Source organism: Panicum hallii, chromosome 7, assembly GCF_002211085.1.
Source record: "Panicum hallii strain FIL2 chromosome 7, PHallii_v3.1, whole genome shotgun sequence".
Lineage (NCBI taxonomy): Eukaryota > Viridiplantae > Streptophyta > Magnoliopsida > Poales > Poaceae > Panicum > Panicum hallii.
The window spans coordinates 27,957,514-28,029,602 of NC_038048.1; the positions used below are offsets into that span (position 1 = coordinate 27,957,514).

General features: G+C 45.3%; 3 protein-coding genes across 4 annotated transcripts; 1 reads left to right on the forward strand and 2 right to left on the reverse strand.

Annotated features, from left to right (window-relative positions):
- The first annotated feature begins 24,244 nt into the window (after positions 1-24,244).
- Positions 24,245-26,083, forward strand: LOC112901738 (F-box protein At1g30790-like). Of its 2 annotated transcripts, none has more exons than XM_025970707.1 (2): positions 24,245-24,424; positions 24,512-26,083. In XM_025970707.1, exon 2 carries the CDS (start codon positions 24,550-24,552, stop codon positions 25,693-25,695), a length of 1,146 nt encoding a protein of 381 aa, XP_025826492.1. In that variant the 5' UTR covers positions 24,245-24,424; positions 24,512-24,549; the 3' UTR covers positions 25,696-26,083. The 2 variants fall into 2 exon arrangements, with proteins under 2 accessions (XP_025826492.1, XP_025826490.1); XM_025970705.1 differs by having other exon boundaries at positions 24,515-26,083.
- Positions 26,084-63,315: 37,232 nt separating this feature from the next.
- LOC112900423 (probable cinnamyl alcohol dehydrogenase 6) lies at positions 63,316-68,642 on the reverse strand. Its single transcript, XM_025969275.1, has 4 exons — positions 68,516-68,642; positions 67,766-68,393; positions 67,541-67,694; positions 63,316-63,737 (listed from the first exon to the last, which is right to left on the reverse strand). Exons 1-4 carry the CDS (start codon positions 68,581-68,583, stop codon positions 63,541-63,543), a joined length of 1,047 nt encoding a protein of 348 aa, XP_025825060.1. The 5' UTR covers positions 68,584-68,642; the 3' UTR covers positions 63,316-63,540.
- Positions 68,643-71,220: 2,578 nt separating this feature from the next.
- On the reverse strand, positions 71,221-71,650 carry LOC112900577 (basic blue protein-like). Its single transcript, XM_025969422.1, has 2 exons — positions 71,524-71,650; positions 71,221-71,423 (listed from the first exon to the last, which is right to left on the reverse strand). The coding sequence occupies exons 1-2, from the start codon at positions 71,648-71,650 to the stop codon at positions 71,221-71,223; spliced, it is 330 nt and encodes a 109-aa protein (XP_025825207.1).
- Positions 71,651-72,089: the final 439 nt, after the last annotated feature.

Consider the following 72,089-nt stretch of genomic DNA (forward strand, 5'->3'; position numbering starts at 1 on the left):
ACCGACGGGAAGGCCAAGCTCCCTCAGTTGGCTGAGGATCCTTACCTTCTTACCTCCCGATCGAAGATGTCGTTACATAATTGTAAAGTTGAATTGTGCATGAAATTAAATTTCAACTGAAAAGTAATGCTGGAAGTTAGTCATATATATATATATATTACAGCCACCTCTAATTCCCATAATAGCATTACCCTAGGGCTTACGTACTATACATAATCCTTAACGAATCCAACATAGTTTTGCCAAATACTTTGTTGGTCAAACTTTTACACTGAAAACATTTTTAAGGTAAAATGTATCTCCAGGGTAACCTTATAGCTCTGATACCAGCTGTGGCAGAACCAATCTGAATTATACCGGCTCAAGTACGCGAGTCCACTTCCGAGGGCTCCAACGTGCTTCAAACGGTATAATCCCTTGGCCTGTCGGGTAACGTCCCGATAAACCACCGATACACAGGATCAAATAAGATTACCTCACACGAAGGTGAGTCCAGAGATACAATCACCACATATTTTACATCACAGGGAATCACTTTACAAGAGTTTTCACAATAGAGCAAAGTTTCAAACTTATAGAAAACCAAACAATCTGATAAAGTTATGGTTTTTAGCAGCGAAAATCATACGTGATGATCTACAGCACGTCGTCAAGACGGATGTCATGCTAAGCCCGGGCACGACATCACTTGATATCACCAGTGCTGGCCGAGGACGGATCCCATTCCACGGACCAATCATCTGGAAGAGCACAGGGCCAAGGCAAGGAAAGAGTAGGGTCTTCATAGATATCACCTGAAAAACATTCAACTAGCAAGGCTGAGTATACTAATACTCAGCAAGGCTTACCCGTCTCATGGTATACTTAGCCATGTAACTAGACTTATGAAGGCTTTTAGCTTTGGGTAGTGTTTTCAGCTGAAAAGCAACAAAGAATAGATCCTTACTTTCAACTTTTAGCTTTCAGGTTCTAGTGGATTAACCATTCTAGGTAAGCACCTATAACTACTCAAACATGGTAGAATCTTTAACCAAACATCATCTTTCATAATCACAAAGTTGCTCTTGTTACTCTATGTGATAAAGGGGGTAAGCAGTCTCATTCATCGTGAGAGGCGGACGATTCCTGAATCGAGATTCAACCCTTGCAAGGTAAACCTAACACACACGCTTGGAACACCACAGGGTCGTTCCGAAGCAACCATTTACCTTTCATTCCGACTCGTGGATCAGATCCACCACAAGCGACTACAGGTCATACGCACATCCAAAGTGCAGGACGTACGTCTGTAGCGCGACTACAAAACCCGTACTCCTGGTTGCCCAGCAACACGTATGCCTACACGTCGAACAAAGTAACTAAAAGAAGCAAATACATGTGGTGGGGGGTATGTCCACTCCTCGGGCCGATCGGTTACTAGGCTTACCGCTTACCATATTTCACGGCATGTGGCTAGTACTTTCAAACGCTTAACCACCGCTACCACACACTGCGACCTTAACAAATTCATCAACACAGACGGGGTATCATCTTGACCATGATACCTCATAAAACTCCCGTCCGGTATCCTTATAGTGATAGCAGGAATGTAAACATTACAATTTCCTATATCGCGCGAGTGACAGGAAATCACTCGACTTCTACCGGTCCTATAAGCAGAGCAGCTAGTCGGACTCCAATTCTAGTGTTCATTACATTGGTTCCTAGAATAATGCAACTAAGTTTTCCAAACAACTCCTAAGAACTTAATGCATACAAATATATGTACATAATATAGGTTGCAGTGTAGTAAAGTAGAGGTTATGTCCGGGGCTTGCCTTTATTGGTGGGTCCGAAGTCAGTAAGTCAATATCTTCCGAACTTTGGTTCGGGGCTTCAGATAATCCCGCGACGAAGTTCCTAGGGTCTTCAGAATAACTTCCTTCTGGTTCCGGGATTAGTTGGTAATTTCCGTCGGCGAGAGTGGTCGAATCTATATGATATGCAAGATGGAGTTTAATGAATGCATACACTTTCATTTCAACTCACGATAAAGTTGCAATCCAAATAAAGGAACATTACATTTCGACAAACAACCTAACTACCCTGTACTGGGCAGTCATTTATCGAGTATTAACTAAACTAACTAGTCTCGTTAGGCACAGGGGGTTTACCCTAAACATCTATACTAACTTCATTAGGTAGCATGTTCAGTTATTTAATTAGTTGGTGTATAGATCTTGACCTTAACCGATGAGGATGCATCCGGTTTAGCTGACTGATGTGCTTTGGTCGTGCCTAACAGAGGTGTGTCTACTGTGCGATCTTACTGATCCAAGGTTGTGTACTTTGGTCTGGGTAGCCGGTTGACAGGTGCACTGGTTTTCTAATTGATCGATGAAAACATCGATCACTTTAGCAGAGGGATGTTTCCTAAAGCAGCTGTGTCGTAACTAAACTGTGCGAGTATCGGCGTACTTATCCGATCGCGTGCGTATCAGCATAGCGAATCCATGCTTTAGCAAAACTAGTCGATTGGTGATTTGACATTCTAGCCGATTTGGTGTATCGGCACATTCGCCGATTTATACATCGGTAGAATTAGTCGAGTGATGTATCGGCATAGCTAGTTGATTAGTGCGAGTAACTAGCCGATAGTGTATTAGTAGACTAGTCGAACTATGTATCCGTACGGTTTGGGCCTCGGCGTGCTCAGCCGATTGGTGGGTTGGCTGTGTAGCTGGTTTTCATCCTTAATGTTCTCCTACATCTATTGGGGTACATCAGCCATGTAGCTGATTGTCCTATTATGCACTAACTGTGCCTTATTGAGATGCGCTTAAGTGTTAACCTAGATAAATAGGTGTGGTTGCATCGACTTGATCACGTCAGTACAACAATCAATTGTCATACAGCCGATGGGGTTATCTAAGTTAGACCTATTTCAAGAATTAGGTGTAACAGAACATTAATATTAAACTAGATTGGTGAGACCATGAGTGTGGAGTTAGAGTAAAGAGGACGTGGTTGATAGGTTGGTGCCGATGGCGATGTGTTCTACAGGGGTGCAGCTGATGGAGGTGTGGTTGAGGTATGTAACCGGTAAGCATACAGCCGATCTCTCAGCCGATAAATCGGCTGATAACAGTGTGTGGATAAGGATAGGAAAACTAAGGATTGACCGGTCATATTTGACCGCTATGGGAAACAACTGGAATTGGCTTAGATCAGTGGATAACAGAACTTTAAGATCGTGTGTGTATCTCCGATACGTCGACTATGTGCAGCCGATACGTTATTTAAATCGGAGGGTTAGTTGATCACTGTGCACATCGGCATAGCCGATTTATGTTTTTAGCAATTTAGTCGATTTGTAAACATCAGCATGCTAGCTGATCAGGGTATGTAACTATTTGATTGTGTATTGGTAAACTAGTTGAGAGTGAACATTGGCCGAGCTAATATGTGCGCATGTGCTAGATTTTGTGAATCGGCATAAGTAGCCGATTCCCTATGCTGTACTGGCTGTGCTTTAGCCGATAAATACGTTCTCTATTGAATGTGCCTATCCAACTCTTGACTAGAGTGTTAACCGAAGTAATTAGTGTTTGATTGGTTCGATTTTAACAACAAAACAACCGATTGACGTATAGCCAACGCGGTTGTCTAGATTGGACTGGGTCAATTAGGGCACTAACCTTGGATCGGACCGATAGGGTGGTTAACATCGGCTGAGGGGCTTTTGCCGGTAGGGAAGAAGTTTAAAAGGCTCATGGCCGATAGGGTTACGCTTATCAAAAATTGGCCGAACTAGTAGTCGATTACTAAGCCTAGTTACAAAGGTGTATCAGCTAAGTAATCGATACACGAGGTAAACTAGGACCTTTACATAGGAAGGGGCTCTGACAAGGTTGTAATCAAGACTTAAGCAAAGGTATGAGCATCCATATGAACAAGGGTTAATCAATCATCACAAAAAGTTTGCCATAGAAGCAGCAAGTACATCAGCATGGTGCACAATTTATCTTTAGTCAATCTATGGCAAAGACTTGGGCTACCAATAATTAATTAAGTTTAGCGTCACACAAATAATAGGTTAAATATAAATCAAACATTTCACGTTCGAACTAGACCTCTCTTATGCTTTAAAGTTGTATAACAAGTCTAATTAAGATTTAAACAAGCGGCACAAGAAACATATTGCAATAACAAGCACACATGCCTAAACATAATTTTAAGTGGATATGCTTAGCTATTTCTTCTATAACACAAATTGAATTGAGTAACTTAAAAGAATTTTAAGTTACAAAACAAAATTAGATTTGAAAATTCCACATCAATTCATACTTAATCTATAAAAATTGTATAGCAAAAATCATGATCTACAGAGTTAACACGTAGAAGCTATGAATATTACTCTAGCTTATCTTAGATTTAACATAGATTCTAAACTATTTGGTTTCATATCAAACTCACTTAATAGAAGTTGTAGAGCTCAAAATCTAGTTTCTAACAAAACTGGTTTTGTAATTTTTAGAATTTCCTACAATTTTCTATTGAATTTATAAGTCAGCAACACAGCTCACATGAAATAATACCCTTACACAGAGGTCCTCAAACTTTACTGTTCTCATGAGTCTAGACTTCGCAGAAAACTCCCTGACCTTGTCTTAATTGTTGCACGAAGTCCTTCCTGGGAGCTTGAAACGGGAAACAGAGGAGGTGCCGTGGGGGGGGTCGATTTCGGGTGAGAGCAAGCCATGCCGGCAGCTGCCGTGTCCCTGCGCGCTGCGCCGAGCCGGCTCTGCCCGCGCCGTACCAGCACCTTCACCCGCACCAGCCTGGGTCCGCCCTGCTCGCTCGGGCCGCCTGCCAGCTCCCGCGCGCTGCCGCTGCCTCGTGCGAGCGCGCCTGGCCCGCCAGCCGCGCTTGCGCTGCGCTCGCCCGAGCTGCGGCCACTGCCGCCTGCCTCCCGCGGCCCGCCTGCGCCTGGGCCCAGCGCCAGCCGCGCGCCGCGCCGCGCATTACCGCCGCCCGCTTCCGCTCTGGGTCGCCCCGCGCCTGGGCCGCGAGCCACTGCAGCTGCTACCGCCTGCTGCTCCGGTTCCCGCCGCCAGCCGCACGCCTCCGGTTCCTGCGGCCCGCCTGGAACTGCGTCGCCTGGCGCTCCACGCGCTTCCTCCTCCTGGGCCGCGCTCGCCCCTGCCTGCCTCGCTGCGCGCCGCTCGGGCCACCGAGCTGCCCAAGTTCGCCTCCAGCCGCGCGCCTGGGCCGCCCAGCGCTGCCACAGCGCCGGCCACTGCTTGCTGCCGCGCTCCTCCTGCCCAGCGCCAGCTCTGGCGCCTACTGCCGCCAGCTGCTGCCTGTTTGTGCTGAGGAAAAAAGAGAGGGAGAGGATAGGGACGGGACTGTGCTGCCGGTGGGAGAAGAGATAAGGGCGCCAGAGGAGGAGCTGAGGGGCAGTGACGCGTGGAAAATTTGCAGCAGGAGGTGGCAAGAACGGCGGTAGAGCGGCGAGCTGCAGAACATAAAAACAGAGGAGCGCTAGAGGAGGAAGACAAAGGGGATTTCCTAAGGACTTGTTTGTAATTTTAGAAATCTACAGGGACCTCTTGGTAAAAACAAATTTAACTACTGTTCTAGGGCTCAAACATAAATGTGACCAAAATGAAAGTTGTACAACTTTTCAAGCTCTACAATCTTGTTTTAGGGTTTGAACTCCAAAACTCAAAATATGAAGTTTTATTTTAAGTCTTGGACTAAATTTGAATTTTATAAAATCTTTGTCCTTGTTAGTGTAAATTACATATAACATTGGCCATTTTTGCAAGATGCTATGTAAGTCATGATTGTTTACATTATTACCTTTTTACTTCTAGTAATTTTGGGAAAGTTACTTTTGTAAATCACCTATTTTGCATAAAAGGACTTGTTCTTTTCTAAAATTACATAAATACCCTTATTATCACCATTTTACCCAAAATTTTTACATACTTCAACACACGCATTTCTAATGAAACTTTTGGATAAATATATATTTTTACAAGACATAAAGTAAGAAAAATATATTTCCTTTATTTTGAAATTTCCTCCTATTCAAATACATTTTACAGAAACAACCCTAGGTTTTTCTGTAATTACAAAAATGCCCTTTTTACTTGCACTTTAAATTTTCAAAAGTTTCACACAAACACACAAAAGTTTAACACTTAACAAGCGTACACTTCACACTATCAAATTATAAGCCTAGCTTACAAACACATGAACTGTCACACTTGTGATCGGTGTAAATAACACACCTCTGCCCAAACAAGTAATGCCTCCATATCTTCAGAGCATGCACAACTGCGGCTAACTCCAGATCATGAGTGGGATAATTTAGCTCGTGCCGGCGCAACTACCGCGAAGCATAAGCTATCACTCTGCCTTCTTGCATCAGGACGCAACCAAGACCATCTCTCGAAGCATCACAATACACTGTGAACCTCTTGCTCTGGTCTGGCAGAGTAAGGACTGGCGCCGTAGTTAACCTCTTCTTCAGCTCCTCGAAGGCCTTCTGACGCTCATCAGTCCAAGAGAAATCCACACCCTTCTCTAGCAAGGAAGTCAAAGGCTTCGCAATCTTGGAGAAATTCTCAATGAACCTCCAATAATATCCTGCTAAGCCCAGAAAAGTGTGGACTTCCTTCACTGTCTGCGGTACCACCCAGTCAAGCACATCCTTCACCTTTCCGGGGTCCACAGCAATACCTCCCCTAGAGATGACATGACCGAGGAATGGAACCTCGTCAATCCAGAATTCACACTTGCTGAGCTTGGCATACAGCTTGTGCTCTCTGAGCCTCTGCAACACAAGCCTCAGATGCTTCTCATGCTCTGCTTCTGACTTGGAATATATCAGGATATCATCAATGAATATCACCACAAAGGTGTCCAGATAATCCATGAAAACCTTGTTCATCAGATGCATGAAGAAAGCCGGAGCATTGGTCAAGCCAAAAGATATAACCGTATACTCGTATAGCCCATACTTGCAGGTGAATGCCGTCTTCGGGATATCCTCAGGACGAATCTTCAGCTGGTGATAACCCGAACGCAGATCAATCTTCGAGAATACAAAAGCACCCTGAAGCTGATCAAAGAGATCCTCAATACGAGGCAATGGATGCTTGTTCTTGATGGTGACTGCATTCAGATCCCGATAATCGACGCACATTCTCTTCGTGCCATCCTTCTTCTCTACAAGCAATACAGGAAAAGCACAAGGAGAGAAACTACGATGGATATAGCCCTTGGCTAGCAACTCGTCGACAGTCTTATTAACTTCCTCATGCTCAACGGGTGCCATACGATAGGGCCGCTTAGCAATAGGAGCTGTGCTAGGCAAGAGATCAATAGAAAACTCAATGTCGCGATCAGGCGGCATACCTGGCAAATCATCCGGAAAGACATCCGGAAATTCAAACACCACACGAATACCATCCGTGGGTCTAGCCTCCATCTGAGAAAAAATTCCAGAAGGCTCCGAAGCACTGACTGCGACCTCCTGTCCATCCGGTGCCGACAAGTGGACAGTCCTCTGAGCACAATTAATCCTGACACCCCATCTAACAAGGGTCTCCATTCCCAAGATCACATCGATACCCTTGGTGTCTAGCACCATCAGATTAGCACTGAACTCTAACCCCCTTATGACAACACTGACTCTAGGACAGAAGATATGAGACCTCAACTGCCCTCCCGGTGAAGATACTAACATGCCCCTCTTTAATGTGCTAGTATGAATGCCATGATGCTCAACAAAAGACCGAGTAATGAAGAAATGCGTAGCACCAGTATCGAAAAGCACTGTAGCAGGGTGAGTATTGACCATGAACGTACCAATAACCACATTGGGAGCCTCGGCCGCTGACTCGGCCGTCACGTGGTTCACCCTGCCCTGGGATGGCGCCTTGGGCTGAGCTGGGCGCCCCTACTATCCGGACTGCGCCTTCCGAGGACAAACGTTGGCGTAGTGTCCCGGCTCGCCATAGTGAAAACACACCCGTGGGAGTGCTGGAGCCTGCTGCCCGGCAGGAGGAGTAGGCACTCCCTGCCGCGGAGCTGGTGGAGCCGGTGGAGCAGAGCGTGCCGGAGGTGCTGGAAGCCTCTGGCCCTGTCCCGCCTGCTGCTGCTGCTGAGGACGAGGCGAGTACTACTGCTGTCGCTGCTGGTACTGCTGGATCTGCCTCTGGTGCTGCTGCTGCGGGTACTGGTACCGAGGCCGGGTGTTGCTGCCAGACGCAGCAGGAGCCATCTTCCTCTTCTTGTCCTCAATCTCCCGGCGCTTACGCTCGGTGTTGAGGGCAGCGTCAACCAGCTGGTTGAAGTTGTCGAAGCGGTGGTTCATGAGCGCGTACTTCAGGTGGTCATCGAGTCCCTCCCTGAAGCGCTCCTACTTATTGCCATCATTGGCGACCTCAGCGGGGGCGTAGCGAGCGAGCTGGAGGAAACAATCACGGTACTCGATCACCGTCATAGCTCCCTGAAATGATCATCACCGGAAAAAAAGGATGGAAATTTACTCAGCATTTCTTATAACAAGGGTGGGTTTGAGCTCAAAAAGAAATTGCGGAAAGATTTTACTCTAATTTACCTGCTTAAGCGCAAGGAACTCCTTGTGCTTCATCTTCATCACTCCAGCAGGGATGTGGTGGTTCCTGAAACGCTCCCGGAACTGGACCCAAGTGAGGGCGTCGCGGTCCCGAGCTGGGTAGGACTCCCACCAATCGAGAGCTGAGCCTCGCAGCTGCCTTGCTGCGTACAGAACTCGCTCCCTGTCGTCGCACTGAGTGACATCCAACTGGCGCTCCACTGAACGAAGCCAGTCGTCAGCCTGGAGTGGATCAGCCGCATGAGAGAACGTCGGCGGGTGACCCCTCAGAAAGTCAGTCCGCGCGCCTGTCGCGGGGCTGCTGCAGTGGAGGAGGTGGCAGCTGAGCGTGGATCTGCTGCAGCGTCTGAATAGTGTGTTATCGCCGTATTTTGACCGGGCCACAAGTGGGCCATGGAGCAAGATGGGCTTAGAAGGTAGTCGTGACAAGCTTGCGAATTGGGCCTTGTGCGGATAATGGAAGCCAGTAAGGCCGTGTAAGTTAGGAATAAGCAGTTAAGATTTGTGTCGTGTGCAGGATCAGGTGGCACGCCTAGCGACTCTCAGCCAGGGCGCGCGCCGGATCACCGGGCCGTTGACCGAGGGACCGGGACCCACCAGCCGTCCCGGAAGCCTCCCGGCTCCTCGTGTTGCCTGTCGCTGCCCGCCGGCGGGTTTTGACCGACAACACATTCTGGCACGCCAGTGGGACTCTCTTCATCGACTTCATCATCATCATCGGCATCATCTTCATCGACTCCGTTATCTTCGTCGACTTCGTTAGTGGTGGTCAGCAAGATGGCAAGGGATGATCCGATCACTTACGAGGAGCTCTCTGCTGAACACAAGCAGAGGTACGATGAAATCAAGACTCAGTTTGAAGCCGATCTCATTGGCTCTTTTGAAAGGACTCGCAGCCACGGTGTCAGGTGGAGAGGGTTTTCACCTGAAGGTGCTCTTGATGGAGTAGATCTGTCTACCCCGTCTGAGGATCGTACCAGAGCTCTGCGGCAAGAGGTGAATTATGCAGTGGCTCATTCGTTGCACCGGCATTCTGAAAGTTTTGTTAATGCTTTCGAGCGTGTAGCTTTGCGGGTGGTCCAAGAAATTATGAAGCACCAACATTCTCCGACTGGGCCTGCTCTGGGAAGCCATAAGGGAGAGTTGCCATTCCAAACTAGACCTCCATTGCCTTATGCGCTTGCAGCGGCGGAATCACACGGTGCTCCAGCTTACGTGGTTTACAAAGTGGGAGGTGATCCCACAGACCACCAGTTCTTCAACGAGCCGCCTAAGGAAATCCCACATGGTTACATGTGTGCATACATTCCGGATAGTAATAACCCAATACATCTCCCACAGAAAGTAGCTGGAGGGGTTTCTGGAGCTGACGCGGATAAACAAGCATGGCTAGCAACTTATGCCACAGGGCCGAGTCACGATAGTATGTTTTCCAGCGGATGGGACCTACCCCAATCCGGCAAGAGCGGATTCGGTCACCACGAAAGGAAGACGAAGAAGAAGATAGGTATCACCGTCCACGTTGGTGCCCCGATGGACTTAATCGTTCTCAGAAGCGCAGGGTTCAGAGGCTGCGTAGCTTGGAGGAAGCCGAGGCCAAGTACATCGAGACCTTAAGGAAGGCGCGACCAGATTTAGCAGAACAAGTTCATTACGTGCAGGGAAAAGAGTCGCGCCCACCCAGGAAGGAATGGCGGCCCAAGTCAACAAAAGCCGATAAGGAGGTATCGGCTGATACGCATATGGTTTTCGTACTTCCTGCAGAGTTCCATGCTCGGACCCAGGAGGGGCCATCGGTAGCTCAACTTGATTTGGGACCTCGGCCGGTGATATTCGAGAAGCCGCAAGCTAAGAACTACAAGCACCTGAAGGCCTTATATCTTAAAGGGTTTATTAATGGTCAGCCCGTTAATAAGATGTTGGTGGATACGGGAGCGGCGGTCAACGTTATGCCGTACTCAGTCCTGCGCCATTTGGGGCGGTCCACTGCAGATTTAATCAAGACCAATGTCACGCTAAGTGATTTTAATGGGCAGACTTCAGAAGCCCAAGGAGTCCTCAGTGTGGATCTCACCATTGGAAACAAAACCGTTCCAACTTCGTTCTTCGTCGTCAACAGTAAGAGCACCTACAATGTTCTACTTGGCAGGGATTGGATCCACACCAACTGTTGCATCCCTTCCACGATGCATCAATGTTTGATCCAATGGGACGGAGATGAGGTGGAAGTGGTCCAGGCAGACGACTCGATCGAAATTTCACATGCTGCCATGAGTATTTGGGATGCAGAGGATCAAGAGCCGATTTCAGGGATGAGCCTAGAAGGGTGTGACCGCATCGAGGTTACAAAAAATGGAGTAAGGCTGGTCTTATCCACCGGCCTCACAGAGTAAAGGAGCTGCCAGCAGCGACACGTTGTAGCAAAGCCACGGAAGCCGATTCTTGCAATCGGCCCCGAAAAATCGAGTTTGTAAAGACAAGTGTTTTACATAGTTATTATGAGATGGCCAGCATTGGCAGCCGGCCTTGTTCTTTTTATAAAAACTTGGAAAACAATGGGATGTGTGAAACGGCCGACCTTAACGATCGGCCGAGTTTTTTTATGCTGTGTCATTTCTTCATCTGCAGCGTTGATCTAACGGAAGAAGGGAAGTTAGGATATGGTTTTCCATCGGCTGACGAACTTGAGGAGATAGATATTGGTCCTGGGGATAAGCCACGACCAACCTTCATAAGTAGGAAGTTGCACCCGTCACTACGAGAGCCGATGACAGCTTTGCTGAAGGGATATGCCGATTGCTTCGCCTGGGATTACACAGAGATGCCTGGACTGGATAGGAGTATAGTCGAGCATCGGCTTCCCCTTAAGAGTGGTTTTCGACCGTTCCAACAGCGGGCACGGCAGATGAAAGCCGAAGTCCTGGTTGAAGTAAAGAAAGAAGTGGAAAAGATGTTGGAAGCTGGATTTATCAGGACTTGCAGGTACGCTGAATGGATTTCGAGCGTCGTGCCCGTACAAAAGAAAGATGGCCGATGGAGGGTGTGCGTGGATTTCAGAGATCTTAATAGAGCCACTCCGAAGGATGAATACCCGATGCCCATTGCAGAGACATTGATCAATGCTGCCGCCGGCCACAAGATTTTGAGTTTCATGGATGGTAATGCAGGATATAACCAAATCTTCATGGCCCCTAAAGATATACACAAAACTGCATTCAGAGTGCCTGGAGCGGTGGGTTTGTTTGAGTATGTGGTTATGACTTTCGGCTTGAAGAATGCTGGTGCTACGTATCAGCGGGCTATGAACCACATCTTCCATGATTTGATCGGCAACCTAGTAGAGATTTATATCGATGACGTCGTGGTTAAGTCAGCATCGGTCGAGGGACATCTGGACGACCTGCGGCGGGTTCTGGAACGAACTAGAAAGTTCGGGCTCAGGATGAACCCAAAGAAATGCGCTTTTGGTGTGTCAGCTGGGCAGTTCCTGGGATTTCTGGTTCATGAAAGAGGAATAGAAATTGGCCTGAAAAGTCAGGAAGCCGTACGCACCATGGTGCCACCCACCACCAAGAAAGAGCTCCAGCAGCTCATTGGTAAGATTAACTTTGTCAGAAGGTTTATCTCTAATCTATCTGGGCGAATTGAGCCTTTTATGGAGTTAGTCAAGACTAGAACCGATGCTGAGTTCCGCTGGGGGGCAGAACAGCAACGGGCATTTGAAGAAATCAAAGAATATTTGTTGAAACCACCTGTGCTGGTGCCACCACAACAGGATAGACCATTCTATATATATTTATCAGTCGGCGACACTTCCATCGCTTCAGTGGTGGTACAATTATATGATGGCAAAGAGAGGGTGATCTTTTATCTCAGCAGAAGGTTGTTGGATGCAGAAACAAGGTACCCCGATATGGAAAAACTTTGTTTGTGTTTATTTTTTACATGCACCAAGCTTCGCCACATACTGCTATCGGCTGAAGTAATTGTCATTTGCAAATCGGACGTCATAAAGCACATGCTATCGGCTCCTGTATTAAAAGGCCGATTGGGGAAATGGATGTTCGCGTTATCGGAATTTGATATGCGATATCATCCTGCGAAAGCGGTTAAAGGGCAGGCGTTAGCGGATCTCATTGCTGAGAGGGTTAACACCAATATTGCAGCACTTTCTATACGAGTCTGGGCTATGTACTTCGACGGATCAGTTTGTGGAGATGGATGCGGCATCGGCGTCTTACTGGTGTCGCCTCGGGGGGCAACGTATTCTTTCTCGATCAGATTACCCATTACCTGTACCAATAATCTTGCAGAATATGAGGCGGTACGTAAAGGCATGGAATTGCTTCTAGAGGCCGGAGCCGAAGCAGTGGAAATTTTTGGAGATTCGAAATTGGTCATTTCCCAGCTTATAGAAGAGTACAGATGCGAAAGTGAGCTGTTGTTCCCAATGTGGGCCCAATGCCAGGAGCTAATAGCTCAGTTCAGGTACATTAATTTTTATTGGATACCTAGAGCTCGGAATGCCGAAGCTAATGACCTAGCACAGCTGGCTTTAGGGTATAAAGCCGATGGGTCAATTCATCAGGCATGTTTCCTGGACCAGGGAGATTGGAGAGCCGATATCTTCAATTACTTGAAGGATTCGGCTCGGGGGGCACCCAAGAGGATACGATACAAAGCTATGAAATACGTCCTCATAGGGGATGATATGTTCTACAGGACCTTAGAGGGGTTACTGCTTAAGTGTTTGGGGCCGGTTGAGTCCAATCGGCTCCTGCATGAAGTTCATGAAGGAACGTGTGGGACCCATCAGTCGGCCCACAAAATGAAGTGGCTAATTAGGCGATCAGGATACTACTGGCCCACCATGCTTGAAGATTGTTTTAAGTATTATAAAGGGTGTCAAGCATGTCAGAGGTTCGGAAAGATCCAGATTGTGCCAGCGTCCATTATGAACCCCATCATTAAACCATGGCCGTTCAGAGGTTGGGGTATGGACATGATCGGCAAAATCAATCCTCCATCCAGCAAGGGTCATCAGTTCATTCTGTCATCAGTTCATTCTAGCCATCACAGATTATTTTACCAAATGGGTGGAAGTGGTCCCGATGAAGTCGGTGACATCCAGGGATGTTATTCAGTTCGTCAAGGAGCACGTCATTCACAGATTCGGGATTCCACAGACTATTACAACAGATGGTGGCTCGGTTTTTATTTCAGAAGAATTCAAGAAGTTTGCTGCTGATATGGGAATCAAGTTGATTAGATCGTCTCCATATTATGCTCAGGCGAATGGACAGGCCGAAGCGTCCAACCAGAGTCTTATCAAGTTGATCAAAAGGAAGATTGATGAGTACCCTAGACGTTGGCACGAGGTCTTGTCAGAAGCACTTTGGGCGTACCGAATATCATGTCACGGGGCGACAAAAACTTCTCCTTACCACTTGGTCTACGGGCAGGAGGCCGTGTTACCATGGGAGGTTACGGCCGGGTCAAGGCGCGTAGAATTCCAGAATGACTTATCCGCTGAAGAATATGCTACTCTGATGAGTGATAATGTGGAAGACCTCACGGAGCTCAGGCTATGGTCACTAGAGAAGATTAAGGAGAATAAGGCTAAAGTGGCCCGTGCATATAATAAAAAGGTTAAGCCAAAGGAGTTCCAGGTAGGAGACTTGGTTTGGGAAGCAGTATTACCGTTGGGAACCAAAGACGCGGCATATGGCAAGTGGTCCCCAAATTGGCATGGGCCGTACAGAGTTGACCAGGTCCTACCTGGGAACGCGTACATGCTTGAAGAACTGGACGGCGTTAAGTTTCCAGTAGCAGTCAATGGCCAACATCTTAAGAAATATTTCCCAAGTATGTGGGTTAACGAACAATGAAGCCGATGGCACCCATCAGGCCATAAGCCGATACAACCAGCAAGCTAAGTAGGGGCTAAGTCGATAGGGGCTAAGTCGACAACGATCGGCGTTGGCAAGACAGGAAACGTAAAAGGGCCAATGAGTATTGATTGGCTCGATCAGATTAGGACAGCCGATGCGGTGCCATCGACTTTAGAAGTGTGCTTATTGATCGGCTCGATCAGATTAGGACAGCCGATGCGGTGCCATCAACTTTAGAAGTGTGCTTATGGCAATCAAGCATCACAGATTATCAAACAGCCGATGTACCACCATCGACTCTAGGTTCGCTACATAAAAACACTACAGGTTCACCACACAAACACAAAGTTTATCTCGGACAGGACTGCAGAAGGAAGGCGTCGATAGCAGCGATAGCATCAAGACGGATGCGGTCAACCTCAGCAAGTACCGCTTCGTCCTCTTCGTCTGCCCCCGGCACCACCTGTTTGTTTAAGCTGTTCAGCTCGGCCAAGTCCATCTTCAGCTCGGTGGTCAAGACTTCTGCCTCCTGCTTGGAACCCGCGATGAGATCCTTCTCCTCCTGGATGCGCTGCTTGGTGGCCTGGACCTTGGCTTCAAGGTCTTCCAGTTCTTTCTCCAAGAGGCGAAGCCGATGGGCAGAAGCAGATGTGTTGATCTTAGCGTCGAGTGCGGCCTTCATCTTGTTGATCGACTGGCACATCTCAGCGATAATGGTCCTTAAGAGTGATTGGGAACGCCGAGTCTCGATCCTGCGGCGAGCTTCTGCCACTTTCGCTTGAAAGGAAGAAAGGTACCCTGCTGGCAAGAGCTTGACCTGGAGGCTTATAGGGAGCTGGGAGTTGACCTCGTCGAGGATCTGCTTGATTGCACTGGAATCCTGAATCAAGGCGGAGATGGAACCCGACAGAAGATCCTTCACGCGGAGAAGTTGATCGGCGGTGCTGGTTAGGCCTGAGGAAGAGTCATCGGCCTCCAATATGGTTGACCCGATCGAGGCAGGGTCAAACGCAAGGAGCTCCGAAAGATCCAGGTTCTGAAGGAAAAGAGGGTGAGACAGGCATTACGGGAAAAGACCAAAATGGCTACAAAGAAAAGACGTACCTGTCTTGAAAAGGAAGCGGCGATGGCCAACGAAGGGGCGATCGGCTCCCGGGAGTGCGTTCCTTCCGAGGAATGAACGGTGGCGGCAGAGGCCACACGGATTGCACCTCCAGAGGGAGAAGCGACAGCCGATGGGGCAGCAGTCGGCTCTACGGAAGCAACAGCCGATGAAATGGCGATCGGCTCCGCTGGGCGTACCTCTCGTACAGGAGAATCGGCAATAGCTGAGGCTGGAGAGGGTCCTTCTAAACAGGGCCCAATGAGGGGTATAGTCGCGACCGGCGCCTGCAGACCTGGCGAAGCAGTTAGGACAGCAGTCGATGCAGAAGGGTCCTCCAAGATTGTTGCACCAGGGTCACGAAGAGTGATCAAGGCCCTGATGGGTGCATCCACGTCCTCTGGCACCTCCGAAGAAGAACCTTTCTGGCACGGGGGCTCCTCCCTGCTGGAGACTTCTACAACGGCAGGCTACAAGAAAAGAGAGCATCATTAAAAGAGATATGAACAGAAACCCGATTGCAAAGCGGGAGGAGGGGCCAAACCTGGTTGGTGACTGGAGATGGTGGATTAGGGGAAAACGGCGCAGCTTCCTTCCGGACCTTTCTGATGAGAGTCTTCCTCGTCTTAGTGCGGGCTCGGGGGGCAGCAGCTTCAGAAAGCCATTTTTGCTTGGGGGTCAACTTAGCGGTGCTCGGCTGAATTTGCATCACACTTTTTGATGGAGGGGGTGCGTTCCTGCCAAAAAGGACCACAGAAGCGACCGCCCGGAAACAAAAAGGCGATCCATCCTCGTTCATCGGATTTGGGCCATCTTCTTGCTGCAGAAACAAGATGGATTCAGGAGGGGTCTAGCAAAGTTTAAAGAAGGAACGTCAATCCAAAAGTCGGTACCTCTCCAGCGGAAACGTCATATTCGGGGTGGATTTGCTGTAGCATCGGACCCAGAGCTCTTCGGAAAACGTGAGTTTTCCACATTGTCCACCATCCCTCGAAGTCGACAGCCGAAGAGGTAAAGGTAAAATTGGCGGGAACGGATAAGGAAAGGTCTGTAAACAGGGTATAGCATCTTTGGGCGGTCAGAGCGTCAGGGAGATCCACCCTATTTGATGTCAGCAGGTGGAGAAGGAAGTGGGGAGGCACCTGTGCAAGGCCAAATTGCCGGGCTGCTACGACCGGCTGGTAAAACTCATAACCGGGTTTAAGGATCCGGTTAGAGGTACTCATGCTGACTGGGAGAAGGCAGGGCCGAACCATAATGGAATAAAGGTGCCTAGTGTCAGCATCATAAGCAATATCAGCCAAACGGAAGGTAGCCGGGTTCTCGAAGAGTTCAGAATCGGCATAAGGAAGAAAGTCTAGGTTATCAAGGCCTTTATAGAAAATCTTGAACCAACGGGAAGCATCTGGAGGATTCAATTTCCCACCAGGGAGACTGTATAAGGCCTGCCCGAAACTAGTGCACCTAATCTGTCTCCCACTCAGATCAGAGAAGGAATTGCCGACTAAGGAAGGGAAATTAGGGCCAGAATTGTGGAAATAAAGACGAGCCCACAACTGGATGAACCACCATGGGCCACCAGTTCTGACTTTCTTCTGAGTAAGAAGGTTGGAAGTCATCAGATGGAGATATCTGTAAAGTTCCCCCAAAAATAGTTTGCCGAGGCCAACAGGTTGACCCTTGGCCAGTTCATAAGCCAAAGAGAGGTAGTTCTTGGTCGGGGCAAGGGAAGGGCCACAGAAGAGGAAGTGTTCAAGCCAAAGGTTCAGAAAGGCTGTGTGCTCCTTTTCCGATACAGGGCCCTTGCTTTTCTGGTGTTGGCTCAGGTATGTGCTCCAGTTGGTGCATTCAGTTTTTGAAGACAGTTTGTAAGGGACTACATGGAGGCTGTAGGCAGAAGGGCAAGCTGAAGATATGTTTAGGCCGGTGATCATCACAACATCTAGCAATGTTGGTGCCAATGGGCCATGCCCGAAGAGGAAGCAATTCAAGGCGTCAGACCAGAAATAGCCGATGGTCTTTAGAAGGTTCTCATCTTTTTCAAGGGGGGAGAGGGACAGAGACAGAGCATCGGCTATCCCGATTGATTCCCATAAGGGCTGGTAGGTGTTCGCTACCCTGTTGTACCAAACTGTCCAGCCTTCAGGGGGGTTTGGCCAGGCGCGGAGGCTATCCGACCAAGATTCTAGGTCTACATCCTGGCTCACAAAGGGGATCCGATTGGCTTCGCACGAGATCAGATCTATGGGTTTCTCATAGGAACGAGGTCCGAGGCAGAAGGAATTGGGGGAAGAAGGGTGCGGCAAGAAGATATCGGAAGCCTGAAAAACCCCAAGAAATCAAGATTGCCAAGGAAAGAGTCATTTAACTGCGCAGTAAAATTTGCGGATGCTGCATTAAATTAATGGGGGTCGGAGTTTACCTTCAGACCAAAGGCGGCGGCGGCGGTACGTGAGGATTCCGCCATCGGAAAACTTGGATCGAAACCCCGGAGAGTGGATCTAGGGTTGGTGGCGCAAGATCGGATGTGTGTCTCAAGGACTAGGGGGGATCTTGCGGTTAGGGTTTGTGAGCGAAAGGGAGCTTCAGAGGTTTGCGCTAGAGTGAAAGGCTGGCAGAAGGTAAAGTAAATTGAAGGGCGATTCCAGATCCGGATTGGTATATCCTAAGGCCGATGCGTTGCCATCGGTTCTTGAGCAAATTATTGTATACAAGAAAAGGGGTTAATACGAAAGCGGATTCCATTCACAGCAAGGCAGTAAAACAAAAGAGGGGCTAACTGCTCCAAAAGATGACCTAGCAGGGATATTACGGTCTACCACCAATACACATCAGAGGTCTTGCGGCGCTTGGATGGTGGAGCAACGCTAGTGCCGCTGCTGCTTCTACCGTTGTGGCCATCGTCGTCGCCCCCGCCACTGCTGCTGGTGAAGCTGTCATCATCGTCGGCTCCTTCACGGCTGTCGGAAGTGTCCTCCGATGACCTGTCAAAAAGAAAGGTACCTGCCATCGGATCTTCCTCGGAGGAGATGGAATCGGTTTCTTCCTCTGAGAGAGAAAGGTCCTCTCCCCAAAGGGCATCGTCTTCCTCTTCCTCCAGATCGGCTCCGAGGAGGAGTGCGAGATCCTCGCCATCAGTCAAAGATTCATCGTCCTCCGACTGGTAATGGAAGTCCCACTCCTCTGCATCCCAATGCAGGGGAGCACGGACCTCATAAGCGGCGATTGGGTCATATTCTGGAGTTGGTTCTCGTGTTGTTTCGGATTCATAAGAGATGACGGAGGAGGCAGAGGAGGAAGAGGCCATGGTAAAGGAAGGGAGGAGGAGTTGGCAATGGTCGTGAGGGGAAGTGGTTAAGGAAGGTGCTGGAAACAAGTTTATAAAAGCCAACGAGTGGGTGAAATGAATCGGCACCATAACGATTCCCTAGGAAGCCAGCGTAGAGCAGTCACGTCCATCGGAAGTCGAAAGGGCATGGTTGTACGGATCGGAAGACGAAGGGTCAAGGCGGTGATGATTTCGGAATTACCATTACCGAAACCAGGGGGGCATGTGTTATCACCGTATTTTGACCGGGCCAGAAGTGGGCCATGGAGCAAGATGGGCTTAGAAGGTAGTCGTGACAAGCTTGCGAATTGGGCCTTGTGCGGGTAATGGAAGCCAGTAAGGCCGTGTAAGTTAGGAATAAGCAGTTAAGATTCGTGTCGTGTTAGGTTAGGGTTAGTTAAAGAGAACAAGTCTACGGACTATAAATATGTACTATGAATAAACAAGAAAGACAGAATCGTTCATCATCAACTCTCGGCGTATCGCCTCCCCTGTTCTAGGGTTTTTCATCGGGTAAGTGCCATGCGACCCCGATCACGTTCTGCGTGATCGGAGTAGCGTCACCCTTGCTCGTTTGCTTATGTGTTGCTCGTTCTGAAGCCTTGTAGATGGCGAGTGGCGTTATTTATCTTAACATGCGTAGAGTAATCTATTCTTTTTGTGCCTTAATTATGCTTTGTTCGTTGCTCTCGTGTGCTCGATCGTCGTGTTCGTTCACGGATACGATGGTCATATCTTGTTTTGTATCTATCAATAGATCCGATCTGTTATGGCTAGTTTCTGTTTATTTAGAAGCCTGGCTCGATATGTGCATGATTAGGCCTTGCAAACGAGTTGAATGATCCGATGATATGCTTTGTATCGGCTTATCGCTTGAATAGAGATTGTTTCAGGAATCGGCTCTTCAGTTGTTTCTTTGATCTCTGTTTTTATCGCTATTCCGATGCCTTTGTGTATTTGTTAGGCTCAACCACGTGTAGGATGTTCCGATCATGTAATGAGGGCTTAGTCGTCGTGGATTGGATTGGATTGATATTTATGAAGCAAGTTCTATCTGAATATATGCATATGTTTCTATATTGCCCGTTCCAAAGATCCGATCCGGTATTGATGCAATCGGCTCCCTATAGCCGATACCGGGGAGGAGGTGATGAGCCAATCACGGCTCGGACTAATCTTTACATATGTCTATGCACGCAGGGGTTTAACACGTCACACCCTCCTGATCGGGTGCAGGATCAGGTGGCACGCCTAGCGACTCTCAGCCAGGGCGCGCGCCGGATCACCGGGCCGTTGACCGAGGGACCGAGACCCACCAGCCGTCCCGGAAGCCTCCCGGCTCCTCGTGTTACCTGTCGCTGCCCGCCGGCGGGTTTTGACCGACAACACAGTGTTGTTCAGAGTGGCCATCATCTGCATCTGGAGCTGGAAGAACTGCTCCGGAGTCAGAGGTAGAGGCATCAGCAGCTGCTGGTCGGTACTCTGGTTGTTCTGCCCTTGCTGGCCAGAACCGGTGCCGGTGCTCCTGGTGTTCACCATCTGTTTGCAGCAGAGCAAAATTTATAAGAGATAGATATTGTACAACTTTCGGAAAGAAAACTCTGACAGGATAAAATAGAGAGAAAAGAGTGTACGGTTTTAACCCCAACGATCTAACTCAATTTTGATTACTTAATTTAGGTTTGTATTAAAGTCGATTTGCATGAGCAAGTTTAACTTCTAAACTATGCAATCAACCAAAAATCCAAATCAAACATTTGGCACAATCACAAACATTCAATATTCAAACGTTAGACGAGTTTATCACTCCACTCGACTAAAACAAACATATGCTCTAGCGTGTTTTTTTTGCAAAGGCATCCTAGGCTTATGAGGACAGTCAGAAAATTGCAGGCCAACATCTACGGAAACTATCAGACTAATTCTCGGAAAATGCGGAGAGGATTAGCAAAATCGAGGTTTAGAGCTCAAGGAATAGAAGCAGAAACGAATATTTGAGTTTTGCGGAAGCAAAGCAAGTGAAAGGGAATCGCTAAACTCGACCATTTCTATCTAGGCTTCGTCCTACAGTCGACACGGCTCTGATACCAATTCTGTCACACCCGATTTATAAGAACATAAATCAAGCAATCATATATGCGCCAGGATCAAGTCATGCATATATACAACAGAATCATCAAGATATCACAACACGTATCTCGAAATAAAAGCGTATAAATTATAAATGAATATCTTTATTACAACTGAATCAAGAATCAGTTCAAGGAACGCGAAAGCGTAAAATAAATACATGAAGAATAGGGCACCACAGGGATCTGGGCCGCTCATGACCGTGAGCACGGCTAGTATACCAGTTTTACACTCTCGAGAGCTTGCACAACTTTACCCACAAGTCGTGAGCTATGCTAGTTGTTCATCACACTTCCTTAGGTGAGATGACTAGCAAGCACACTACAAAACCGTTACAAAGGATCACGTTAGTAAGGTGTAACCGCTAAGGTTTCTGGATCAGCAACGATGGAGCCCACCTCACAGGGGTACAAGCACACAGCACAGACCAAGCCGGAGGAGCAGGGACCATTGAAGCTTACCACCCCTCTTGCCCCGCAGGTAGGTTACTCCCGAACCAAAATGACCTAATTAGTAAGTCAAGACCGTCCCATTCCAGTCTTGTGGTTGCGCGGTTGTCCCAAGTTGTCGCTCTATGAACCGGTCCTTATGGAGAGTGGCCAACCAAGCACTAAGCACTGTGCTGGCCCCCTAAACCATGTTTCTAACAAAAACATATTTTAAGGAGATGTGAGCCACTCAAGCACACAGCACAGAGGGCCACTCTCAGAATTAAGTTGCATGTAACCATTAATCAAATTTAATTAAAAAGGACCGAGATGGGTGAGAGCGCAGCACCTAGCACAACTAACCAAAATGCAACCCAAGGTATTTATAATAAGGATAAAAGGTGGCTAGGAAGACCTTATAGGCATACAGAATTAAAATGCTGTATGAAATTGTATTTAAAAGTGATAGGATGCTCATGTTATACTTGCCTTCCTCGAAGGTCTCCTGTTGCTCAAACTGCTCTGCAGAAAGGGGCTCCTGGTACTCGTCCAAAGGCTCAGCGTCTACTCACGATCGCAACACCCAAAACATGGTCCAGCACATACACATACATGCAAACAAAGACAAAAGATAAGAAACGGTACAACATTACATAAAAATAGCACACAAAACTATGATAGAACTGTTCTACGCGTTATAACGATCGCGTGAGCATGAAAACCACCTAAAACGGAGCTAAGACGCGAAATGTAGAGCTAAAAAAGGGTCCAGGGACCTTTCTGTAAGAAAACAGGGCGTTCTAAGGGGTTCTGGGCGAAAACCGGGGACCTAAACGTAATTAAAGGCTAGATCTGGGGTCTAATCCGCAAAAACACCGGGGATGGACGGCGGGTTCAATTTCTAAAGAAACCAGGGGTCTAAACACTAAAAACTGGGCTGATCTGCAAATACTTTTGAACGGCATAGGACTGCGGGTTGATTCCAGGAGAGTCTAGGGACTCTTTAGCAAAACGACCAGGCTGAACCGGTATGTTCTAATCAGGACCGTTGGATCTGGATCTGGCAGCTCTGACTTGCGCTCAGCACGATCTAATCTCGGCCGCTCGTTACAGATCGAACGCTCGGGGTTTTGGGCTGCAGGGGGGCGGCGCTACTGCTCTGGCGACAAATCCCGCGGCGGCGCTTCGCCGGCGCTGGCCAAATTCGGTCCTCCGGGGGTCTATTCGAGCGGGGCTTGGGCCTGGGAGGACCAGCGGGACATGACGAGCACACCTGGGTACTCAGGACGGCCGGTCTGGGATCACACGCGACCTGCCACGGCGAGGGGCGGCTCCGCGTGACGAGGCTCGCCGGAATGGCGTTCCGCCCTCGGGATCAGGCTACGAGCTACGCTAGCTGGCTTAACACCGAGAAGAGGTAGTGGTGTTCCTCACCGTGGGCTCGAGATGGGCGGGGACACGACGGAGAGGTGACCTCGACGGGTCCGGCGGCAAGGAAGGCCGGCGCTCGCGGGGGTGGACGTTGGGGTGCGCTCTGGGCGCCCTGGTACCGTGAGCAGCTGCGCGATCGGGCTGCGAAGGGTAGACCGGGGTCAGCGGGGCCGGTGACGCACCGGAGGTGAAGAATTTCGGCGGGCCAGAAAGCTTACCGTGGAGGCACTCCGGTGAAATTGGCCGGCCTGCCACGGCTAGGGTGGGGTGGTGAGGCGTGGCCGTGAGTGTGGTGAGGCGGCGGGACTCCGGACCCTCTTATCGAGCGGTGGGCGGCGTTGAGGCGGTGGGACGCGGGCGGCGTAGAAGCTCTGCCCCGGCGAGGCACAGGCGGGGGCGCTAGGGTTGGAGGCGGCGGCCACGGGGTGGAGAGATGAGGGTGCAGGGGTCGGGGATCCCACTTATAGGGCGGCAGCACCCTCGGCGTGCGGGCCTAGGCACGGGTGGCGCGGAGATCCCGGCGGCGGTGCTGCACGGCCGTTGCGGAGGGGAAGGGGAAGAAGCTGACTAGCGGGCCCTGGTTGGCAGAGGGAGAAAAGAAGAGAGAGCGCTCGGGCTGGGCCGCGGGAGGAAAAGGAGAGAGAGGAGGGGAGAGGGAGATGGGTCGCGGGGAGAAAGGGCCGGCCCAAGGGGAGGAGGGGAAGCCCGAGAGGGAGAAGGGGAGTGGGCCGGCGTGGCCCATACAGAAAGAAGAGGGGTGAGGGAAAGGAAGAAGTGGGCTGCGGGTTGGGAAGGTTGGGCTGCTCCTTTTTTTGTTTTTCTCCTTTTTCTTTTTCTTTCTAAACTAACTCAAATCAATTTGACTCCAAATGAAATTTGAATTCAACCTCAACTATTCCACCCAACAAAGAAATGCACCAGCATGAATGCACAAACATATTGATCCTAGAATAAATTTTTAATTACTTGTGATATAAAATTAGTTTAAATGCAAGGTAAATCAAGAAAACCTTAGAAATTTCATTTGAGCCAAAATAAATTCATTAAAATTTAGGAAAATTACATTAGGGTGTTACATGTGGTGATCACGAGCAACAAATGAGCAGTTGTTACAGCTAATCTTGATAGTGGAGAGGGGTGAAAAATTTACAATGACGTAGTCACGCGGGTACAGGCATTCCTCATCCAAATTTAAATTGGCCTTCACTAAATCCGGCCCAACATTTTGTATGGGCTGGGCTGGCAGTATTGATCTGGTTGCTTTAGTTTGGGCCCGAAACCGTTGGCAGTTTGGCACCTTGCCTCTCTCCCCCAAATCCACATCCCTAACCCTCGCCGCGCCGCCACACTGAGTCGCCGCCGGCCACGGCGTCGTCGGGAGGCCTCTTGATTCCTCAAGGCCAGCTTCCACGCACCCCAGCCGAAATCGTCGCTTCGGCGGCGGTTCCGACTTCCGAGCCCCTGCCCGCATCGCTGATTAAGGTAGGAAGAACGCCCCAAAGCCAATCTCCATTTGGATTTCATCTGTGGCGTCCTTTAACCTCTCTCTCCTCCATCGGTGACATTCAGCAGGGTTTGCTTGTTGCGTACCCTTGCTTGTTTGCGAGATGGCGGAGACGTCCAGGGAGAAGATACCCAACACGGCGGCAGCCGGCCTGACCGACGACCTCATCGTCGATATCCTGTCGCGGCTGCCCGTCAAGTCGCTGTGCCGCTGCAAGTGCGTCTCCCCGCACTGGCGCGACCTCATCTCCCACCCCGACCATCGCCGGTGGCTCCCCCAGACCCTCGCCGGCTTCTTCGAGAACGACTTCGACAACGGCCGTGAGGTGTGGCGGTTCACCAATTTCGGTGGGGCACGCCAGCCTCCCCTGATCTGCACCCCCTTCTCCTTCATGCCCGGGTACGAGGACGTCGCCATCGTGGACGCCTGCAACGGCCTTCTCCTCTGCCGGCCTCCCAAGGCCTCCCCCCACCACGTGTCAAGATACGTCGTGTGCAATCCGGCTACCAAGAGCTGGGTTGTCTTGCCCGACTCCGGCAGCCACGGTGACGATGTTGAAGATGATGAGCCACTTGTTGCCCGTTTGGGTTTCGATCCCACTGTTTCCGCACACTTCCATGTATTTGAGTTCGTTGAAAATGATTACGGCACTGTGGCAGGGGTGGAGATCTATTCGTCCGAAACTGGAGCATGGAGTTACGAGGAGAGTCAGTGGAACTATGAGACTCACTTGTTTGAGTTTTCGCCAAGTGTCTTTATCAATGGCCTTTTGCATTTCACCACCATTCAGTTTGAGGTAGTTGCTGTAGATGTCGAGGGGGAGTCATGGTGGGTGCTTCCTGCACCAGAAGATGCTGATGATGTTGATGATCCCTGTAATTGGAATCCTGGTTTTCTTGCTCGGTACCAAGGGCTTTTATGTTACATGACTCGGTGGTATAATGGAAGGGATTTATCAATCTGGGTACTTGAGGATTATGCTGTGGATGGATGGGTACTGAAGCGTCAGGTGACCGTTCGACAACTGACAGAAAAGATAAGTCCTCCAAATGGCTGCTACTACCGTTTGATCACTATTCATCCAGATTGCAATTGGATTACTTATGTTTCTGGTTTGGAGAGCATGCTCATGGCATATGACATGGATCGCAATGAAGTGCATGTTATCCAGAATCTTGGGTCACGCGGTGTGGTGTCATGTATTCCATATGTTCCTTCCTATGCAAAATCATTGACAGATGGGCATTGATCATGTCACTTTGCACTGCATCTGGTCCATCTGTTACCTTAAAATGATATTTGAACTTCACAAGAGCTGGGTCTTCAATTACAAAACAGCAATCTCCATGATCTTTCTTGAGCTGGGTGTTTTATTTTGTATTTGTGCTTGTTTCTTTTCCCATACTAGTTTCTTTTTGTAATTGGCTAATGTGGCTATCTTGTAAACTAGCTCTGCATAGGCTATTTATTTTAGGCAATTGCAGTAATGCTACTTATTTTGTCAAATTGTATTTCTGTTGACAATTGTGCACTCCATGTGTGGAGAACATAGAACATCTTGTTCACTTACTAGAGATGCTATTAATATTTTTGTCTGCACCATATAATATATCAAGTACTTTGATTTAGATGTCTCACATTTTGTTGTTATTATTATTGGAAGTATGTATGGTCGAGGTTTGAGTGATATGGGATTTATCAGAAACAAGGATCCATCAATATGAGCAATATATACATATAGTTGTTTATCTAGGAATAAAATGGAATGTATCAAGGTTATGAGCATTCTAACTCGGTCCATGCACTGCAAAAATAACGTTCTTGTCTTTGGATTAGTGAATATTGTACTAGGGCTGTAGACCTGCAATTGAGTCAGCTTTTATGAGGTTGAGGTGGACTTGGAACTTAGTAATGTTGCTTCACAGTATCATGGAGGTATTGAGGTAGTGTGATATCAGATATGGGGTACAATGGTCTGGTGGAGTATCGGATCTCTATATCATTGTGTTCATTTGCATGATAAATGTGAAAGGTCATTTCATTAGTTTGTATGCTTATTCAAAGTTGCATTTTCTACAGAGCATTTCTTTTAAATAGTAGTTACTGTTTCTACCTGATCTGTCTGGAATTAGCGAAGACATGAATTGGAGAAATAAGTAGTATGTTTTGTCTGAAACTCATGAGGGATTGTTCAAGGAAAAACACACATGAGGGATTAGTTTGATGCTTTGGAGGAAAAGAAAATATATGTGTGCTAAACCTTTAGTAAATGGAATGATTTAGTATTTGTAGGTGGGAAAATTTGGAGGCTCATAGGTGGTAATTCTTGGAGGCCCAAAGATTTCTATGCTTGGATGATTTAGTCTATAGATATGAATCATTTTTCTGGTAGTTCTCAATAGCATGTGGGTTCATTTCATCTGGATTTTTTTTCCAACTTCTCATGTAATAAAGTCAGTGATTTTGTTCAGATCTATTAAATCTTTGCATTAAAAGATCAACTAAACCAGTATAGGATTACTCAGCTCTACACAGAGGGCACCCATTATATTTTGTTTTAGCAAGTTTCACTACAGTCTTTTTGGCAAAAATAATATAAAAAGGTCAGTGTTTTATGGCAAAATTATATAGTTAGGGTGCCTTATCGAAATTTGCCCTTTTGTCTCTAAGTGTCGTATAGCATCAACTATATTGCGAGTTGTATTGTTCTTTTCTTATATCAAATCATGATCCTGTTTCCAAATGGCAGCCCATTTCTAATTTTAGAGTACCGTGTACTAAAATTGTATCATCCAGAGTGATTTTCCATCATGTGCAATCTGGTAGGCTCTGAATAAAAAAGGAAATCAAACTGTGTAATATGTTCTAGCTATAACATTGTTGGTGCTCTCCTCTTTTTAATATAATTGGTTGTGCTATAAATGGTGTACCTAGTGCTGAAAACCTCCAGGTATTTTGCCGATGACTGTGCTGCATGCTAGGAGAACTTTGACTAATGATCTAGTCTTCATGTGGAAGATAGGAATTGGATGCTGGACAGCTCTCTCGGTGCAGATATAGTTGCAGCCCATTCTGCTATGAAGTTGGAAGCATCCTCTTACATACTTCTCTTTTCAGCAAGTCCTCTTTTAGCAGATGATCATACTGGTTTCCTGGTGCTTATTGTGTATCAAGAAATGCCGAGCTGCCATGCATGCTATGTGATGGCTGGACAGTAGGTGTTGCTAGAGCTTTATGTGTTTGGGTATGTATAATGGTTGTTGCTCCTTACTTTGCAGCAGCAAGAACTGAAGGCTCAACTGAGCCTTCTATATTTGATGAAGGCTACCACTGTGATGCGGTGCATGAGCAATAGGTGAGCAAAAAATGCACAGATGATGCAATGATCCTCCCCTGTGACCCCACGTGAGGTCAGGGAGACCATAGCGTTAGGCAGATGGATCATGACAATTCATTTCTCTTGTATATTTCCCGTCAGAAAGTTATGCAATATATAACGAAGACTTACTTTCATCGAAACGGATGTCAAGATTGGAGCTTCTTACTAGTTTTTTTTTCTTTTTTGTGCATGGGAGTATGTTAATGTTACACCCAATGTAAGCTTCCGCTTGCAAGTTTCGACGATCTCAGGAGCATCTGCAGGTAGCGGTGGATCCAGAAGCTGGACATTGGGGGGCTCATCTTCCCTTTCTTCTTCCTCCTCCTTCACCTTCTCTTCTTCCTCCTTTTCTTCCTCCTTTTCAACCATGGCTAGAAATTATAGGGGGGGTTTAGGAGGGCTCCATGGACTTCATGGAGGTAGGGGGCTGGAGCCCCCCTGTTGGATTGGCCAGTGTCTGCAGGATAGCTGGAAGCGCCCGCACCCTAATTGTGGTGATGACTTTGCTGCGAAAGCAACTCCAGCACTAGAAAGGTGATACAGTGCCAGATTCTAGATATTTGTCGAAAATGATCACATTGGATTTCCTTGTGCTTCCCATTCCAAGACTTTTTGGGATGATTGCATCTGGATAAACATATCTACATCAGTTTTATTGGAGGAGACAGGTTTTAATTAACTCAGTCTTCTCCGGCCTTCCAAGTTCCAATATTTATGTTCTGTTTCTTAGCTGTTCCTGCTAGTATTGACAAAAGTACTTCATTCATCATTTAGAACAATGTATTTGTTATTCAATTCGTTTCCAATGCACACAGATATTTTTAATATTTTTGCTAATGCGATTATAAAGGGTGAACATATTACTTACTCAAAATTGAGCTTCTCATAGTGTTATATATATTTGTTCAGCTTGACAGCATACCGTAATTTGGTACTACTATGTGTCAAATATCAGCATACAACAAAATTTGAAATAAATGTTATCTGTTGCATTAATTGTTGCTAAGAAATAGTAGATCCATGGAACCCTCCAAAAGGGAGTCTAGGCACATTCACTTCAAATTGTCACGCTTCACAACATTTGTGAGGCTCAAACTTGTACCACCTTGCTAGACGCCCCAAAACAAACATGTAGTCTTGGAATGGGAAGCACAAGGGAATCCAATGTGATCAATTAAATGTCTCCCCAGCCAACGAACAAATCAGTTTCTCCACGCGTTTTTGTGTCCGAATCAGGAGCGAGACTGGAGTAGTGGAGTGGTGGACTAAGCTGTGAACTGGGGGCTGGACTAACTGATTACTGATCACATCCAAATTCCTAGCAAGAACGGAGGCAATCATCTCTGTCCTAAATACAAATAGATCTACCCGAAAGCTGAATGTTTTTGGCTCTCATCCGTATGTGTATTGATCCAACTAGATTCAAGTCAGGCTTATTGGAGAGTTTTAACATGGCATACTATAGTGATGGAATTAGGCAAGAGTTACTACAGAGGTCATGGAGACCATAGCAACAGTTTTGTGGAAATTTTAAGTTTTCTATCAGATTTGGTTTGAGGTGAAATTAAATCAGCAATAATCTAGCAACAGTTCAGATGATCATGGGTGGCATCGTCCCGGAACACGTGTGCTGTCAGAAATTAGCATCTAACCATTAACTTCGACAAGTACCATGATTTTACTCCATGCGGCAACGAGGCACAAGCAAGTTCTACCTTGGCACGTGGCCCTACTTTGCAAGCCTAAGCTCTATTTTTCATGTCCTGATGAAACAACTTCCATGTGAGCAAGTATTATACCAGGGTGTAAGCGGACTGAATACTAAGGTGGAGAAGAGAGAGGAGAAGCGGGCTGTAAACTTACAACCGGCTTCGACACAGGAACAGAAAAACTATATGAGGGAACCAAGAAACTATGTAAAAGAGACAAGTTGGCCATGTATTAGTGATGAAAACTTAACCATTATACGAGTGGGCCAAAAATCCAGCCAACAACCGACTGTATTATTAACCTTACTGTATGAGATATATGATCAAATCCATCAAGCAAACAGCCTCGAAACCTTGAAGTCTGTACACTGCTACACTGATCCGCTTGAAGTAAACATATATAACTATCGCTCTCGTAAAAAAATAGCACTTAACTTTTCACAGTTTCACTGCTTCTCTTTGTTTCCACTTTCGACAGAGTACAGTGCCAACCACTACTAAGGCAAAACAGAGACACAGAGTTTGCAGTCAAACTGTTGCTCATCTTTTGGTGAAGCTTTTCAACCATCATCACTGCACTAGAAAATACCCTTCATTAATCGTGTTTATTTATTTTAAATTAGAAGGATGGTTATATGCTGGTTAGAACCATCTAGGCTTCCTGAAACAACCATCAGTTTAATGCAGTAGACAACGGCATGTCACTCCGGTACGGTTGAGCAGTCGACACCGACACGAGTGCAACTTGAAGAGAATGAACCCACGAAAGTGATACCGAAATTCCCCATGCTTCTCATTCCTATATTCTTTCATGTCTAACGATAAGATATATTTGATCCAACAAAATGAACAGCCTCGAAACCTTATACTGCTATGCTTGAAGCAATCATATATATCTAGCACTGTAACCAGAAAATAGCATCCAACCTTTAAGTTCGATATCTAAAACTACCGTGATTTTTTATTGAATGCTGTCAGTGACGTGATACATTGCAAGCAAGTTCCACCTGTGCACATGGTTCCCTGCTTCTCTGTGTAAACAAAATACAATGCCTACTACTGACAGCAGAGTAACAAGGCCTCATGTTTGTCTTAAGATTGTTAGGTGCAGTCATGATCTCCAACACAAGGCTCATTTAGCTTTCCTTACTCCTTCGAGATGCCTATCATATCTAGAGAAGGCAAGGCAAAGCCTAGGAAAAGAACAACCAACAAAGTGTGTCCAAGGTGATGTAGCACATATGTGATTGCGACGAGCATTTTTCTTTTGAGCGTCACTTTCAATAATTAATGCTTGTTGATTAACAACCTCCAGCTTCTCTAGATGCATTCAATAAAAAATGTGAAACTTTTTACAGCAGCCATTTTGCATGTTTTAGGCATATCCAAGTCAGTTATCGTACTCTGAGAATTTTGAGCAACCCTGTTATAGTGTTATGCAGGAATTTAAACAATATTGTGGTTGTGGACCCCTGTTTTTGTCTATCTTACTTATGCGCCCCAACCACCTTCAAGGAGCGGGAACTGCCATTCTGACCCTTCTTGAGGGATTCCATCCACAAACACAAAGTTAGTGGCTGACCGATATTGCTCATCATCATTTAGCTATTGTATTTATTTTTCTCATTGTCGGTCATATGTATCAAACTAACTTCGGAATTGAGCACAGTATCTAAGATCTTTTAGCCAGGAGGTTTGCCTAGAAGCAGCCACCCTTTAAAGAGTGCGTAATAGTTCACTGATCGAGCGCCCTTGCGCTGAAGATGAACGGGGAAGTATAATGGTGTAGAATAACTAGATGTTGCTAAAGCTTTATATGCTCCACTACAGTTGTTTCTGTCCCTTTACACCAAGAACTGAACTCGGCCTTTATGAGCACAGAGCAACAAACTGTACCAAGGCACAGAGCAAGAAATTATACCAAGTGATTGCTCAGAGAAATAATTCATTATGTGAGCACAACCTAGTGTAAAAAGCTTTCTATAATGTCATAGAAACTTGTAATAGGGAGGCCATGCATAGAAACACTTTGGTCATCCTAAAAGGTAGTATCTTCAGTTAAAGAAACCACCAGTTATACAGTATAGAAACCAAATAACACAATCATAGAAATATTCCAAGAGCTACAATTAAGTGATTTTGCAGATTTTCATATGAAAAAACTTTGAATCCAGAAACTTTGATTTTTAAGGAAAAAACCACAATTTATATGCAACCTTGTTCATGTGACAAAAGAAATATCTACTGTCATTTGAACCACACACTAAAGCAGGAGTCAGCAACTGCTTCGTCTTCAGAGACATTTCATCGAACAGATTACCTGCCTGGGCATGGTAGCCTGGAGAATGGCACTGCACCGAGACTAGAGATCATACCAGCACAATGTGCAAAAGGAACAAATTAAATCCTGCAACCAGTGAATCCATGATACAAATTTTGTTCGCAAAGCTAGATTAATCACATGACAAAAATGATTTTTCCCTCACCATGAGATTCAAAGAACCATCAAATTTGGAGTTCTTATGAGGGAGAAATATCAATTACAAATTTTATTTCTAGATTAAAAAGAAAAAAATGAATCATCCGTGTGTTCTTCATCTTCTCCTTAGCGTTGCTACATGGCGGAACGGGATTGGTCCAAATGGTTGTCCCCAGCCAATAGCCCACTCACACGTGGGAAAGAAGCAAGCCAATACGAGGATATAATATAAATAAAATTCGTTACCCAAAGCCATCACAAATCAAAGCACAGCACAGTGGTAAGGCCCACAAGACCTGTCTCCAAGACCTGGGTTCGGGGGGGGGGGGGGGGGGGGGGTGGGGTTGCGGGGGGCAAGGGAGCAAATGGAAAAACGGTGCGGGGAGGGCACCTGGCTCCACTGCCGGCCACCGCTGTGGCAGCGGCGGGTTGCGGGGGGCAAGCGAGCAAATGGGAGGGCACCTGGCTCCACTGCCGGCCACCGCTGTGGCAGCGGCGGCTGATTTGCAGGCGCGGGGTTGGATTGGGGGTCTAGGTTGTTCGCCCCTCGAGTTGCCCCGCAGAGGGGTACGTCTCAAGGAATAGTATCCGCCAATTTCGGTATCTTGAGAGTATATTTTTGAATTGTTGGAACAAAGTGGTTTTAGGAAAAATGGAGAAATTGGTTGCCTAGTCCTGGAAGATCTGCGACATCAGCTGCAAGTTTCTTTCTTCATGGATATAATAATTTTGATGAGTTGGTGGATTTGGATGCAGCGTAATGACTTCATCTTCAGAGATATCACTGCTTCGGATCAACGATGCTTACGTCACTTCAAGGAAGAATTCGTGTAGTTATTCTACGAGCAAAAGTTAGACTTAAACCTTTTCTTTCCGAATGGGTAGAAGCCCTGTTGTAATCGCTTTAATCCTTTTTTTCCTAAACCTTGGTTACGCACTTGCACCCTTGGTGCTTTTTTGCTTAATATAATTTATAATCAGTAGGGGGTAACCCCTCCTGTTTCCTAAAAAAAAATTGGTTACCTCTGATTTTCACCTTCTCTCCTCATCTTCGGTGCTTCTAAATGGGGCACCAGAAGGGCTGCTGCAGGGGCACCCCCTATTACCTTACCTCTTCATTCTTGCCATTGATACACTCCAACACATCTTTGAACCGGCTACAGAGGAGGGATAACTCACAACCCTGAGAGGACGCCAAGCCAAATTGAGATTACCACTATATGCTGATGATGCAGTGGTGCTTATCAACCCAATCAAACAGGATGTCGATATGATTATTCAGATCATGCAATGCTTTGGTGATGCAACCGGCCTACACATCAAATTGGACAAAAGTTCAGTTGCGCCAATTTGCTGTCAGGATATCGATCTTGATGACATCCTACAATCCTTCTCTGGACAACGGGTAGGCTTTCCTCTCACTAACCTGGGCATTCCTTTGACAATGGGCCGGTTGCATCTAGTTCGTTTACAGCCGATAAAAGGATAAGGCTCTAGCAAACTGTCAAGCTCTGGCAACGCAAACTTCTGAACCAAGGGGGTAGACGAGGTCTGGTGAGGTCTGTCCTAAGCTCATTGCCGGTATACTTCCTCACTGTCATGAAGCCTCCAAAGTGCTTCATCAAAGATTTTGATAGAAGTGTAGCGCCACTTTCTCTGGGCTGGGAATCAACAGCTACATGGAGGCAAGTGCAAAGTAAGCTGGGCAAGCCTGAGAGACCGATTGATAGAGGAGGTCTAGGCATCACGAACCTGGACAAACCTTGGATTGGAATGGATCTGCCGGTAGATGACATGGACATGGCGCTATTTTCGGCAGCCACAAAGGTCACGGTTAACAATGGGCTCAAGGCAAGGTTTTGGACACCTAGCTGGCTTGATGGCACATCACCTGTGTAAGGAAAAGGGACCTAGCAAGGTCATTAGTGATCTTGGTGATTGTATGACAACATAAACCGGTTGGACTACTGTTGGTTGCTAGTATACAAGGTATAGTCTAATGGATGCAATTGAGGGACTTGGGGGACCAAACCACCTTAAAGCATGGTCAAGTGTATGTGTTCAAGAGCTTATATGACCACCTAGTATCCCAAGACATCATAGAAGAAAAGTCCGAACAAATGCCCACGAAATAGGAAGCAAATCCATGAAGATTTGGCACCAACGCATTGCACAGATTTATACTATGGGTCCTGGATGGGCCAATGTGGCAGAACCGCTTGAATTATGCCGGCTCAAGCGCGCTAGTGATCGCTAGGCAGGCGACAGAAGCTCAACGCACTTCAAACGGAACAACTCATTGGTCTGTCGGGTCACCACCCGATTCAACAACGGTTACACAGGATCGATGTAGGTTTACCTCGTATGAAGACGAGTCCAGCCTTACAACAGCTCGCAACTTTTACACCACAGGATAATTAAACATTATTACACAGAGGTTTTGTTTCATCCTAACTAATACAAATTTATACAAGCATTGTTCGAAACTTCAAGTTTACTAGGCAGTATTTAGAGTTAGCAGCAAAAACAACAATGCGACTACATACGTCGCAGAGGTAGGCACCATACTCAGCCCAAAGCATCGTGTTACTCCGAAGGGTCATTGCCGGCCGGGGACGGATCCCATTCCACGGACCAGCCAAGCGGAACAGTGCCGGGCCAAGTCAGACTATCCACTTAGGTCACGAACGACATACCTGAAAACCATATTACTAGCAAGGCTAAGTATACTAATACTCAGCAAGGCTTACCCGATATTTGGGTATACTTAGCCCATAACTAGACCATGATAGGTTGAATGGCTCTAGTTTTGTTTTGCTGAAAAAGCAACAAAGAGTATGTCCTTACTTTCATATGTTAGCTTTCAGATTCTAGTTTCTTTTAACCATTCTAGGTAAGCACCTATACTAGTCAAGCAAGGTAGATATTAAGCATCCATTAAAATTATTCTATTAACTATTACTGTTATTACTCTATGTGGCAGAAGTATCAAGCAGTCTCAATCTCCACGAGAAACGGACGATTCTGAATTGAATTTCATAACCCTGCAAGGGATCCTAACTCACACGCTCGGAAACTTAACTTTCCGGGCAATCGTTCCCATCTTATTCCGGGACGTGGATTAGGACCACCACAAGCGACTGCAGGACCATACGCACATTCACTGTGCGGGACGTACGTCTACAGCGCGACTGTATGGCCCTACTCCCGTCCGCTACGCGGAACGTATTCCCACATGTCAGTGCATGTGTGTGACAAAAACTAAAATTCGAGTGGTGGAGTAAGTCCACTTGCCAGGCCAATCAGGTAATAGGCTTACCGTGTACCATATTTACGGTATGTGGCTAATACTTTCAAACACTTGACCACCACTACCACACACTGCAACCTTATCAAACTTAAATCAACACAGACGGGGTATTCTTTCAAGTCATGATATCGTACATAACCCCATCCGTTATCCTTATAGTGATTGCAGAATGGTAAATAATCAACTCCTATATCGCGCGAGTGACAGGAAATCACTCGACTTCTGCCGGTCCTATTAGTAGAGCATCTATTCGGTAAAGACTCGGAAAAACATTACATAGGTTCCTAAGTTTCATGCATCTAGGGTTTCATTATAGCTCCGAAAACTTAATGCACAATATAGATATATAACATAATAAGTGCATAATTTGAAAATCTGGGTTATGCACTGGGGCTTGCCTTCTTGGGTGAGGCTGGGGTCAGGAATGTTAACAACTTCCAAACTTTGGTTCGGGGCTTCAGTAAGATCCTCGGCGACATTCACTTGGTCTTCAGATATACCCTGCTCGGGTTCTGGGACCAATTCGTAGGTTCCGTCTTCAAGTGTCGTTGATTCTACATGATATGCAATGATTTGAATTAAGTGATTATTAAGTCAATAACTTTCCTTCACGATAAGGTTGCAATCCAACAATTCACATTCAAAACACCACAAAGCAAAGGATTTGAATTCCAAGAATTCAAATTTACTTATTATACATTAATCCAATTAACTCTACTAGTATCATAAATAATTTCTATAACTTCAAGCATAAGAGTATTGAGGTTAGGAATTTAACTACACACACTTGAAGTTGATACAAAACTTCTGCCAAATTCCGGCGAGGCGGCTCACCGACGGCGAGGGAAAAGTGGTGGAAAAGGTTCAGGGGCTCACGGCTGACTCGGGGATGACCGGAATCGAAGAAGATAGGCTCAGAGGCGATGGTTCGATGGAGGTCTGAGCCGGTGCGGCGAAGTTCCGAGAGCGGCGGCGGCGTTCCGGCGGCCAAAATGCAGGAGGGCGATAGGAAAGTGGCCAGGAAGCTTCTACGCATAGATGTGGTGCTGGTGGTGAGCTTGGCGAGGGCTAAGAGGGGGCGGAGCGTCGGGACGATGGTGAGACCGAGCAGCGGCGGTGGAGAGGATCACCGGCGCAGTGTTCTGGATGGCGTAAACGCGAGAGGATAGAGAAGAGCTGGCTAGAAAGTTTCGGTGGGATGTGGCGGTGCCAGGGGAGCACTGGGTTGTGGACATGGGGCGGCGGAGGCGGCTAACGGCGGCGAGCAGGACTGTGACGGAGCTCTGGCGATGGTAGTCGAGCGGAGAAGAAAACGAGGAGGTGAAAAAAAGTCGAGGAGGGCTCCTGGACTCGCTGCAAGACCAAGAGGAGTTATGGACGAGCGGGGAGTAGCTGCTGGCGGCCGGCGGTGCGACGTGGCGGCTTCGGGCGGCGGCGGTGCGACGTGGCTGGGCGGGGAAAACGCCAGCTGGGTTGGGTGAGCGGCGGGCGGACGAGCTGGAGGCCAGGTGGTGCGGGTAGGGCGGCGAGGGGGCAGCTGGCGGCCAGGGAGATCGCCGGCGAGGGGGCGGCGGGCGGCGCAGCAGTGAAGCAGAGAGGGAGGGAAGAGAGGAAGATGATGAGGACTTATCCGTAATTTTCTAAAAGTTCAAGGGGTTCACTGTAAAGTAAAATTTTCTTTCAAACCATATCCCAAATAAAAATATGCCCAAAATCAAAGGTGTAGGGCTTAAAAGGAACTACAACTTTACTTTAAGGATCAGCTTCAAAGAAGTTAGGGTTTTGAAACTATTTCAAAATCCGACAAACTATGCAATTTCAAATAAAACCTATTTAAATTTCACATTTCAAATGAAACCTTAGGGTAATTTCACTTCTTACAGTGGTTTAAAAGTAAATACTTGCTTTTGCAACATAAACCTTCATACATTTTGAAATTACCTTTCCTTCAAACACATTTTACAAAAGAACTCTAATTAAATTTCATAATTACAAAAATACCCTGTAACTTGCATTTAGGTTTTAAACCCATTCACAAGAACAAACACAAACTTTACACTAAACTCTAGTGTGTCTTACTCCCAAGTACCATAAATGTCACAGCCACCGGGTCAATCTGTTGATCCTATTGCATCTATGGTAAAGAATGAGCCACAGATTGATTCGGTGGTACTTTCTCGGGCCATTGTATAAGTCGGTGGGTGTTGGAAGTCAAAGAAGAAGGAGCCACAGATTGATTCGATGGGTACTTCTTGGGCCATAGTATAAGTCTGTGGGTATGTCACATGATTTATTTCATCTCATGGTAAGGTTTGGTGGTGCTCATGAGTGGTGGCATAGTATCATATGGTGCATATGTGAGTAGGCTTTGGAAGTAAAGGAAGAAGAAGCCACATATTGATTCGATGGGTACTTTGATGGACCACCTTATTAATCAGTGGGTGTGTTCACCTCTGAGTACACTGTAATATACTATGGTGACCATGAACAGTACCACAATACCATATGGTGCTTGTGTCAGTAGCTACTGGAAATCATAGCAAAAGAAGGTCACAGATTGATACGATCGGTCCTCTGCGAACCATAAAATCAGTGGTTCGTAGAAAATTGCCTTTGAGTGCAACGGCTAGTTTCTTTGGTTGGGCCTATAAATACCTCAATGCCCGGCCATTTCATGGGTGTTAGAGTTTAGGAAAGTGATAGGCTTATGTTCCACACATATTCAAGTGCTCTATCCACCAAAGTGATCAAGAGAAGATTATGGCAATTAGCAACAAGGCTTAGGTCTTGATTACAGCTAGTTTAGGTCTCTTAGCGCAATGCCTTGGGTGTTAGCCTTGAGTTAGGAGAGATTTGCACACCTGTTTGTTATCGGTGCTTGCACGAACCAAGAGTTGTAAATCCGAGACTTGTAAGTCTTGCGAGACCCTCCAACCGAGTTTGTGGAGTGGCCGCTAGTGCTTGTGATAGGGAGGAGAGGCACTCGGTGATTTGCCAAAACTATACCTAGTGAAGACGGTGAGGAGCGTCCGGAAGATGCAAGGTGAAGACCCACTTGCGCATGGGGAAGGCTATCCACGGAGTTACTCGACTGGGAGCTTGGTCCTTGCGCGGGCATTCCCTCGTGAGGGGCTCTATGAGGATTAGGAGAAAGCAAGAGCTTTCCGATATCTTGGTAAAAAGTCATCGTGCTGAGAGTTTGCATTCTCTATCTCATTTACATTCCATATTACTTCCTGCACTTATTACTTTCCGCATTTACATATCCTAAAATTGCTTTGTGTAGTTTGTAGGATTGGAACCTAGGGTGCAAAACTTTTATATGGTAGAGATAGTAACATATAGAAAACCTAGTGCACATCTAGATAGATTTTGGAATAGATTTTTATATGTAGTTGGAGCCTTAGTTTTTAGAACATCTAATTCACCCCTATCTTAGGGTGTCATGGTCCTTTCAACCTGCTATGCTTTTTCCAAGTCTGTAAAAACATAGAAAAATTAATAATAGAGCCATACCTGAAGCAATGGCAAACGACCAATGGACCAATGGGTTCGGGATATTTCACATGATTTGAAGTCGGCTTACTAACTGATTATGTGCAACTATGGGATCTAGTTGAGCAGGTGCAGTTTGATGCAAATAACACAGAGGACAACACAATCATGTGGATGAGAATGGCATGGGGGGAATACACTGCCAAATCGGCCTACAAAATGAAATTTGAAGGGGGCATGATTTCCCTCTACCCAAAACCAATCTAGCATGTTTGGGAACCCTCATGCTGCAAATTTTTCTTGTGGTTGCTGCTCCAAAACCGGATTAGGACGGAAGAAAGACTGCTCTTGTGAGAATGGCCAAATTCTTACTTTTGTCCACTGTGTTTTTTGTAACCTTGAGATGACACAACATCTCTATGTGACTTGCCCGGAATCCAACAAGCTTTAGGCAGCTATAAGCTTGCATTTTCAACACCAAGGAGAAGACGATGGAGGCTTTGGATCATGGCGGGTGCCAAGCACTTGGCTTCGTTAGTCGTTCTAAGTAGGATATGTTCGCGCACCTCTTGTGCATGTTGAAAGGACCGTGATCCTAAGAGGGGGGTGAATTAGGTGCTCCAAGCACGTACAAAAATCTATTCCGAAAACTATCTAGATGTGCATTAGTTTTTTCTAGCGTTAGCCTAAACGGTAAACGCTAAACAACTGGTTGCCTACCGTTTAGCTATTTATTCGGAGTAAACAGCCATTTAAACGGATTAAACGGTCACTAAACAGGGTAAACTGCTGATTAAATGGACACGACTGGCCATTGTGTAGTGTTTACACGGTGTGTACACGGGCTAAACGGCCGTGTAGGCGAATAATGGGTTTTTTCTGTGTTGCTATCTCTACTGCACAAAAGTTTTGCACCCTTTGATCCAATCCTACAAACTACATATGACAATTCTAGGAGAGGTAAAGGCGGAAAGTAAGTGCAAGAAGTAACACAGAATGTAAATGAGATAGGGAATGCAAACTCCCGGTACGATGAATTTTTACCGAGGTAGCAGAAAGCTATCGCTTTCCACTAATCCTCGTTGAAGCCCATCGCGAGGGAATGCCTGCACAAGGGTCAAGCTACCGATTGAGTAACTCCGTGGATAGCTGACGAGCCTCGCAAGTGGGTCTCGTTCTTGCCTCTCCCGGATGCTCCTTGCCGTCTTCACTACGGTAGTTCTTTGGCAAAGTCGCCAAGTGCCTCTCCTCCCTCTCACAAGCACCGACGCCCTCTCCATAAATTCGGTTGGAGGGTCTCGCAAGACTTACAAGCCCCGGATTTACAACACTTGGTGCACGAAAGCACCGATAGCAATGAGGTATGCAAATCTCGCCTAACTCTAGACTAACACCTAAAACAATGCGTTAAGAGGCCTAAACTAGCACTAATCAAGCTTTAAGACTTTTGCTAATTGCCTTAATCTTCTCTTGAGCACTTTGGTGGATAGAGCACTTGTGTGTATGTGGAAACCAAGCCCACAGTTTCTCCAAGCTCTAACACACCTCAAATGACGGGGCACATGGTGTATATGTAGCCACAACCAAGAAACTAGCCGTTGTCCCTTAAGCTGCAGGCACAACATTGACTGACTGAATCGGTCATGTAATATTTGCCTCACAGTATTAATCGGTGATCGCTTCTCAAACAGGGCCAACGGTCACTGACACCTGACTGATTGATTCGGTCTAAGCTTGTTCTTCCCAATCACCGAATGTTACTGTCAATTCAGAGACATCTGCAACAACAAACAACATCACCGACTAATTCGGTCATGGTCATTGGTAGGGACCGAATTAATCTGTCAATCTAGAGAGGTTTGCAGTATCAAACAACATCGCTGACTAATTCGGTCATGGTCATTAGTATGGACCGAATTAATCTGTCAGTGCAGCTTCTTCTTTGTTCTTCATCACTGACTAATTCGGTGCTTCTTCTATGCCTAACCGATTTAATCGATTAATTGCGTCAGTCATGAATCTTTGCTTGTGTTGCTTCGTTTCTTCGCAATCTTTTCATAATTGATCATTTGAATGGCTTCCATTACATTCTTGAAACCTAACAAACACCTTCAAAGGTATAAGGTATATCTTGATAAATCATTAGTTCTAATAGTTATGTTGTTATTCAATCACCAAAATCACAAACAACGGTTTAAAGTCCTTAGACATGTAATCGGCTTTCTTCTCATTAATATATGCTGTTTGGGTCTTTCGAGAAAAAGACCACAGCCCCGAGTCTTCAGTGAGCACAACCATTTCTCCATCTGCTAAACCAAAACGCAATTCAGGGTCAGGGAGCCCATCTCCCTGCCATTTTGCCAGCAAAAATAATGTCAGGCCTATTGATGCATTTGTTGCGGAGCCAACCATAACCCAATTGAAAAGCCGCTTCTAGGCTGCCACTCTGTTTTAATATTGGCTACTCACTCCGCACTCTATGGGATGAGTGTTTGAGACAAAACTACTTATCATACTATAGCGTAGCCTTACCTCTATTTACAATTTTGTTTTTGCAGTTTTTCTAAGTTTTCTGTTGGATTTGGTTTGACAGAAATCAGCAAGAATTGAGCAACAATTCATCAGATGAACATTTGTCCGATCGTCCTGGAAAATGTGCACTTTGAGCGTTTTTTTAGGAATCAGGAAGTTGATCCTGGTGCAGAACCAAACAGGGTAGTAGAATGCCATTGGATCCACGATTACAGCCCACCCTACCTGTGATAACAACGGGGTAGTAGAATGATCAAATTAGCAAACTAGCTTGTCATAACCTTTTCAGAATGCATGAAAAAACTGCACAATGCTTGAAACCATCAAAACGTTGTCCACAAGATAGTGGTTTAATCAACATATATTGCTAAGAAAGTTCATTGCAGAGAAAATCCACAGGTGTCGACAAACAAAACAATATAAGATAAAGCAATACAAGTGGTAGGAGCCAACAAGGATGGGAGGCTCCAAATACCCCACAGATTTTACTTTCTATTGCATTAATTTTATGGATCTGACCTCACCTTTCCTCTTCGTGACCCTAGCTCTCTCAAGTTAAAGAACAAAATACTCTACCTATTCCGGAGTTGGGTAAGAGCCATATGATGGAAGTTTTTCAGAATGTTTCACGAAGCTTCAGAATGTTACAAGCAGCCATAAGTTCAGCATACAAGACGTATATCCATTTTTTCACATAACAAATGAGCTAATTGGCTTCAAATTTATGAAATTAGGAGCTGCACATCACACTACCAATCTTTTAGTTTGTCTTTCTGCCGTGGACACCCTGCGTGCCACCGTCGCCCTACTGCAGTCCAGGCCTTCCCTTGTGAGTCTGGTCCTCCTGCAACCCCATGTCCCCATGCCCTCCCCAAAACATGACGTCACTGGTGGCCTTTGGACAAGTTGCCGTTATACGTCTATTTTATCATGTTGATCAGATTCCATTCTTGTATACCGGTAAAGGTGATGGACATGTGCTATTGTATGCCTGGATTATAAGCTAATCACGGCTTCCATGTTATCTTGTTCGTCCTTCGACTGTCCTCCTGGCTCCTATGCGTTATTGAAACCTGTTGGTTTCCTCCATAATCATCTATTTGCAGTCGCATTGAAACCGTTTCAGAAATAATGCGTCCAGGCAACCTGACTGCATGAGGCATTCTGCACGGCGCCAACAGCTTTAACTTGGGCTTCAGGTTGTTGCCATGGCAGGAGGCCAAAGACAACCAAAATCAAGAATACAGAAACTTCCCATGCTTCACATTCCTATGTTCGTTTTTCTTTCTGTTCGACCAAAACACGAAATTCTCATACAAGATATCTGATCAAATCCAACAAATGAACAGCCTTGAAACCTTACACTACTCCGCTTGAAGTACTCATATATAGCTAGTACTGCACTCAGAGATTATCACCTAACCTTTAGCTTTTGACAAGTACAGTGATTTTACTCCATGCAATGCACGTGCTACAAGCACGTTCCACCTCTGCACATGGTCCACTGTTTCTCTTTGTGTTGACAGAGTATAATGCCTACTACTGAAAGGAAAAAGAGCAACAAGGCCCATGTTTGTTTTACAAATGTTATGTGAAGCCATGATCCTCATAATGGCCACATTGCATGGACTGCTGCTGTTTTTAAAACTACCAGTCTTTCTTGGCTAAGGAATTTTTCTTAGATTATATAAGAACTTGATTGAATAGTCTCATAGCAAATTCTAGTGAATTCCTCTAAAATGCCTGTGACAGAATGAAGAGGAAAGGAGGGGACAGAGTGAAACAGAGAAATTGTATCAAAATGATTGCACACCAAGATCTCAAGGTTTCACCCAACAATGATTCAATATAGTTCCACACTAAGATCTTCTATACTGGTGGTCAGCAGGCGGTGGATCGGACCAGGTGGGTAGGAGGGTGTAAGAACTGCCCAATTTGAAACTATTTTAAGCAAACCGCTGGTCATTAACTTTAAGATGAGAGCTAGCACATGTTCGCTCAAGAGCGTGTCACATGCTAACCCCTATCTAGAGACTTCAACAACCGACACATCATTCACTTAAAACGATATCAAATCCGGTAGTCCCGGTATATGCTTGCCACGTGCCCAGGAATAAGCACATGTACCGTCATACAATTTGCACATTACCATAAGATCCATAGGGAGCATATTTTACATAACATGAGGTTCAACATTAAGAATTACAAGTTCATAACAAGGAAGGTTCAATCCTGAAAATAAAGGTTCAAAGCTCCACTTTACAAGCCTTGGGCTCATGAATTAAACACTAAAAGAGATATGGAATTAAAGTTTAGTGTTTCCATCATGCCCTCGCAAAAGTCCAGCTACGCAGTGGATAAATCGATAAAAGCGTGTTAAGACAATGGCCTCTTTGCTCAAGGACACCATTGCGGCCACAATGAACTACTCCTCTCCTGCACCAGGATCGGCAGGATAGAAGTGGCCAAGCATGACTTCTAGCTCACCTACAACTTAGGTTACAAGCAAAATGAGTACGAAGGTACTCGCAAGACTTACACAATTATATAAATAAGGATCATGCAACTAAGGCTCCAACAAGAGTGATGCTTTAAGGTAAGTATCTATTGCATAAGCATGAGCTCTCTAATCTAACAACTAGCTCTCTAGTTAAAATTAATTAATCTTGCCCAACTCTCAACATAATATTTAGTTGATTATAAGTAGAACAAGTAATTGATCATAAGGTGACAAGAAACCATAACCAACATACACGACACTTCTATGAAGAGTTCATAAAAGTTTTGAGCTTGCTCATAACCGAGAGCATGGAAATTTAAATTGATTATTAACCTTGAAAGGGTGTACTTCTTTACCCACATGACACAAGAACCATGCGGATCGTTCAACCAGCCAAGTTGGATGAGGGGGTACTCGCATCAACCGTTTCCAACAAATCTCGACCATTGAGAAAAATATGCCTAGCTTACGCGAAGAGTCACCTAGGTCCACCAAGAACACCCCTAATCCTCTCTACATAGCCCCTTGGCTACTCATCTAGGACCGTACCTCAATGACCAAGACAAAGGAGGTAATAGGCTTATTCTTACCATGATTGGATATGTGGTAGCATGATAAAATGCTCAAAACCTAGGTCATCCACGGACAATCCTTAAACGATTCGAGCGGACTATGCCTCCGAGACTCCTTTCTTAGGCCGTACCATTCCACCCGAACCACAAATCCTTCTTTCCAGTATAACCATAACCGAACAAATGCGATCAAGGATAACAATGAGTGTAATTTGATTCTATTCCATTCTTTCCTTTCAAGTAATAAATAAATATAATCATGGCTAGGCAACTAGTCAAATTAATTAGTTAACCAAACTATCATGTGACAAGGAAATGGGTAAACAACTCAAACAAGGATAATGCATAAGAATAGGTTCAACAATGCGATAAATAAATATAATACATAACCATAGATACCCAAATGAGATAACTAAAGGTAAATCAATTTAGGCGGGTAAAAAGATCATGCTTAGCTGCTTGCCTTAGTTTTCCTCTGGCTCAACAAGTAACTCAACACCGGGTTTGGGCTCAACAGTCTCGGCGGGCTTAATGGGCTCGTTCTCCGGCGTTTCGGTCACTAAAATGCTTGAATGAATGCATGCATTAGCATGATGCATGATTTGTGCATGAGAATGAATGACATAAACAATCATTGATACACGCAAAATGAGTATAAATAAACAACAAAAATCAAGCACTTCTACTCGACTAAGCATGAGAAGCGCTAAGCAAGTATTAATCACAAGAAAATCATAAAGCAAGCATAAATAACGAACCAAATTGAGCATTCAGGGAACATAAATAAAAACTCAAGAAAGTTGGATTTGCTGCAAAAATAATTTTAAATAATTATTTATAAGCATGACAAGTTTCAACTACTCTAAACAAGATAAATCTTAAAGAACATTCAAAACACTTCAAAACAATTTCTAGACAATTATCATGGGAACTATACAGGGAAACATGACTAAAAAAAGTGGTTGTACCATTTTATCATTTTCAGAGAGATATGCGGTAAACAATATTTCAGGCAGCAAACATGAAAACAGTCTAAAATCCTAATAAAAAGCTAGGTTCCAGCAAAACAAATTGTACCATTAGGTATACCTCTTAACAAGGAATCTAAAAAAGTAAGTTTGGCTTTTTTAGGGCAGTAGAGAATTAATCAAGCAATTAAATCACATTCTAATAAATGAAGCATAACTATTTTTCTGCAATAGAAACATGCAATCCATCAACTTTACAAGGTAGACCTTAGTGCAAAGAATCCAACAAAACAAGTTTTACAAATTTTGGAGATCTACCGAATTTTCTATGAATTTTATAAATTTTCAAACCTTTGAACACACATAAACCACTCTAAACAGCTAGATCTACCCAGATCCGTCAACCCCCAGGCGTTGACAGGTGGGCCCTAGGGGTTAGCGGCCCCCTGACCGGGTCAAGATGCGGCCAAGCCGCCTGGACCGTGGCTAGAGCGCGGTCACGGCGTGCCACTGCGCTGGGTCGGTGGCGGCAAGAGGCAGGGCGACGAGAGAGGCAGGCGGGGGTAGAGCTGGTGCGCGTGCGAGAGAGGAAGGCGGTGGGGTGGCAAGGCTTACCCACAGCGGTGGTGCGGTGGTGGAGAGGTGGCCCTATAGAGGACGGTGGCGGGCGGAGGTGGTCGCCAGGAGCCTTGTGCGGCGAAGAAATCAAGCGGGTGAGTGCCCAGACGAGTCGCAAAGGGGAAGAGGAAGGTGTAGCCACGATGAATCGAAGGGAGACACTCACCGGAGATGACGAATTTGACGGTGGTCGAAGGTGGGGAAGAAGGGAAAAGGGGCTAGGCTTTTGGGGAGGCCGACTAGGGCTTAAAACGAGGTGAGGGTGAGGGGCAAGGGCGGTTTTTCACGTGCCCCCAATCCATGGTGGCCAACGGGTGGCTGCCGGAGTTGAGGTGCCGTCCATGGCGTCCAACTAGAGGTCGGGATGTTGCGGAAGAAGCGAAGGGTGTCGCTGACAAGTGGGCCCAGGCGAGGAAAGGGCTAAAATGCAGGTTCAACTTCAAAAATTGAAAACTAGAATTTCTCGTGATCCAAAAAATCACCAAAATTTTAGATGAGCAAGATAAAAACACAAAGAGCACAATTCAACAACATGCACTCAAAAATCTGCTCTAGAAATGCAGCTGTTGTTGAACTTTTTAGGAATTTTATGCTTCGGTTTGATCATCAAAAAATTAAGAAAATATTTTTTAAATTCATCATATTAAGTCTAGTATTTGAATAAAATATTTGGGGTTACAATTTTGAAGCAAAGTTTGAACTTCTTTCACAAGCACACAATCATACAAGGCACAAAAATTAAATAAATTCATGCAAACATATGCACATGATGCTTCATTGTGATTTAATGACGTTCATGATGCTATGCTTTAAATATTAAACATGTTTATCAAGTTCGGGTTGTGACAGAGCGAGTTGTGGCATGGTTACCAGCGCAGCTCTATGCATCCTCATCCCACAGCGTGGCTGTAGCACTGGACCACACGATCGACGGCACAGGCACTCGAGGGGCTCACCCGACCAGCGGCCAGCCAGCGAGACTGGTGTGGCGGTGCAGTGCAACTGGGATGAAGTAAGGGGTCATGGGTGGGGACGTGGGGTTGCTCATTAGGGATGTCAACGAACCAAAATCATGCCGCCTCCGGTTTTTGGCTCGGTTGCTTAGTGGACATTAGGCTGTGAGGCAGCCGCCGTGTGCCCATGATGACATCAACCACCAGCACACCTCCGTTGTGCAGGGAGCCACCACAAGAGAGAGCATTTGAATCTCGGGCACATTCGATCTGTATGGGCTGGGTGCGGACAGAGCCCATGATTAATAAATATATTAATAAAAAGATTATTTAATTATTATTTTTCATTTTACTCCATGCAAGTTTTATGAAAACAACACCGGACCGATTCTCTCTGAGTTATTGGTTAAACATTCATCAGAAAAGAAACAAACAAAATCTTTTTCTTCAGTTTTGGCAATCAAATTATTGTTGTTCACCATCACTGTACTGGAAAATACCCTTCATTAATGGTGGTTATCTATATTAAATTAGTTGCATGGTTATATCTTGGGTAGCACCATCATTCAAGGCTTCCTACAGCAACCCATCAGTAGAAGTTAGAATGAATTGTGAAGTTCAAAAGCTTTTGATAAGCCTACTCAGGCCGCACCTTTGTTTATATAACCACTTAACCAGCAATAGCTATAGCTTTGGGGTCTTGTATTACGGGAAGGTCATAAATCAGATTGATTTGTGCCAGACATCTAAATATCTATGTAACTACAAGCAAGGCAACAATCAAATCATTGGTATCTCTGGTTTACAAGATTTGACTGAACCTCTGCATTTGTTTCCCAACACAAATAACCTGTCACTAAGTTTGAGTAATACACCCCACATAGGACTCCAAGGAGTGATACTCAAATTCCCCATGCTTTGCATTCCAATATAGTGTCTGTTTTTTCCTGTCTGATGAAAACAGAGATTTGCCATACAATGATCAAATGCAATATAGTGAACAGCCTCGAAACCTTGTACTAATACTGCTCTACTTGAAGTACTATGAAATTAGCATCTAACCATTAACTTCAATATCTACAAATATCATGATTGTTTACTCCGTGCAGTAATGTTGTATAAGCAAGTTCCACCTCCACACATGCTCGACTGCTTATGAGCTAACAGAGTACAGAGCCTACTACTGAAAGGAAAAACAGAGTAATAAGGCATCATGTTTGTCTTACAGATGTTGGGTGAAGTCATGATCTCTTATACGGGGCGGTACAAAATGAATACTACTTTTTAAGTAGGAGCATCTCTAGTAGTATCCCTCAAATCAGATCTCTACTTTTCGAGTAGGGACTCCTCCTACTTCCTGGGTCATATTTTTTTAACTTTAATAGTAATATCCTTTAAATCTCACCCCTACTTTTAATACATAGGTGGACCAGCTCATCAATGCCCCTCATTTTTCTTCTTTTTTTTCTTCCATCAGCTGATATGCACCTCCTCCATCTTCTCTAACCTCCCTTCTTCCTCCCTCACCACACCATTGCCGCCTCCCCCTCCCGAATTCACTTCATTCACCGGATCCACTAACATAGTGGGCTGAAAGCATCTAGCCTGATAGATGCATAAGGTAAATTTCGGTGATTTATGACAACCATATGACTAACATGTGTTTTGAAGGAAATATTATTTTTTGGTTATATCAAAATATGAAATTTGAAAGGAGATCCCTTAATTTGCATGGATATGCAGGCCATGGAATTGGACATGAAGATTAAGGACCTTTCTAGTATCAAGTGTCACAAGGAGATAAAGGATACTTGATTTATTTCAGGTTTTCTAGTTTTTAGTTTTTGACTGTACTATTACGGGGAGCTCATAAGTTAGTAGCTTGACATAGCGAAGCTTGGTCTTAAAATAGATGCACAATTTCTCAAGCTCAATGTAGACAACTCAAAGAAGTCGTGGAACACTTGGGAATAGAAGAAATTGAAGTTAGAAGTCATTGCATGTTGATGCAAACAAGGGATAGATGGAATCAAGGTATTGGATGAATCGATACTATGTATTTATAACAGCGCGGACTAATTCAAGAATCAGAAGACGATCAAGGGTAGAGACTGCATCAGTACCGGATCATCCACTACTGTGAAGATGGGTATCAGTGCATTCGTGGTTCAATTACTTAGAGAGCATGTTTATTTGAAGGCTAAAAGCAGGGGCAAAATGCTATCAGTAATGGATTATCTGGTACTAATAAAGTTGGCATCATCGTAGTTTGATGATGTAGAGAGCTAGCAGTAGAAGGAAATGTCTTCAACACCGGATAAACGTTATCCGTCATTATAATACATCGGTGCAATGACGCCAGCAAAAGGGGATAGTTAGGGTTTACATGCTACTATTCAAGCTTAGTGTGACCGGATCATCCAATACCCTATATGGTTTATCCGTCACTTTAAGCTTTTTAGGAAAGTTGTTGGCAACGGCTATGGCTGGCTCTCTAACCAATATAAACACATCCCTTGGGTCACTTGAGCTACCTTTAACACATTGAATACCTGAGGCCACCCTAGAACTGCTGAGAGAGAGAGTTTGAACCATGAGATGAAGATCTAGTGCTTTAGAGTTGATCCAACATGAAGAAAAAGTTCATTTGCGAGTAGCAAGTGTGCTTTGAGCTTGGGGCCAGCTTAGTGTAGGAGTTGACACCAAAACTTGGTCTTTACTAAGCTTTTGCCCAACTCTTATATAGTAGCATTTAGATTCATCGGCGTGGCCTTTATATCTAACGCCCTGCTGCCAGCGCTGTCTCGGTTAGGTCCGATCCGGCTGGTGGTGACGCTAGATTAATCATCATCAGCTTGTTGGTCCTATTTACGACGATTTATTTGTTCGGTGATCGCTCAGTTTGTTGATTTTACTTACGAGCCGATACATGCTTGAATAATTATTTCTAATATCAGCTATCGGTCGTCAGCTCTGTGTAATTCAATTCTATCATCTAGCCAACGGACCTTCATATATTTTATTTGTCCACATGTCGTATCGGCTTAGCATTGTGATTCTATTAACTGCCGATACAACGTTGTTATATACCTTGTTACGCGCGCCGATTTGGATTCTGCACTGGAATTAAGCAGATCTCCCAGGTCCTCATATGGGATCACGCAGGAAGCCGACTGTCAGTTTTTTTGCGTCAATGCATAATTGGCACGCCTGGTGGGACCTGAAAGAAGTGATTATCAAACTTATCTCAACAGGATCAATGCTCGGCATATAATATGCATGTGTATCGGCAGATTGCATAGCCGATACAATATCGCCACATAGAGGGAAAGAGGATATCGGCCATTCAATGGCCAACAAACTTGCAGCTGATGTGGCCGTGAGGAGCTCTGACGTGACCATGAAGTGATTAGAGGCAAGTCACGTATCGGTTCTCCAGACTCCGTGAAGCAAACCGACGGCTGATAGGCAGACGTCAAGGAATCAAAGGCAGTCTACTAGCAAGCTGATATGTGCTTATCGGCCATCCAATGGAATCATTTTATTCAGCCGATAGAGTTACTTTATTGAGCCGATGGAGTCACTTTATTCGTCCATTAGATCCAAGAATTTGTTTCATCGGCTTATTTATGATCGGAGCAGTGAATAGTCAGAAGTTCAAGTCATCGGCTCAGAGGCAAGTATTGGACTTCAAAAAAGAATAATTTTGAAGCATGAAGCATTCATACTCCAAAATTAGGGAGGCCTATGGGTTGACAACAAAACATTGCTGGTTATTGCACCAAGTTTTGGTGTCAACAGACTGATTTATTGTTACCAATGCCGGTGGATTCATCGGCTTAGAGTAAGATCAAGGCATCAAGCTGATGGGGCTCTTTATATTTCAAGTAGAGTCTATGCAGCCTTAAATATTGCAATCACATCTCAATGGCTCAAGAAAGAAGATTATCAGATCAAATAATTCGAAGCATGAAGAATTCATACTCCGAACTAGGGATTTGGTAATTTTATGGCCAATGGAGTATACGGAAGGAAGCCGACGATTTGGTATCGAGAAATGACACGATCGGTTAAGGGAGCTTTATTAGCAAGGACTCTACAAAAGGAAAATTAGAGTCCGTGTATCTTAATGTTTTGTTTAGATATTTTGTGTTAGCCAAGTTTTGTGTCAGCCTATGGTATAAATATAAACCCCGGCTATTGTATCATCTATCTCTCGATCAATCAAACACAATTTATCTTTTCGGCTTCACGCCATTACTTTACCTTAAGAGTAGGATGTAATGTAGTTCTTGATGCGTTCTTCGGCAAGCGGGGCTTCATTGCTTCGATCTCCAGTTCGCCACAGTTTTCGTCAATCAGGTGCTCCAGGCTTTAATCACCGGACGCATCACTATGATTTCGTCTAGTCTATCTAGTTATCGAATATCTTAGATCTTTGACTTACGGCGCATCGCTTTTGTTTCGATCTATTGTATTCACAGTTATCCAGCTTAGATCAAGCTCTTTATCGGCTGTTCATCAATCTATATTGTTTAATCTATTACATAGCTGATTGGATCTAATCTAAGTGTTGCTTCGCTCAGTTTTATTAAGGTTGTGCTTTAGTGATATTAATACTGCTCTATGCTTGCATCAGCTGATCTAGCCGATAGCGTGTTCACCTGCACCGGCTGACCTAGCCGATAGCTTATCTGCTTGTATCGGACTTCTAGCCGATACACTCGTCGGAACGGTTCAGAAATCCAGACGATACTTCCAGAATTCAATAGTTTATCGTCGCTTCTTAATTTACAGGTCAAATTGACTGGCACGCCTTGCACCTACGCGAAGCTATTTGGAGCCTGCGTCGGAGTAAAGCAAATCTCCCAGATCCTCGTGTGGGGTCATGCAGGGAGCCGATCGCCGGTTTTTTGCGTCAACACACTTTAGGCACGCCCGGTGGGATCCGAAAGCAAATGTTTCATCAAGATGACCCCCTATCAAGAAAAGCAGAATTAACAGTTGGTGGCATGGTTATCTGCAGTATGGGTTGTCATTCTATGGATGACTTCCTCGGCCACTAATTCTTTTGATACGTCAGCCGATGAAGACGAAATTTGATTTATTTTTATGGTCCTATAGTTGATGACGGGGTTGGTCTTTGATAAAAGTGGGATTCATTAACTCAGAAGATATTTTTATTCCACTAAAGATTGATAGCAGATAAAAACTGTCGGCTATTAGATTTTTGCTCTTCTGGAGCGCGAGCATCTCGAGCAGTATCATCGACCTCTGAAGAAGAGACTTGGGCATCTGGGTGTTTATCTCATCGGCTCTTTTATGATGTTAGCCGATGAGGGTGGAATAATTTAAGCTAATGCTGCTGTTCATTCTGGTGCCTGAAGCTTCTTATTTAGTTGGACTGACCCACATTGCTGGACACGTCGCTGGATGTTCGTCGGGTTTCTGGAGAAAATGTGTTACCTCATCACGAGGCCTAATGTAGTTAAAGATTAGCCGATGGAATTGTCCAGAGATAAATGTGTAATGGAGCCGGCGTCAAACCATCGAGCTCACCGGTGACGGAGGCAACAGTGAAGAGCACGTCGCCTGCATCAGCGGCTCCGAGCTTTATGAGTGCATTGGCATAGAATGGATCGGTGGCCCAGTTGGCGTCAAGTGCATCGGTGGCTCTGACTGCATCAGCCTTGATGGTAGTACGAAGAACGATTCATGTATTAGCTGGATCATCGATACTGATGAGTTGATTATCGAACCTATCCCACCGGAGCAAGTTATAATACTGAAAGCTGATGAGATGTTTCAATCGGCTAAGCGTTAATTTGTGGAAGTCTGAGAGTATCGGCTGATTGGTGCTGGCATTATCATTAAAGGCCACCAAGGTTACTAATGGAGCCGATGGTTTCAGAAAACATGAAAGATCAAGTGGCCGTAGTACTTCTATTATCAGCTGCCATAATTATCAATAGGACACATTGATTCTTTAATGGCAACTGAAGGTCACGGCTATATGCATACCTCGAGTATTATCGGCTTGGTGATTCATAATGTGAGATGGGATATTTTAAATGGCCGTTGGACTCACTGGCCGGCATTTAAGAAGTATCAGCTCATGCAGAATATTAAGCCGATGAAGAGGAGCTAGCAAAAATATTCAACGAATGGAATGTTGGTCCTATTCAAGGCGTGGGCCGATCACTGGAGCTAATTTCTTCGACAGCAATATAGAAAGTGGCGCCGGATAATACTTGGAAGATTACTACACGTCCGTGGCACACATGCATACTTGTACTATCAGCTAATTGTTTTGGACCGCACTGTTCATGAATGTACCCCTCGGCCATTAGTGCTGGGGTTGAATTGATAGGAGGGCACAAACAATGTGTCGACGGCCACTGGTGCTTATTCTTGGAACCTCTGGGACAGCGAACACGACGGCCGATCCTTTGCTTAGTATGGAGAAGCATCGGCCAAAACGATATTGAACCGAGGGTACGCTGTCAACATCGAGTGCGCGCTGGCCGAGCCGTACGCTGCCATCACCAATCACCTCCTCGTGCTTTTCGGCACCAATGCCAGCGCCAAGCTCCGCAACCACGACAAGCGCGTCAAGCCCCAACGATGGCTTCTTGAATCGACAGATTAGATGGAGGCCGCAGAGCACGTCGACGGAGAGGCTCAGCAGGACTTCACAGATCGGCTCCGTGAGCAGCATCACACCGTCGTTGGCACATGTAGCCAGTACTCATACTTCAAGGGGCCGATATCGATCAAATGTTCCCGAGGATGAGCTGAAACTCTAGGCTATATTTCACGGATTCCCCCAGGAAGCTGATTGGCTATCCACCTCATTGCAATTAACTTATTGAAGTTTATTGTTGGTTGTGAGCCACTCGCCACACGCAAGTGAATGATGGCCGCTATGCAACGTCGCCGCTGTGGGGCTCACCAGCAGTAGGCGGCAAATACCATCGTCGCACAACTCATCTACTACATGCAGCCAGTATCCCTTCTGTGCACAGTTCGCTTACTAGCAGGGGCAGCAGGTGGTCGGGATCGACGAGCTCACGGGAAATCAACAAATCTTGTTCGAGTTTCGTCTGCCGATAAAATGTTGTCATCGCTGCGCAACCATTGTGGAGCTAATCGGCTGAGAATTGTCCAGACGGCCAATAGGGCTTCTTGGCTTCAACAAGCATGACATGTCAGAATCAGCAACGAAGGGGCGCGTCCGAGTCATGGAAGAAATCAGCAATTCAACTGCCGATAAGAGGACAATCAGTTACGACGGTTATTTATTGAGCCGATGGTTATTTCCTAATGGAGCCGATGACTTAAGTTGATGATTGTTCTAGCCGTCAAATGTTATCGGCAAGTGAAGAGTTACTATACATCTAGAGCGAGCAATCAATGTTCCCGTTCCAAGCACTCAAGTAATTCAAAGCGGCGTTCCTGCAACGGCCGGTGAGATTACCTGTCACCCGGCCAAGCGACTATCATACTGTTCGTAATCAAGATCGATGGGAACCACTCAAGAAGATATGCACGTAGAGTGGATACAAACAAACAGCAGATGATTATTATTGAGCAGTAGAAACTGACGATCGCAAGACTATGTTGCTCCCGATACTGGTATAACGAGAGAAACTTTATTTCTTACTGCAAAATACTTGGAAGTTTTATCTTGCGAAAATAAAAATGGCTTAGCTCCTCAATGATATGATAAATCCCTACCAGAGCCATATGTTGACATATTTTTGAAAATCTTATACATACGCTACTTGTTTTGCATTGAGCGTTGTCAAATTATTTGTGATCCTTGGAAGATTCATTTCATGCTTTTAAGATCAAGATCACGTACACTCCATATATGTGTCCATTGCTAGGTATTCCAGATATTAACTACCGGGCGTATTGCTGTGCTTTTATCTAGATTCACTTACTCGTCTATTCATATGCTGACTTCTACACTGGAAGTTACGCAAAAACATGCCTCCCATCCACACAAAAATACTCCATCCCTTTGACATGACTCTTCATATTCATCATGCAAAAGATACAAGCTATACAAAAAAGAAAAGAAAAAATATATCCACGCCCAAAAGCGTGGGAAGAAAGAAAAAGAAAAGAAAAAGAAAGATAGCCCATACCCCACTATAAAAAGATAGAGTCATGCAAAAAGGAGGTCGAGTTCATCCAGAAAAATTCCACACACAAGCACATCTTGATCTGATTGTTTGACCTATTTTCTCCATTGGATCCGGTTTTTGACTTTGCGATATGTGCGGAATAAGCGTGCTTCCTTTTCATTCCTTACCCAGAGCTCCACAAAGAAAAAGCCTTATTAGAAGTAGGAAGAACAGAGGCAACATAATGCCTTGATGAAAAAACATACACATTGAGCGATTTGAGAGAATCATTTGAGGAGCAAAGTTTTGTTTTCACTTAAAAATCTTTCAAAAGATCCAAGTTATTTGGCAGGAAGAGTAGAATTGACTTGATTCTTCACATCGGTTTCAAAAATTGTGATAAAGAAGCTTAAAGAGGATCATCGGCTATGAAAGGGCTGTACCAGGTAAATTCGCCATGGTCTCCAGTTCGCTATGGTCTTCATCTGTCAAGTGCTCTAGGCTTTAACTACTAGGCGCATCGCTGTGGTTTTGTCTAGATTCATCTACCAGTGACTGAATTCTCATGGCTGTCATATAGAAGGCGTCAGCTAGTCCATCAGGAAATATAATTCTGGTAAGAAATTTGAAGAAAGACATAGGCTATGAAAGAGCAGTATCAGAAAAATCAAGGTGTGGAGTCCATAAAGTGATCAAGCAGCTTGAGGCATTGGATTTACAAAGTTTCGAAGCATGAAGCCTTCATACTCCGAAACTGGGGTCGGGGGGGGGGGGGGGAGTGGGAGGTCGAGCTTGTGTTGATACTGGATTTTGTTAGTAAATCCAATGTAATCTGAATTATGGAGATTACTAGCTACTAGCATGCATCGGCAGGGATCACATGCGACGAGCGGGCATGCATGCCGATGATTCACAGGTTTGACTTGTTGGGATTTAATGATCACGCCGGAGTCTAGGAGGTTTATTTTAATATTGGCTTAGATTCATCACATTGGTGAAGCAATGTGATTAGAAGGCAAGATTGAAGGAAAAGCCTCCACATATAACAAAGGCGGTTAAATAAAGAAGGAAGGATACGACATGTGTGTTTGTTTGCCTTGCATTGGTCATGAGGGAACAGTCCAGGTTAATCACACATGTGGATCGGTCTTGGCACGGATGGATCGAAAAGAAGCTTAATCGGAGGAGGATTCTACGGAAAGGAAATTAGAGTCCATGTATCTTAATATTAGCTTGTTTAGATATTTCTTCTTTAGCAAGTTTGGTGTGCCGTGACCAGCTAGGTTGTCTAGGATATAAATATGTACCCCCATCCACTGTACCAATCATCTCTTGATCAACATATCAATACAATTTATTTTTTCGGCTCTCACGCCAAACCCTAGGAGTAGGAGTAATGTAGCTACTTGGCATCTTCTTTGGTGAACAGGCTACATCGCCTCGACCTCCAGTTTGCCGCGGTCTTCGTCTATCAGGTGCTCTAGGTTTTAATCACGAGCGCATCGCTGTGATTTCATCTAGTTTACCTAGTTATCGATTTTACCCTGTCTTGTAAGGCTGCATCAATTTGATCTCTTGCTAGATGTGGTAGAATCAAATTATCTCGCCTTGAATAAGATCTATTGGCTAGCTTATCTTATGCCTCTGTTATGTTGCTTCGATTGCCATATTATAAAGGGATAGATGGAATCAAGGTATTGGATGGACCGATACTATGTATTTATAACAGCGCGGACTAATTCTGGAATCAGAAGACGATCAAGGGTAGAGACCACATCAGTACTGGATCATCCGTTACTGTGAAGATGGGTATCAGTGCAATCGTGGTTCAATTACTCAGAGAGCATGTTTATTTGAAGGCTAAAATCAGGGGCAAAATGCTATCAGTAACGGATTATCCGGTACTAATAAAGTTGGCATCGATGCAATCGTAGATTGATCATATAGAGAGCTAGCAGTAGAAGGAAATGTCTTCAGCACCATATAAACGTTACTCGTCAGTCCAATGAGTCGGTACAATGATGCCAGCAAAAGGGGACAGTTAGGGTTTATAGGCTACTATTCATGCTCAGTGTGACCGGATCATCCGATACCCTGTATGGTTCATCCGACACTTTAAGCTTTTTGGAAAAGTTGTTGGCAACGACTATGGCTGCATCTCTAACCTATATAAGCACATCCCCCGAGTCACTTGAGCTACCTTACACATTGAATATCTGAGGCCACCCTAGAACTACTGAGGGAGAGAGTTTGAGCCATGAGATGAAGATACAGTGCTTTAGAGTTGATCCAACAAGAAGAAGAAGTTCATTTGCGAGTAGCAAGTGTGCTTTGAGCTTAGGGCCAGCTTAGTGTAGGTGTTGACACCAAAACTTGGTCTTTACTAAGCTTTTGCTGAACTCTTATATCGTAGCATTTAGATTCATCGGCTAGTGGCCTTTATGTCTAACGCCCTGCTGCCAGCACTATCTCGGTTAAGTCCAATCCGACTGGTGGTGACGCTTGATTAATCGTCATCATCTTGTTGGTCCTATTCACGTTGATTTATTTGTTCGGCGATCTCTTAGTTTTTTTATTTTACTTACCAGCCGATACATGCTTGAATAATTATTTCTAGTATCGGCTATCGATCGGCGGCTCTGTGTACTTCAATTCTATCATCTAGCCGATGGACCTTCACATATTTTATTTGTCCACATGTCATATCAGCTCAGCATTGTGATTCTATTAACTGCTGACACAACATCATTATATACCTTGTCAGTTGAATGGTCAAACTGACTGGTATGCCCGCGCATACCACACGCGTCGATTTTGATTGTGCACTGGAGTTAAGCAGATCTCCCAGGTCCTCAGGTGGGGTCACGCAGGAAGCCGACTGTTGGTTTTTTTGTGTCAATAGTAGGTTAAGAAAAAGCTTAGGGGATTGTTACTCTTGGTGGTTGATGACACCTAGACGGTCTTAGTGACCTGGAGGTTCTTGGAGAGCTCTTGGAGATTGTACACAGTTTGAAGCTCGCCGTTCTGAAGATGGAGAAGGATCACTCTTAGTTAAGCACTTGTGTCTTTGTGATGCAAGAGGGCGAAATCCTTAGTGGGTTCCCCAACGTGGACTAGGGGGAGCGTCAACTTCTCGATGCCACGGGAAAAAATTGGGTTGTCTTGTGTCTCTCTCATTTACATACAAGCAATTTACTTCAGTTTTACCTATCTTTGATCTTGCTTGCTTGATTGTTACTTAGAAGATATATATACTTGCTAGTGTGCTCTCTTGACTAGGTGAAATACTTGTTATTGTGATCTTGCACTATAAAAATGACCATGTTAGTGTGGTTACCTACCTAGGATCATGTTCCTAGTGTGCTCTAGTTGATAGGTTCAAAACTTATAGGTTGCGCAATAATAGTTGTAGCCTAAGAACTTGGTAGAAATTGAAAAGGAATCAATTCATCCCCCTTGTGCTACGATCCTTGCCAGGGCTCACCTCGCGTAAGTCCAAGGTGATTGACTACCTCCTTGGCCTCAAGCTCCATGTAAATAACTGAGGCAAAGGGCGGCCTTGTCCGTTTTGGGACAAGGGTATCGTGGTAGGCGAGCATCTTCAACTCGAGGGGAAGGGCGGAGTCTGACCACCTGATCTCCATCCCCGCTACCAACCTCCACTCCAAGTGGTGGCGGATGAGTTCAAGATTGGTATAGGCGGTGGTCGGACGAAGGTCACGGCATCTCGGGTCAAGGCCGAGCTTAGGGGCACGGACCGATGGTTGTTGGGGCGGTGGATGGTGCGGTGCGAGCAGCTCCCGACATGGTACGATGAGTGGCATGGAGTTTATATCTATGTACGCATGGGAGTAGGGGAAGAAACAAAAAGAAATGTAGAGTAGTGGCCCTAAAAAGACCCTCTAAGACTAGGGCTGTGAGGTGGAATTTGAAGGCCGCCCAGAAATGGGTTCCTAGCAGGGGTCGAAGTTCATTTTTTATCCTAGCCTCCAAATTTAGAGTAGGGGTTTTGTTTAGAGGATGTGTTGGAGTTGCTTTAGCCTATCCAGTCAGCAAAGCACACAATAATACCTTGGGTCCACCTGTTGATGGAGACACTTAGGGTATTCCCATCTTGTCAGACCCAGAGCTACGAGACTGTGCACATAGCATAGAATATTCTACAATAAGGGGTGGGGCATGTCCCATACCTTATATCTATTGTAACTACTCGCATGCGAGTAGAACTAGTCAGAACAGAAGGAAACTACCCGAGTAGTACTCGGGCGGGACTCCTAAGCTAGTATCGGGTTAGGATTCCATGTAACCCTACCCACCAGAGTATATAAGGGTGGTCAGAGACCCCTCCAAAGAACAACAATCTAATAACACATCCAAGAAAATACAAACCACCATACATGACGTAGGGTTTTACGCACATCGCGGCCGGAACCTGTCTAAACCTTATGTTGCTTGCACCTTCGAATTCCTAATCTCAGCGACACCCTGCCTACAACTCTACTACCTTAGGTTATCTCTAGGTAGGCTTGCTAGTAAAACACCGACAGCTGGTGCGCCAGGTAGGGGTGATCATCGAAGATCCCATGGCGAACTCGATGGCAGTAATCATCAGTTGGGTGAGTCGTTCCTAGATCAATATAGTTTTTCTCGGGTGAATCACAATTTTTTTCCTCTCTCTTTCTAATCCGCGCGGTGAAGATCCCCTCCGATCAAGCGCTGCCGGATGCTACATGCATCGTCCGTGATGGCCATGGTGCACATTTGACAGGCGCAACCACTGCGACGGCCCTATGCGAGTTGTGAGAGAACGAGGAATCCGAGTCGAATTGAAGACCCTGGCAGTCCGATCTACTACAACTGCTACCAGATGGCGGCATGTTGATGAAGGGCCTGCGCGCGTGATCGATCTACCTGGAGAGCTCGGCACTTGCTTCAATGACCCGCCGGAGGACCAAATTAAAAAGCTGACAAGAGGACAAATAAAGACATATATACATGCATGTACGTGCGCATGCATACAGGCATCACGTGCATAAGGTGATGCGAGCCTCAAACAAGCAAAAACAATGATGGAAGCTAAGGGCAAGGGTCAAGCTTGACTACTCGTCTTGACTAGAAAACTAGTCGGAAGCGCGCTTCACATCGTCAATAACTTGTCAGAATCGACTCCAACTAGTCGAGCTTCATCGATGACTGTCACGGCTTTGTCAACAATCGGTCACGAATCAAGCTAAGTCACTTATGACATTCCTGACTTGTTCTTCACAAGATCAACTACTTATTTATGTACATCTCTCGATGGGTATGAAAACGCTCTAGAGCTACACTTCGTCGACTACTTTATACGCAATGCGCATTCTCTTTGTCACAACGAGAACTACTTTTTTGTGCTCATTGTCTTCTCTTAATGGTCACTAATCTACTCGGGAAGCAAATGGCTTAATCCGTGAAACCTCGAGTCTTCGGTCATAACCTAAGCGACCCATACACGTTATGAGCGAAGGCTAGAGCGGGACCAGATGATTAAACGTAAAGGTGGACTACTCGGGGATTTAAATGGCCTAAAACAAGAGCTCGACACGGCAACTTCATTTTAACACCGAATAAATTTTTGTATTTTCACATTATTACTGAATAAATTTTGGTATCTTCGCTTTATGCTCGATAATGCATGCTCTATCTTTTTTTCAGATCGAGCTTCGGCGACAACTCTCGAGGCCATGCCATCACAGCTTCACCAGCTCCTAGGCCCTGGGGCTAGGTGCTAATAACTACTCGATGTGACTCCATTAGCTCCTAGGCTCGGGGGCTGGGCGCCAATCACTACTCAACATGGCTCCTTCAGCTCTCCTAGCTCATAAGCTCGGGGGCTGGACGATGCAAAACTTCTCAGAAGATGACTTATGTGGAGACTGAAGACCTAAAGGTAATCCTAAGAATCCTTCAGGATATGATTTGTTTTGAGAGGTAATTTAGGATAATTTTGGGGAAGTTATTTGATTGATCATTTTTTCGGGTATATTATCTCGAAAAAGGGCTTTGTCGAATTTCAAACCAATTTTGTCTATTTTTACTATCAGTTGAAATCTGTAAAAAAACGCTACAAAGTATGCCATGTTCAGTTGGAATCTTTTTCCAAATCTTTGGGATTTAGATTCAAGGCTCCGAGGCCACGAGACACGTATCATCGATGGCTTATTTTTCAAAAATATTTACAAGACAAGAAAAAAGATTCAAGAATAATTTGACCCTCAGCCTGATTCTTCGATTCAACCTAAGACTCGAAGGCTACTCCATATGGCGTGCGATTTTCATCGCACCCCATATAACACCCATATAAAAGAAGACTTAAAACTACTCAGGGTATGAGCACCTCACAGCCTCGAGGCAGCTAAGGAAGTACTCGAAAGATGCCTTCAAGATGGAGTTTCAGAGGAAACCGAAGACAACTTCAGAAGAACTTGGAAGTCTGCAGTACTTGACTACGAAGAGTTCGAGGGCTTGTTAGATCTGGGGCTACGGGACAACGCACATAGCATAGAATATTCTGGAATAAGGGATGGCGCATGTCCCATACCTTATATCTATTATGACTACTCGCATGCAAGTAGAACTAGTCGGAATAGAAGGAAACTACCCGAGTAGTACTCGGATGGAACTTCTAAGCTAGTATCGGGATAGGATTCCATGTAACCGTATCGCCCAGAGTATATAAGGGCGGGCAGGGACCTCTCCAAATACAACAAACCAATAACACATCCAAAGCAATACAAACCACCATATAGGATGTAGGGTATTACGCACATCGCGGTCAGAACATGTCTAAACCTTGTGTTACTTGCACCTTCGAGTTTCTAATCTCGGCGACACCATTCCTACGACTCTACTACCTTAGGGTATCCCTAGTGCTTGCCGGTAAAACACCGATACAACCCTCCACGTAGGATGGTATCAATAACATTAATTAAATTCCCACATAGGACTTTTAGCTTATGTGGCACTGTAATAAATGCAAGACTGGGCTTCAATGCGAAATCCAAGACACTAAACACTATTAAGTTTGCATTCAAAGAAGGTAGTGTCTTCATTACAGATGGAGAATAAATATGATAGGTGGAGAGAAAAGAGTAGAAATTTATTAGGGACTTACACTAAGAAATTATGGGTTGTAGAGTGTAGTTTCTAACGGAAGTGTCTTACTTATGTGGCAGCTACAGTCACACGAAACATGGATCGTAGCCACGATCCCCGTTCCCAGAACTTTTGTTCCACATCGCGGATTGGACAATGGACCGTGGCTGGGACACCATTCCAGGCAAACTGGATCGAGAGGAGGATGGGGCATTGGCAGCGCTGCCGCCGCCGCTCCAATTTCCCACATTCGTCCACCGCCGGACCAATCCAGCACCACCATGACAACCCCCTCATCGAGCCGAAACCGTTCTGCTGGTCCTCGTTGCCCCTACATTGTTAGACACCGCCGCCCACGGAGCTGCCGCCGGCCATCTCGTCTCCGACCAAATTCTAGCCAGCACAGGGCCCCTCCGACGGTGGTGAGTGCCTCCCCGAGACCCCCCTCAGCCTCCTCTCCATTTTCCCCCTCTCGTTGGAGCTTCCCATGAGCCAGAATGCCAGCGAGCAGGAAGGTCAAGACCACTGTCGGGCATGGCTGAGATCTTTAAGTTATTGCAGTTAGGCCCCCAACGCATCCCATATTTCTTTAGTTAATTCTTGTGCCTTGTCAGTTTTACCGATAACCTCCTGAAGAATGAGATGCTAGCAATCCAGCTACGTTCTAGGTACATCATCCCAATTATCCGGGAATCATGATCCCATCCTCAAACCAAACATCCCAAAGAGATATACCCTCTACGAACTGGGAACTTAAAAATATCGATCTACGTCTCGCATACCACGTTTCTCGTACCTATGTACCGGAAACTTTTGTGGCTGTGGTGGCAGCATAGATATCATCTATGTAGGTTGGGATTGCCCTTATGGTGTTATGGGAAAGACGATGTACCACCACCAGCTGTATAATGTTTATAAAGGAGTAAAGACAGCCGCATGTTGTTTTATATGGTGACATGGATCCCGGATGATAATATAAAAAACCATTGGCAAGTGCTAACTTCTAGCATTGCCGTAGCGTTTATAACTGCACCTGGTTTTTGCTGAGTTTAGAGATGGGAAGAGGGAGAGAGAGTCGTAGCAAATTGCAGTTCCGCAAATCCACCGTATTTCTTTATTGTCTTGAGCTCTCCTAAGGGAGAAATAATCATCAACTCACTTAATTATATTTAACAAAGTAAGAAAAATGAATATTGTCAATTGTAAGTAAGTAGGAAAGATGTAAAGAGAAATATGTTCTCTCCGATCCATTCTAAAAAGAATGCAACTTGAGTTTTATCTTAAGCATGATGATCCAGACACAGTACAGCAAAGCTTTAGTTTGAGTCCCCGCCAATGTCGATCACGAAGCGGTAGCGGACGTCGTTGCGCGCCAGCCGGGCCAGCGCCTCGTTGATCCCGTCTGTCGAGACGAGCTCAATGTCGCAGGTGATGTTGTGCTCGCCGCACAGGTCAAGCATCTCCTGCGTCTCCTTCATGCTACCCGATATGCTGCCACTAACTGTCCTCCTTCCTGGAGTCGTCATGAAAAATGCCACCAAATTATAGCTTATCAGACGTATAATGTCATGACCCAAAACTAATGAACGTGAAAAAAAATGAAACAACATCATCATGAGCATCATTCAAGCATAATGGAGCATCATGTGCATATAATTGTTTGAGATAATTGAATTTCTTGCTTTGATTAAGAGAGGGTTGTAAAGAAAGTTTAAATTTTGCGAAGTAACTATGCTCCCAAAAATTTTATTCAAATACTAGATTTCAAATGGTGAATTTTGGATACTTTTTCAAAAAAATTTGATGTTTAACCCGAGCCATAAAATTCTTGAAAAAATTAAAAACTGCAGTTTTGCTCGAATTTTTGTGAGCAATCCTTAATAGCTTTTTGAGTTTTTGTTGTGCCATTGTGTTCTTGGTTATTTAATCTTGCTCCAGCAAATTTTTGGAGCTCGGAAAGTACATGATTTTGAAATTAGAATTTGAATTGCCGATTTTCTTTATTCCTCACTCACCCAGGCCCACCCGTGAGCCCCTCATCCCCCTCCATGACGCGGCCTGGCATCGCCGGTTGGCCAGCCGTCGCGGCATCGCCACATCGTCGGCCGCTGGCTGGGCCAGCGTGGCCGCGGGGCGACGCCACCCCGGCGCCCGCGCCCCTTCTTCTCCTCCTCTCTCTCCCTCGGGCACATTTCTTCCCTCCCCGTGAAACCCTAGCACGCCCGACCCGCCGCAGCTTCTTCTTCCTCCCGCCGCGATTCGCCGCCGCTGGCGAATCTCCACCCGATTTCGCGCGCGTGCAGCACCCCCTGCTCCTCCTCGCTCGGCCCCGGCCCTCAACCGCCTCCCTCCTCCCTCGCAGTCGCTCCCTGACGCGTGCCCCCATCCCCCGCCACCGCCCGACGCGCCGAGCCCCTCCTGCGCGCTCCGCTTCCACCCGTTCGCGCCTTTGGCCGTGCCCCGTTCGCCGGCTGCCGCGATATCGCATCACGCGCGCGTTCGCGCGTGCGAGCCGCGTCGTGGGCGCGCCAATGGTGAGTCAAGGCCAGCGGGCGGCCTTGACTCCGCCTGGTCTGACCTCCTGGGCCCACCTGTCGGCGCCTGGGAGCGCCAGAACCGGGTGGCCCTAGCTGTTTTCAGCGTTTTATTTTTGTTTAATTATGCTATAAATTTTTAAATTGCATAATAAATTGTGTAGGCCTTCAAAAATTATAAAACTTGATATGTTTGGCTCCTAGGTGATAACTCTACTTAGAAAAGTTGTTGTGGTGCATGCTAATATTCTGTACACTTAGTTAGGATTTATTTTTGCCAAAGTGAATGAATTGCTTGATAAATGTTAGGATGCTCTAAAAATATCAAATTAAATCCTATTGGAATCCTGGTGAAATGTTCTATCTAGGGGTACAACTTGTGCAAATGAATTTATTCTGTTTAATAGGATTTTGGTGTATTAGATGATTTTCTGCCTGCAAGCTTGTCTAATTTATAACTTTTGCTTAAAAGGTGATAAAGTATCCAAACCACTTCTATTAGCTTTGTCTTCATGTCTAGTTTCCCTGATAATTTCCTGAGAATTTATAGAAATGTTTAACATGGCTTTTAAGATTTAACTTGTTTAAAGTAGCTGAAAATTGTGGAATTCATAAATAATTCTAATGAAATAATTTTATTGCAAATCCAACTCTCATAAGTTCCTTATGATGTCCTCTGTATGCAAACATTAAATCTTGATTTATGCTTGCTATATGAATTGTTTTGAGCAATCCTTGTTTTGATCCTTATATTCGCGAACGTAATCGGCGAGCTCCTTATCGAGTGTTTGGGTGCTTCCTTCTTAAATGTGATGCTCATTCTTCATTTCATCATATCATTTTCATATCATCAATATCATGCTAATGCATACATTCCATTCATGCATTATAGTGACCGAAACGTTGGAGGACGAGCCCGTTGAGCCCGCCGAGATCGTCGAAACCGAGCTGGGAGTTGAATTTGTTGTCGAGCCGGAAGATAACCAAAGCAAGCAGCTAAGCATGATTCCTTGACCCAATTAATTTGATTGGATTTAGTTATCTCACTCGAGTATATATATGTTTATGCTAAATATTATCTATTATATCGTCAATCCGATTTTTATGCATTGACCTCACTTGCTTTTATATACCCATGTCTTGACACTTATGGTTGGTAACTAATCAATTGAATAAATACTTAGCAATGCTTAGAGTGGATTCGTAACTTGGAAGAAGTTGTTGGGAAAAGGATCACTTGCACAATACATAACTTTTATCTTGCTCGCGATTGTCCGGGTTTGGGATGTTGAAAGTTTGTATCGGTCTAGTTAGAAAAGAAATGGTTTCATGGTTTCGGCGGAATGTAGGGCCTCGAGAAAGCAGTCTTGTAGGCATAGTGTGCTTGAATCGATTAAGGACCGTCCGTGGATGACCTCGGTTTTGAGCATGTTATCGTACTACCATATATCCAATCATAGTATGGATGAGCCAATTACCTCTAAGTATTAATCTTTGATGCACGGTCCTAGATGCGTGGTCATAGAGCTTTGTAGAGAGGCTTAGGGGTGTCCCCGGTGGACCTAGGTAACTCTCCGCGCAAGTTAGGCGTGATATTCAATGGTTGAGACTTGTCGGGAAAGGTTGATGTGAGTACCCCCTTGCTCAACGTGATCGGTTGGGTGAGTTGCATGGTCCTTGTGTCGTGTGGGTAAAGAAGTACACCCTTGCAAGGTTAACTAATCAATTCGAATTGTCGCACTCTCGGTTATGAGCAAGCTCAATATCCAATGAATTCTTGGTAGAAGTTCAGATTTGTTTTGTGGCACCTCATGATACTTAATTGTGGTGTAATCAAATTAACTAAAACTTAAGGTGGTTTGGGCAAGATAATTAAAATGCTAGGAAGCTAGGTGTTGGATTAGGGAGCTCATGCTTATGTAAATCACTTAACCCTAAAGCCGTATTTGTGAGCCTTCATTTGCATAATCCTTGATTATTAATTAAATTGCGTAAGTCTTGCGAGTACCTTTGTACTCATGTTGCTTTGTTAACTAACTTGCAGGTGAGCCGGAGGTTGTCTTTGGCCACTTCTATCCCGCCGACCCCGGTGCAGGCGAGGAGTAGGTCGATGCAGCCTTGATGGTGTCCTTGAGCAAGACTCCATCAATTTATCGTTACTTAGTTATCCGCTGCGAACTCATTATTTTGGGGATGACATGTTCAACTTTTAATTTGATAAACTATATTCCTTCCTAATGTTAAGTAGTGAGCCCGAGGCTTGTATTTTATTGTTGAACTTTAATTTCGGATTTGAACCTATCCCTTGTTGAACTTATAATGTTTAGTGTAACTTTTATTGCTTAAAATTTGCTTTTTGTGGTCCATCGGTGATATATGAGATTGTAAATGGTATGTGTATATGCATGATCTTGGGCATATGGTGGAGCACATACCGGGACTACTGGATTTGATATTATTTTTGGTGAATGACAAGTTGGTCATTTATGACTTAGATGTGGGCTAACCCGAGGCACGCTCTTAGCGCGAGCACGTGTTATAGCTCATCTTAATATTTATGACCGGTGGTTCGCTTAAAATGATGTTAAATTGGACGGTTCTCGCATATAATCTCCCGGACTTCCAACAAGATATCTCATGGTCAGTTTTGTTGAAATCACAATTGTAGTTCATTTGAAATGTCAAACAAAATTCTGTAGTATGTTTATGGAAATAATATTTTAGCACAATGAATGGTAACATAATCACTGGGAACAATGGTGTAGAAGAATGAAATGCTTACCAAAGATGAGAGGGAAAGATGGAAGCTCAATGGGCTGATCCGGTGCGGCGACGAGCGCGAGGACGCCCTTGACCTTGAGCAGATCCAACAGCGGACCCAACGAATGCTTCGCTGGGACAGTATCAATAATGTAGTCTAGGCTCCTCGTCTTGGCCTAAACACCAAATTAGCAATCGCATAAACTGCTTACATTTTTTACCTTATTGAGAGCTGATCTGAGCGCACCTGCATCTGTTTCTGATCGGTGCTGACAATGAAGTCGTCGGCCTTGAGGCTCTCCCTCGCCTCCTTCTCCTTCGCCGGCGACGTGCTGATGACGGTGACGCGGAGGCCGAACGCCTTGCCGAACTTGACGGCGATGTGGCCGAGTCCACCCAGCCCGACCACGCCGAGGCTCCCGCCGGACTGCAGCATGCCATGCTGCTTCATCGGGCTGAAAACCGTGATGCCGGCGCAGAGCAGCGGCGCCGCCGCGTCCAGCGGCAGGCTGTCTGGGATCCGCGCCACGAACTTGCTGTGGACCACGAGCGTCTCCGAGTAGCCGCCGTAGGTGACGCTGCCGTCCGACAGGATGCCGTTATAGGTGAGCACGAGCTTGTCGCAGTAGTTCTCCTCGGAGCGGTGGCAGAGGTCGCAGTCAAGGCACGCCTCAACGATGCAGCCCACGCCGACGCGGTCGCCGACCTTGAAGCCCGACACGTTGGCGCCCACCTCCGTCACGACGCCGGTGACCTCGTGGCCGGGGACGACGGGGTACATGGTGATGCCCCAGTCGTTCTTCATGAAGTGCAGGTCCGTGTGGCACATGCCGCAGTACTGCACCTTGATTGTCACGTCGTCCACGCCGTTTTCCCTGCAAAACAAATGCAATTAGTAGTCAACACAAGTGAGCTTATTGGTTGCTTTGATTTTTTTATTAGGTGAATTGATGAGATTTTATGGATCCAACAATAATGGTAAATCCTAGGTGTGTACCTTCTCTTGAAGATGAAAGGCTCGGCCTTGCCAGACTCGTTCATGGCCGCCCATCCTGCCACCTCCATGGCCCTCTCTACGTGCGTGCGCGCGTCTGGACACCCAGAGAGAGATACTTGGTGTCTTGATATGTGTGGCCGGGGCTGTTGTAACCACTCGCTATTTAAAGCCACTCAACATATTTATTCCAAGGTTACATGTGTCACTCACTTTACATTAGAAATACTCAAGTATCTCAGGGTTTGGTGCGGTACAATCAATGTCTTGTACTTGCACAATCGTAAATTTCACCTTGGTACAATGATTAAAGTCAAGAATGACTATTTATCATCTAATTAATCACGTCAATATATACCTCTGGTTAGCATAAATGATTTTCTGTAAGAACTCCTTGATCGACTCCATTATAGACCTGCACCAATTTTTCTCTAGAGAAGTGATTCTACACGGAAACCGAAAGGATGACCGTCCAACTTCCCGCAACTTCTTTCACAATGAATCCAGTAATGTCAATATTGTGCATTCAATCTATATACAATTTTACATACTGATGGTTAAATTAGAAACATTTAATTTAGGACAAGCTTAGATGGTTTATGTTCGTTACCAGAGTAAGTATTTGTCTGGAGATGCGGTGGGCTACGTGATTTAAATTAATTCGACGGTTCCTTCCATCCGGGCTGACAGAATCTTCTAGGACGCATTATTCCACAGCTTTGGCTACAATTTGCTCATGCATCAAAAGAAATCCAATAAATGGGTGGTTGGCAGATCGAGTAACTGCGGTGCGAATTGAAAAAAAGGAGCGGCGGGTTGAGACCGCCCTACGATTTTTCATTAGCTCTCAGTCTAAAAAACCCCGAACCCCAGCTATGCTGCTGAGGAGATTTTTTAAAACAAGGCTCGTAAATTCACTCCCGCTAGGATTCAAATCCGGATCTAATATTACTCAGATGCTCTAACCACTAGACTAGCTCCACTAGGCTAGCTAGAGTCTCTTTTACTGCAGTGTGAGTTGTGCCTTGATAAGAAATTAAAAAGGTCAGATGGGTCTCGATTACTTAATTTGTTCAGTAATATAATTTTAGTTTAATATAAACTCGTGCATCTCAAGGATTATGGAAGAAATGAAATCCCGATCAACGAAGCCCCATGCCAACTGATGAGCCGATGGGAACAGCGGGCCTCTCTCTGTCCTCGCGTTCCATGCGCAGCAGAGGCATCTCGCTCGTGGCGATCTGATCTAGATATCTTGCTGCTTGCGTGGAGGAATCTCGCTCGCGCTGACTTTCTGATATAATTAAGATCTGAAAACACAGGGTTTGTGGATCTCTGATTCCAGCAGCTATTCAAATTTGGTTGGTGTAACGACTACAGCTCACTAATTAACTTGTGCGACATGGGCTCCTAGTCCTATAACGAAATTATTTTCCAAACTCTCCCTAAGGTGCAGGCAAAGCCAAATTTTTTCACATGCATTTATATTCAGGAGGACCCGGTGCAAAAGCCTATATTTTTCCTTCTTTTCTGTTTCTGTCTTCTTTATCTCCTAATTTCATCTTATAACTTTCGCTTCCATGGATTGATTCATTTTGTTCTTTTGAATGTATGCTCAGTTTTGCATTTTTGTTTGTTTTTACATTGTTCCTATCAATTTATTTATTTATTCCTGTAATGGACTGAAGGAACCATGCGAGTTGTCTAGCAAATATGTGGAACATAGCATGCAAAAGAAATAAAACATAAACGACACAAATAATGGAGCATCACAAATAAATTTGTGTATAACATATAACCTTGTGCAACATTGACAATACACTAAATCACTAATGGAACACGATGAGCCCTGTGAATTACGGTAACAGCGAGTAAATGGATGCTGTTCAACTAAATAGCTCAAATAGAAAAACATGGGCCAATGTAAGATCCACGGTGATCAGCTGATTAGATTAGTGGGCTGCTAAATAAAATTTTGGACAATATCCGAAAAAACTTTTTAAATCATTTTGAAGAACTTTTTGAATCTAAACTCTGCCGGCTTGATGGGCTCGCTGGCTGCTTCTAGAGATGGTTGCATCCATTAAAAAAAAGAGAGAGATGGTTGCATCCACAGTACCAGCTTCTTAGCAATCCGTGACTCCTTGATGTCGGAGGACGTCCTAACTGCCAAGCACAAAAATATGGCCTAGAGCTTCTGGCGAACAGACTAACATTTATTATAGGTATTTGATATGGACATAATTAGCACATAAACCACATTTTCTACTTAAGCCTAATCATAAATTAATCTGCTTCTGCGGAATTAGGTGGTTAAAGCTTACACATTGTTAGTTGAAGCCATTGGAGTCCTCTAAGTCGCTGCGAATCGTTGTACTGTCAGAGTAGCAGTAATCCGATTTTGGGTGGCTGATCGTGTTTAATATTTTGGACATAGAGAAATGAGCCAGCCACACCCGTAATTATATAGCGTTGTGGATGCAAGGCCAGTTTGGAATCTAATCATAGGCCCACTGATTACAACCCATTAATTTTCTCAATCATGTTTCATTGTAACAACTGACAAAATAATTCCATTGCATGCAGAAGAATATGTTACATTAAATTTTATTATTATTATTATTATTGTTATTGAAGGCGGCTTTTAGCCGGTCTCACAATGGGCATGTCACAGTAACACTCATCGGATGGATGAATCGTACAGGAATCTAGCTCGCAGTGACAGCGATCTTCAAGCCATTCTTGCAGTGGTCCCGGATCCCGCAGATGAAGGACATGCTGCCGCGGGGAATGGTGATACGGTTATCACCGGAGGTCCAGATGGTGGCATTGTCGGGGAGGTCGCAGGTGCTGTACTGCCATGGCTCGTGCACCTGCACAACGTTGTGCACGCCGCGCGGGTACTTGAACCCTACACCTCAAACGCATGCAGCTATATACTCATGCTATGTAAATATGATGTGTACCAAATGAAACAATCAAAACCTAGCTTGTTGAAGAAGAAAACTTACAGAGAACATCGCCGGTCTTGAAGGGCTTGTAGTTCGGCCATCCAAGGACGCCGAAGGTCCAAGCCGTGGCTGTCTCCGACGGGCCATAGCCTTTACTCCGCCGCCACCATGGAGCCGCCTCTTTCATTTCCTAGCGCAAACACCATCATGCATACTAACACCACCAATATCTTCTTCCTATTGCTTTCCCAGCTCATTTCGACGTATCGGTGTGGTAGTGCCGATAAAGAACAATGAGTTTGAGAAGATGAACAGAGGTGGTGTATAGCTGTTGCTTCATTTGTAGCATTATATGGTTGGTCGTACTATCTCAATCTATTGATAATTATCTGGCTATGGTAGGATTTTGGAATCCAAAATTCTTTTTAGATTAAGAGAAAACCCAGTCTTGAACATTCACAAGTGAATATCTACGACCACAAAGGAACACATCCAGCCACAAAGCCAGAAACTTACACGAGTACTTAGACTCCAAACCTTCCGTCGAGGAGCATGGAGGAACACAAAAGACAAGACAAGAAAGAAGAATTAAGAAATAAGTATAAAAGACTAAGTTTCGAACTTCT

Excerpts from the sequence above, each read along its gene's own strand:
- LOC112901738 (XM_025970707.1), top strand. The coding sequence starts at position 24,550 with ATGGCGGAGACGTCCAGGGAGAAGATACCCAACACGGCGGCAGCCGGC.
- LOC112900423 (XM_025969275.1), bottom strand. The coding sequence starts at position 68,583 with ATGGAGGTGGCAGGATGGGCGGCCATGAACGAGTCTGGCAAGGCCGAG. Across the intron at positions 68,394-68,515 it reads CCTTTCATCTTCAAGAGAAG|GGAAAACGGCGTGGACGACG; the intron begins GTACACACCTAG and ends TTTGTTTTGCAG. Across the intron at positions 67,695-67,765 it reads CCGATCAGAAACAGATGCAG|GCCAAGACGAGGAGCCTAGA; the intron begins GTGCGCTCAGAT and ends TTTGGTGTTTAG.
- LOC112900577 (XM_025969422.1), bottom strand. The coding sequence starts at position 71,650 with ATGAAAGAGGCGGCTCCATGGTGGCGGCGGAGTAAAGGCTATGGCCCG. Across the intron at positions 71,424-71,523 it reads CAAGACCGGCGATGTTCTCT|GGTTCAAGTACCCGCGCGGC; the intron begins GTAAGTTTTCTT and ends TTTGAGGTGTAG.